This window comes from Piliocolobus tephrosceles, chromosome 20 (genome assembly GCF_002776525.5).
Source record: "Piliocolobus tephrosceles isolate RC106 chromosome 20, ASM277652v3, whole genome shotgun sequence".
In the NCBI taxonomy this organism is placed as follows: Eukaryota; Metazoa; Chordata; class Mammalia; order Primates; family Cercopithecidae; genus Piliocolobus; species Piliocolobus tephrosceles.
Genome location: NC_045453.1, coordinates 10,987,692 through 11,051,824, shown reverse-complemented (window position 1 = coordinate 11,051,824; position 64,133 = coordinate 10,987,692). Strand labels below are relative to the sequence as shown.

At 50.8% G+C, this 64,133-nt stretch overlaps 1 protein-coding gene across 1 annotated transcript; it reads left to right on the top strand.

Annotated features, from left to right (window-relative positions):
* Positions 1–10,759: 10,759 nt before the first annotated feature.
* Positions 10,760–49,855, top strand: TGM2 (transglutaminase 2). Its single transcript, XM_023227894.2, has 13 exons — positions 10,760–10,961; positions 14,792–14,971; positions 21,152–21,394; positions 26,073–26,191; positions 28,617–28,745; positions 29,815–29,992; positions 34,466–34,601; positions 35,298–35,401; positions 37,035–37,277; positions 39,484–39,756; positions 45,740–45,900; positions 47,072–47,208; positions 47,954–49,855. The coding sequence occupies exons 1-13, from the start codon at positions 10,952–10,954 to the stop codon at positions 48,102–48,104; spliced, it is 2,064 nt and encodes a 687-aa protein (XP_023083662.1). The 5' UTR covers positions 10,760–10,951; the 3' UTR covers positions 48,105–49,855.
* The last annotated feature ends 14,278 nt before the right edge of the window (positions 49,856–64,133 follow it).

The window sequence follows — 64,133 nt, the reverse complement described above, 5'->3', positions numbered from 1 at the left end:
AAAAAAAAAAAAAAAAAAAAAAAAAAAAAAAAAAAAAAAAAAAAAGCCAGGGGGGTAATCACATGCATAAAGCTTCTTTACACAGAGCCTGGCACACAGGAGGTGAACAATGACCATCCTCTCTCACCTACCCTCAGAGCTGACTTGCAGGGGCACAGATGGAATCAAGGTCTTTGAAGCCCTTGGAAGTAATTATAAGAGTAATAAAAACAGTCAACATCTGCAGCTTTTCCCTGCGCCAAACACTAAACCATGCAATAACTCATTTATTCTTATCTACTCTGTGAGTTTGGTCCTCTCATTACCCCCATTATCCAGGTGTGGAAACTGAGGTCAGAGACATGACATTTGCAGTAGGTTGTACAGCTAGGAGCTGTTGGGCCTTGAAGCCCCAGTTGCTATGCCTCTGAGCTTCCTGATGGGCCTGGGTACTGTCCTGTGAGCACTGGGAAGGGAGGTGACCTGCGAAGCAGATGAGTCAGGCTTATAGGTGAGGTCCCCGCCGCTTCCCTCCACCTACCTCTCTGTGCCCACAGGGGCTGCCACTTGGGAAACCAAAGGGTTAATCTAATTGGAGCTTCCAGGATCGTGCACAGGGTGATTTATTGTGTTTTAAAGAGTTTAAAAAAGAAACCAGCCTGTCAAGTCTTGTTTACAAAACTGGACATTCTGAAAATATTGGTGAAGAGAGGGGGCTGCACCCCTTAGAAGATTCTCAGCAAAGGGGGTGATGTTAATCCAAGGTGACAGGGGCTTTTTTCATTTTTTTTTTAGGCCAGAAAGGCAGGAAGTGCAAATTGCTCTTCTAGCGGTCAACCAGCTCTGGGCGCAAGCTCAGGAGGCCGCCTGTGGGGACGGATGGGGGAGTAAGTGCTGGGCTCCCCTTCCCCCACCAGCTTCATTTCCCTGGAATTCTTCATCCGAAAAGAAGGCCCTGATGTCTCCACTTTCACAGCCACCGCATGTGAACATCACGGATGCTAGGGGCATCAGAAATTCATTACTTGGTTCATACTTGTCATTTCGCACATGGGAAACTGAGGCCCAGAGGAAGGGAGTGAGGCATTTATCCGATAACTCATCAGTCAATAAACACTCGTTAGAACCTTCCTTGTGAAAGTTCGCTCCCACCAAGGTGACTGGGAAATTAGAAAGGGGGCTGTGGCTTCCTTTGTGACTTTGATTTAGATTTGAGTACCTGATGTGTGGTCTGGGGCAGGTTATTTAGGCTCTCGAAGCCTGTTTCCTTGGTAAAATCAGGTCAATAATCCATAAACCCTACAGAGTCACTGGGAGAATTAGGCGAGGGAGATGTCACTGTCCCGTTCAGCTGCTGGGTTGCATGAATGAAAAGAGGCTCAGGGCAGCTTAACCACATCCAAAAAATTAACTGGAAGGATGTGGGGATGGCTCACAGGTATTTGCCCAAGAGAAGTGAAGACATCTGTCCACACAAGGAGCTGTACCTCTACGTGTATGGCAGCTCCATTCATAATCTCCTAGAACAACCCCAGGTCCCAGGTTAATGTGCAAATAAATTGTAGTATATTCATTTGACAGAATAGTACTGAATAATAAAAGGGAATGAACCACTGATATCTGCAACAACAGGGATGAATCAAATGCATTATGGTAAGTGAAGGAAGCCAGACACAAAAGGCTGTGTGCTGCGTGATTCCATGCCTATGACATTCTGGAAAGGCAAAACCATAGGCGCAGTAACCAGGTCAGTAGTTGCCAGGGAAGGAAGGTAGGGGGAGAGTACTGCCTGCAAAAGGGCATAAGGGGAATTTGAGGGGGGTGACGGAAATGTTCCGTATCGTGATTGTGGTGTAGTAATGAAAGAACACATTCCTTGTTTCTCTGTAACTTTACATATCCTGTTTACATCGGGCTATAAAGAGCAAGCGCACGCATTGTTCGCGGCCCTCTTGTATGTTGTGGAATGGAGGGACCAAGTTCGAACTTGCAATAAAGATCCTTGCCGCTTGGCTTTGACTCTGGACTCTGGTGGTCTTCTTCGGGGAATAAACGGTCTGGGCATAACAGTAACACGACTGTATTTGTCAACTCACAGAACTGTATTATGGGTGAATTGCACTGTATGTAATACAACACGGGTAAATTGTATCGTATGTAAATTTTAACTCCATAAATATGACTTTGAAAAAATCAAGTAAACAGCTAAAAAGCCCATCTTTAGAAAAGATGAGAGCTGACGTAGTTTTAGACATGAACCAGCAAATTTCAACCATTATTTAGAACTTGTGTCAGAGTTGTAAGAGTCAAAGTCCCAGAAGAGCGTCTGATTGGCTGACTTTAGGTCCCAGACCTGCCCTTAACTAGAGTTGGGTGGGGCCTCTTGATTGACAGTTTGACAGTATCAACAAGACTATGGAAAAGAGCAGTCAGCCAGAGGCAAAACAAAGGACTCGTTATGCCTACAAAGAGGACACCACCAACTGGAGATGCCTGTACGTGCGCGTGGGGTTTATTATTCTGGAGACCGAGCCCTGCCCTTCCAGGACTGAGGCCAAACCTCCCGTATCCTGTGATGCTGGCGCGAGGTGACTGCAGCACCTCGGCAGATGCAAAGATCGGGATTTAAACTAACTGGGTCAAGTTGAATGTTCCTTCAGACCTACAGGCATTCAGTTGAGGCAGACGTCACTCAAGCGGCTCATCAAACAGGCAGGAGAAACAAGTGGTCAGTTTAGCCAAACATGTGTTCAATTTAGTCTAATGAGCTCCGCCACCACCCCCAAAGGGTCATTCATTTCCATGAATGAAAGTGTGTTTGACTCTTATTGACTGAACTGGGTGTGCCAGGCAGACACAGCCAATGACTCAGCCTCGTGGGAGGGATGTAGGGGAATGCTGTATATGCGGGTGCTTCATCCCTCCCTGTCTCCAGCAGCCCCACATGGCCACGGGAGCTTGGCCAGGCACCCACGATGCAGGCTTAATTCCCTTTGCATGCTATTCCAGCAAGCACTTCTCGGCGCCCCTGCTTCACCCTTTCTGAGCTGTGTGACCTTGGGCAATACACTGCACCTCTCTGAACCTTCATTGATACAAAATCACAAAATAGAAGATTTTCAAGCACTTTCCAGGGTGGTGCTGCAGGAGCACTTTGAGACATAAACAGTTTGTGAAGTAAACAGAAACTCGGTGTAGCCCTCAAAATTATGTTTCTTAGATATGTTTCAATTCTCATCTTGAATTTCTTATTTATTCATGTGCTTGCTTAGGGGTTTGGTTCTGCAAGACTGTGCCAATATTAACAAAAGCATCTTAGGGGTTGATCGTGGATTGGGGGGGCACATTTACTTTCTCTTTTATCTTCGACTATACTTTTTTCTATCTACTTTGCCAGAATTTCTTTATTTTGGAGTATTTCCTTTTTTAATAACAGCGCAATTCTAAATGTAAAACAGGTTATTCTTTTGTTTGTAAAATTAACCTTTAATTACCTAAGTGATACATAACATTATTTATTCACAGAAGACTTTTCTCACCTTCCAGGGAATATTGAAATCACCTTTCATTACCACCGTATTTCCCCCAGTTATGGCCCCCAACATCCCCTCCCACCCTGCCAGCAATTTGGAGTGGATTTTTCCAAACCTTCTGTATATTTACATTTACGTACTGTGCATGTATTTACTTATGTGTTCCCATAGAAATTGAACAGCCTAGTGGAATCGCACTTCATGGAACGTCCTGCAACGTGCTTTCTTCGCTCTACCTTATGACTTGGAATTCTTTTCATGCCCACACACAGGAGACTGTCTCTTCTTTTTTTCAACTGCTGAGTAATATTCCCAGGCATGGCTTCTTTATCCATCCCCCTCTACTGGGCACTTAGGTTGTGATGGGTTTTTGCCATAACAGACAATGCTGTAAAGACCCCTCCTCGACACATCTCCTTGGGCACATACGTGTGCAGTTTCTGTTAGATTTTTTTTAAATTTGAGAATGAGACCATATTTGCAAAGACTTTCAGAGCTTTAGTCCTGGCTTTTTTATTTTAAATCATTCAAACATTTTTGAAAACCACGTTATCAAGAGATATTTCACATACCATAAAAGTCATGCATTTAAGTGTACAATTCAATGGCTTTTAGTCTATTTACGGATTTGTGCAAACACCACCATCCAATTTTAGAATGTTTTATTTACTCCCAGAAAGAAACCCTGTATCCATTAGCAGTCACTCCTCATTCCTCCCTCTTCCTTTCTCCCTTCCCTTGGCTCCTGACAACCCCTGCTGTACCCTCTATATCTATGAATTTGCCTATTGTGGGTGTTCTGTATAAATGGAATCAGACGATATGTGGTCTTTTGTGACTGCCTGTGTTCACTTAGCATGATGGTTTGGAAGTTCATTCTTGTTGTAGCATGTGTCAAAGCATCTTTCCTTTTTATTGCTGAGTAATCAACCACCTTTATTTGAGTGCTTACTGTCTACCAAGAATGGTGACAACCTTCACGAAAATCCTGTAACGTAGGCACTGTTTTTATCACCCCCATTTCACAGAGGGGAAAACTGAGGCTTGGAGACGTGCTGTGACTCACTCAAGATCACACAGGACAGTCCATGGCAGAGCTGGATTTGAACCCAGGCCCGTGTCCTCATAGTTGAACCTTGATGTTGCTAGAAGAACCTAGAAGGGAGTGAAAAGTGTCTTGTGGGGCTAATGTGCAGGTCACCAAGTCTCTCTACTCACAGGATGGCTCTGGGTCACCACGGCAATCATTGACAATTGCCCTGTGAAGCTGCACAGAAAGAGCAGCACTGTTTATCCCAACACCAAATGGCCCCATCTGTTGTCAATGTCAGAGCTCCGGTCCTGCTTGTGCAGTTTTTCTGACCCTCTCAGCACCTCCCACCTCTAGTGTTTCCTGAGCCCTAATGTCTCCTCATCTTTTGGAGTTGTCATATCAGATGACTATCTTTGTTAGGATCGTGTGCCAAGGAAGGGATAATACGGTTGTCAGTTTTGATCCTTTGAGAAAAGCAAATCTTGCTGCCAGAGATGGCCAGAACTCTGTTCTCCAAAAAATCCTAAAACTCCCCATTCCCTCGGGTGTCTGGATTGCTAGGAACTGGAGCCACTTCATAATAACAATAATAGAATCGACTTATTTTCCTTATCTCCCGTTTCTTCTGATCTCATCCTTTGAGCCCAGCAGGATGGCGTGTCGGTTGTGTTGAGTCCTTTTTGAAGAAGAGGAGGCCACAGCCAATAAGAGGAGGGCAAGCTGGAGCCTGGAGCTGTGGCCCCTGCCTCACGGACTCACTGCCGGTTCTAGCATTTGAGCCTCATCTTCCATCGCACTCCTTGTTAAATGCAACACCCAATTTCAAGTTACATAAAAACAGCTTTCTCAAATTTCAAAACTTACCAGTGCCTGTCCCCCAGTCATAGCCCCCCATATCTCCTTCCACCACTGCCAGCAATTTGGAGTGGATTTTTCCAAACCTTCTTCTGTATGTTTATATGTGTGTACTGTATGTATATTTACTTATCTGTTCCCATAGAAATTGAACAGTCTTGTGGAATCATACCTCATGCAATGTCCTGGCTGGTACAGGGCCACTATTTACTTCTATAGTGTTTGGAAGCCCTACCTTGACTCTGCCCTGACTTGCAGTGTGGCCTGGGGAAAGGCTGGTGCCCGCTCTGAGGCCCAGCAGTGGGTATTCGTACTCTGTGCTACCCACACATCCCCAGGTCTGTCCTTTGTTTATCTCCCAATGGTTGTCCTGGGATTGTAGAAGATATGATTGGAGGGTAAGTCAGACCCAGATCTCTCATCTCTGGTGTAGACAACAAAGGCTGAGAGAGGCCCCAGCATCTCACCCTGATTCCTGGTCCTACCAGGGGCAACTGGCACCATAAATCCTATCAAACAGAGCTCCCGGGCTAACCTCAAGAACCTGGCTTGGTTCTCTCTCTCTCCTCCTTAGAACCCCTGGTGCAGGTCATGAATTCATTCAACAAGGCTTTACTGAGCAGCTACTGAGAGCCAGGTGGGTGGAGAGAGACAGAGATACACAAACACTAGAACTTATACAAGGTAGGCTGTGACTATGTCCTGTGGGTGTGGGGCCAAGAGAGCAAGAAAGAAGTCTCTGGGTGGGTTTCAGGAGGATGGGTAAAGCCTGGGTTAAACTTCGATAGGTGAAGAGGGAAGGCCAGCCCGGGTAGAGGGCAAAGCTGGAGCAAAGGCCTGGAGGTGGATGTTTGCAGGGTGCATTTGGGGGCGAGTACTGTGTCTGGTGAGGCTGGAAGGGAGGAATGTGGAAGATGTGATAGAAGGGTAAGCTGGGTGAGCCCTGCGGGGCGTTCAGTGCCTCGTGAGGTCTGGGATGTGATTTCCACTTTTACAGAAACAGAAACTGATGCTTCGGATAAGTAAATAAAAGTGCCTGCCCATGGTCCATCAAGCTCAAGGGGCTGGGACCCTATGCCAGCTGCGGGGACGTGGAAGGGGGATGGACTGCACTTGGAGGGTGGTACATTGTGGAGTCAGAACTGAGGACAAGATGACCAGGTCAGTCTCTCCATCTGCAAAGTGGACCCACTGAAAGAAGCCTCCTTCCCCACACAGCTGCCGTGTTCTCTGTTCCCCACAGCCTGGGAGACCCAGATCCCGCCCCAGACAGGCCACTCTCTCAAAGCGTTTGAAAGGCCACGCCTGCCTCCTGATATTTTCCTTAAGTCCCCATCCCAACACCCCTACCCCACCCCCTCCCACCTCAGGGGAGCCTGCCCCACCCTCCCTATGCTCCCTCACACCAGACACTGCTCATCCCACTTAGTCAGTAGTTGGAAGAAAACCCTCCAGACGCCCCGGCACACTTCTGCCCACCCCAGCCTCCCTCCCTCACACATCAGCTGTCCACGTCTGTCTCTGGCCTGGAGGCACCTTGTCCTCGGGGAGTGGCTGAGCTGAACCAGGGCCTGAGAGCCTGGTCATGCTGTGTGACCTTAGGCAGCTTCTCCAACCTTTCTGAACTTTAATCTTGTTTCTGTGTTTCCTTCCTTCCTTCTATTCTTTCTCCAGCTGTGGTAACTCATCCCTCCCTCAGGCCATAAACATTTATTAAGCGTCCAGTGTATACCACACACCATGCGTTAGGAGCACAGGCTGCAGTCCTCGGAGGCCTCACCTGCTGAAAGCTGTAGAACTGGGCATGACCCAGGCCCCTGAGGACTGCCCTGGAGGGCACAGGGAGACAGGACTGACCTCTGAACCTCGCGGGAGCAAGCACAGGTCCTGCTTTTCGCACTTCCTGACCGTGTGGCCTTGGGTGAGGCACTTCCCGTCTCTGAGCCCGGGGTTCCTCATTTAACAAATGATAAGAATCATACTGTGAGGTTTAAATGGAATGTCTGACTGGTAGTGGGTTATTCCAAAGTTTCTAAATATTCACCTTTGTCTCCACCTTGAGGCCTGAGAATCCTTGGGGAAGGGGCTGAATCTCTCTAACGTTGGGATACTAGGCATCAGTGGCTGTGGGAACAAGGTTTATTTGTGAGACAGACAGTCTTTCTGAGCAACACCGACCAAATATTCTACATTGACTGCAACCTGCTTCACCCACACACGGGGACTCTCCCTTTTCTGGAGAAAGTCCTGACTCTTGATGACATCATCATAAAGCTTAGGAGATGTTTATTGAGTACCTACTATGTGACCTGTAAGCACTGTAGAAACATTACCTCTAATCCCCAGTGTCAGGGACTCTTACTATGCCAATTTTATAGAGAAGGAAACTGAGGTTCAGAGAGGCCTAGTAACTTGCCCAGGGTCACACAGCCAAGAGTGACCTCAGAGCCCTCCTGCTCTAAGCATTGCACAACACTTCCCCTGAATGGATGACAAAGGGCCCTGACTGCAGCGTCTGGGGATCTTGAGCCCATAATCACCCTCTCTGGGACTCAGTGGAGTTTTGAAACCTTTACAACCACTGAGGTAAGACAGGGCACGGTTTCCCAGTCCCTTTGAACAAATGCAGCCTTCCTAGAAGCCAGTCCTGCCCCCGGCTGGTCACATCCTGGGGTTGCTCAAGGCCATGCGTCACTCAGGTGGCCATAGTTCTGTGGAATGTGGCAGAGGAAGTGGGGCAGCTGGCTGGGTGCCGGACAGGCCTGTGCTAAGCCCTGTGCTGGGATCCGGAAATAATCTAATGGGATTCTTCTCACAGTCAGCATCCACTGAGGGCCGACTGTTTGGCTGCTGCTGTACAAACTCTCCATGAATTAGCTCACTCAGTCCCCATGACACTCTGTGCAGTGGGTACCAGTACGGCCCCCATTTTACAAATGAGGAAACTGAGGCACAGAGGTTAAGTGACTTGCTGTGTAGTGGACATGGCTACACAGTGAGGAGGCCAAAATTTAAACCCAGGGCTGCATGACATGCCCACTCTGTGTGATGAACTAAGTCCAGGCCTGCAGGAAGAGGCAGTAATGATGTTCAGAAAGGAGCTGCTGCTGCTGCTGATAGAACTGATGATTTCTCAAATCAAACATTTTTGGGGGCTGGTGGTGAGCCAAGCACCATGCTGGACACCGTGGTCAAGGAGAGTTTAAAATTCTCTGGTGGGCCGGGCACAGTGGTTCATGACTCTAATCCCAGCATTTTGGGAGGTCGAGGCGTGCGGATCACTCGAGCTCAGGAGTTTGAGACCAGCCTGGGCAACGCAGTGAGACCCCCATCTCTACAAAAATTAGAAATATTAACTGGATGTGGTGGTGCACTCCTGTAGTCCCAGCTACTCAGGGGAGCTGAGGCAGGAGGATCGCTTGAGCCTGAGGGATGCAGGCTACAGTGAACCAAGATCGCACCACTGCACTGTCTGGGTAACAAAGTGGGACCCTGTCTCAAAAAATAAAAATAACATGCTTGGGTGGCTCCCTGTCTTCTAAGGAGCTCCCAGGCTGAGGGTTTTGAAGGAAAAAAAATACCTGGTAGAAAAGGCCAAACCCATCCTTTCACCTGGGGCAGGGCTGACACCTGTGGAAACAGCCTTCCTTCCGCAGAACTGACTGTCCCTGCGCCTCCTGTCTCTCCTCGAGGTCCTGAAATAGGCAGGTTCTGGGACACTTGCTATTTCGGTGCCAAGTCTCAGGGCCCCCAGGTATTGCATGCTCGCCATGTAAGGCACCCAACGTCGGTCATTTAGACTGAGTCTTACTCGGGTCTGTGAGGGATGGATTCTTGCCCCCATCTTGCAGAGGAAGAAAATGGGTCAAAATCCTGCCCATGGCCACGCTTGAACCGTGGCTTCTTGACCGACTTCCCTCTCGGTCAGGTGATTCTCCTCACCCTGCTGTTTCCTCCAAGCTTCCACCAACTGTAGGGAACAGTTTCTGCAACAATCTCTATAAAATGGGGCAATTATAGGTCAGCTGGGCCCAACATGGTTTGTGGGTTTGTTCACTGAGACTCCAGTCAGAGCCCATTTGACCCAGGGAGAAATATCCATTGAAGCAACACGGGCTTTTTTTCCCTGTTCCATGTGTCACCTAGGAATGGAGATGGGGGCTGCTTCTATAGTCCAAATTCATCAATAGATGTAGAGCTTGTTCCGAAATGTAGAGCTTGTTCCAGCAAAAGTGCCAGGGGAACCCCGTGGGCCTGTCTCTCCAGGATCCCTTCCTGCTCAGGGCTCACAGTGGGTCTGGAAGCACAGGAGATCAGGAAACCAGAGAAACCAGGATGAGAGATAGGCCCCCTGGGTGCCAGGTTCCAGAATTCCTAGGCTGAGTCCCTGGAAGGTTGGCCGTGCTCCTTTCTAGCACACAGTGGGGCCTCAAGAAAGCTCAGTGGATGGACGGATTGAGGGAGGGAGGGAAGAGAACATGGAGGGAGGGATGGATGAGGGATGAGTGGATGGATAGATGGAGATGCAAGGGTGAGTGGATGGATGGGTAGATGGATGGCTGATTAGACGGATACAAGGATGGGTGAGATTGGAGGATTATCTGGGTTTTGCTACAGGAAGGGACACGGGTGTGTCTGTTTTTGCAGGTGTGTCTGCATGTCTGTACCTGAGTCCATGCCTGCATGTGTGCCCACCTCTGAGTAGCCACATATTTGTGTGTCTGTGGGTGCCCTCTCTGATTTTGCATCCACATCTAACAGTGGCATTTGGTGTCCGGGAGCTCTGTATGTGCGCCAGGTGCCTGTGGACACCTGATCATCTGTGTCCACAGCTGTGTGTGGCTCGCAGTCAAGGCTACCTGGCTGTGCCGGGCTGTATCTACGTCCTGGTGTGTCTCTGCAATTTGAATCTGATGTTGTATGTGTCTGTGTGTCCAGCTGTGTCTGGTGTATCTGTGGGAGTGTATCTGTGTCTGTGTGTGTATCTCCACAGCCCTGTGTGTCTGTGTCTGCTCCCCGTGTATGTGTACCTGAGTATGTGTGTGAGTGTGTGTGTGTGTTGGGTATGGGGAGGTGTTCTTGATCCCAGATCTGACCTGAGAGCCCACATCTCTGTGTCCAGGTGCACCCAGGTTCCGTTGTGTGTTTCTGTGAGGGTGCTGCGTGTGTCTGTGTCTGAGTGTATGTGTCCAGGTGTCTGTTCTCCAAGGTCTGACTCTGTGGGTCCAGGTGTGTCTATGTCCTGGGCTAGTTGTGTGTCCCTGTCCTCTCCCCCAGGGGGCGCCCTCGCCCGGCCGCCGTCCCTCCCTCGGGCTCCGGTCCCCTGGGTAAGCCCCAGCGCTAGCGGCGTGGGCCGGGGACTGGGCACTGGGTGGCCTCCCAGGTCGCCGCCTTCCCGCGGGGCCCCGCCCCCGGCCCGCCCCAAAGCGGGCTATAAATTAGCGCCGCGCTCCGCCTTAGCAGTGCCAGCCGCCAGTGGTCCCACTTGGAGGGTCCTGCCGCCAGTGGAAGGAGCCACCGCCCCCGCCCCCGCCCCCGCCCCCGCCCGACCATGGCCGAGGGTGAGTATCAGAGTCAGCGCAGCCGCCACTCAGGGACCCCGGGGCATTGAGGGGGTCAGGACCTGGTAGGAGCTGAATTCCTAAGTCCTGATTTGGAGAGCAACAGGCAGACTGGGCTGGGTGGGGAGGCGCTTCGATGCTGCTTGGAGCCTCAGTTTCCCGGTCCACAGTGCATAACCTTTAACCCTTGCCTCCCTGGATCAGGTGAGGCAATGGAACGCAAAGGGGTGTTGTAAACTGTAAAGTACTGTCCTGGCGGACCACTGGCACGTGTCCCCGGTCAGTCAGTGGGGGCTGGCTCCCTGATGCGTGCCTGGAGCCGTGCAGGGGGTGCTGGCCTAGCCTCAGAACACTTAGGTATGGGTGGTTCTTGCCAGCCAGGACCAGGTGGTGTGCATGCCACCCCAGTGATGTGTAAGCCAAGCCTAGCTGAGTCCTTGGCTCCAGCGGCCAGAGAGGAGCTTTCAGCATCCTATTGGGCAGCCTTTGGAAACCAGGCTGGTTCTTCCCGCCCTCACGTTCTGCAATCCTAGACCTTGGCCACTTGTTGAGTCTCGCCTATAAAATAAGAACAACAGGCCAGGCGCGGTGGCTCAAGCCTGTAATCCCAGCACTTTGGGAGGCCGAGACGGGCGGATCACGAGGTCAGGAGATCGAGACCATCCTGGCTAACACGGTGAAACCCCGTCTCTACTAAAAAATACAAAAAACTAGCCGGGCGAGGTGGCGGGCGCCTGTAGTCCCAGCTACTCGGGAGGGAGGCTGAGGCAGGAGAATGGCGTAAACCCGGGAGGCAGAGCTTGCAGTGAGCTGAGATCTGGCCACTGCACTCCATCCAGCCTGGGCAACAGAGCGAGACTCCGTCTTAAAATAAGAACAACAGTGTCAGCCTTTGGTGCATCTGTGAGAAAGGAGAGGAGTGGAACAGAGGCTTAATTTCATACCTGCATCCCCCCCCCCGCCCACATCCCCCCAAACACAAGCAGCACTGTCATGGGTCCCAGCAGGAGGAATTTCTACAATGGCGGATGTCATTGCTGGACCCAGAATCCCAGCTGGCTCTTGGGTCAAGTTCATCTGGGGATGGCTTCTGCATCCATTGCAACCCCCAGGAAGGGGTGTGGTACAGGGACATGGGGCAGGTGGAGCAGGAATGGGTGGCAGGAACTGTGGACCCGCCTGACCCTGCTGTGTGATCTCAGCCATCCGCCTCCCTTGGACCCAGCTCCCAATACACTGTGATGTGTCGCTTTGGTGGCCGCTTGTCCTCAATGCATCTTCTCATCCCCCTGTGCTCAAAAGCAGGGCTCAGTGGGGCTGGGAGATCCTGGAGATGCCAGTTATGACAAGCCCCCAACCCCATGTCACAGTGGGCACTTCTGACAGAGGTCTCACTGGCCTGGAAGACCTAGGCCTTTTCTCAGTGCAGAAATCCTATAAATCCTACAATTCTAGACCCCAGTGTTTCTGCACCTTTGGAGTTGGGCATGATTTCTGGAAACCCTTCTTCGGACAATAGATGGAGAAAATGCCCCAGCTCCCACAGCCCAGAGACTGGCCATATCTCCAGGGTCTTCCACAGGAACAACAATGGCCTCTTTCCTACTCAGGCTCCCTGGGACTGAAATTTCCAAAAACAACATTTTCTCACCGCAACAGGCCAGCAGGAAGTTTTTCCTTCTGGCTACTGAGGTCTCTTCTGTTGTGATTACACGGGGACCGACATCCCTGATGCTTCAGTGGCGCAGAACTATCTGCCCGCAGGTTTGAGAACACAGGACATGGCGAGGGAGGGTCATAAGAGGGGCTGGAGAACACACTGAGCTGTAGCGAGGTGGTTCCCAGGGCAGAATCCTACAGAATGCTACAGCTCTGGATTCCAATCCCAAAGCAGCCACTTGCTCTGGGACCCGGGGCCACCTGGTGCCTTTGTCTACAAAATGGAAATCATGATAACATCTAGGTAAGCGGAGTTGTTTTGGGCTTTAAGTTGAGATAATTCACATACAAGGCACTTTGCATGTCATTTTTGGAATAGTCGAAGGCGAGCCAGAGACCTGGGCTCTCCCGCTGCAAGAACCAACTTGCCGCGTGACTTTGAACAAATTCCTGCCCCTGGGCCTCACTTGGACCACATGCTGTCCAGTGGCCCCACTCTCCGAGAGTCTGTCTTGCCCACTCCTCCCACCTTAAGGGCTTCCCAATCTTGACCTTGAGCTTGCCAAGGTTTATGAGATTTGTTTTCCCCCAAGACCCCCACGCATCTGTCACCCTGACCGTGCTCTGGTCCTCTGCTCCATCTGAAACTGTAAATGGAACTTTTACATATCAAGCTTCTGTCCTGGGCTAGCCCTGGGGAAGGGGGTTCCCAACACGTCTTCTAGACTCACAGCAGCCCCTTGAGACTTCAGAGGAGGAGGCCAGAGAGGGGGAGACACTTATCCAGGCTCACACAGCAGCACAGCAGAACTAAAATCTACCTCTGGAAGTCTTCAAAGCTCCTATCATGTTAAAAATGTTTTGTTGTGGAGAATATTGCACATACATAAAAGTAGATAGAATTGTTTAATAAATTCCTATGTCCCCGTCACCCAGCCCTGACCACCGTGGTGTCTCCTGCCCTTGTGCACCTTCTCTGTTATTCACAAGGAAATCTCAGACATCACATCGTGTCATCTGTCAATGTTTCAGTATATGCCTTTAAAGGATAAGGACTCTCTTTTTCAACAGAAATTAACAAAAATTCTTTGATATCACCATTATGCCATCAGTATTTAAATTTCCAGTTGTCTCGTACATGTAATAAATGTTTTAAAATACGTTTTTGAAATCAAGATCCAAATAAGATCAATACATCACAATGGGTTTAAATTTCTCTTTATAGGTTTTCTCTTCAATGTTTTGTTCATTTTCTTTCTTGCAATCTATTTATTAAAGAAACTGGACCCTTTGTCAACAGTTTCCCTGTGTATGAAGTTTGTCAATTACATCCTGGTTCTATGTTTAACTTGTTCCTCAGCCCTGGGTATTTCCTGTAAATTGGATCTTGGATCTAAAGGCAAAGCCCATGTCATTGACCTATACCAAATACTGTACCTGTTTAAACCAAAAGAACCCTCTGATAGCAATAGAATAGCTCGTGTTTAATGAGTATTTATTACACAACAGACATTGTACTAAGTGTTTTACGTGCATTAATTCATTCCATGCTCACACCAGCCCTGGGAGGTAGATACTACTGTTCCCCATGGCTGCTGGAGGTCACACAGCTAGGAAGTGCCACAGGGGGTCACAACCTTGTGATTAAAAGATTTAGGGGAAGCTGGGCACTGTAGCTCACACCTGCACTTTGGTAGATCAAGGCAGGAGCATCGCTTGGCCCAGGAGTTTGAGACCAGCCTGGGCAACATGGCAAAACCAAAGATGAAAAAATTATCTGGGCACATACCTATAGTCCCAGCTTACTGATAAATGAAGAAATTAGTGTTGCACGCCTGTCCTCTCAGCTACTGAGGAGGCTGTCGTGGGAGGATCCCTTGAACCCAGGAATTCAAGGCTACACTGAGCTACGATCACACCACTGCACTCCAGCCTGGGCAACAAAGCAAGACCTTGTCTCAATTAAATTAAAAAGAAAAAAAGGGTTAGGGAGATTGGGCCCCGCCCAGCCCCTGTGTGACCAGGGCTGGGGAGAGAGGTCAGTTGAAAGAATGGCGGTGCTTCATGGGGAGTAAGAGGGCACCAGGCCCCCATGTCTAGGGAGGGCAGGTGCGTTGCTGGGGGTCTGAAGGCTGCCCCCGAGGCTCATGCGTCTCCTTCTGTTTCCATAGATCTGGTCTTGGAGAGGTGTGATCTGGAGCTGGAGACCAATGGCCGAGACCACCACACGGCCGACCTGTGCCGGGAGAAGCTGGTGGTTCGACGGGGCCAGCCCTTCTGGCTGACCCTGCACTTTGAGGGCCGCAACTACGAGGCCAGTGTAGACAGTCTTACCTTCAGTGTCGTGACCGGTGAGTACCTGCATCCTCACTCCACCACCACCACCACCTCCTCTCCACCCTGACATGTCCCAGACCCCTGACAGAGAACAGAACAAATAACTTTACCCCTCTTTGTTCCCTGGGAGATTGCCACCTGTCATTAGCCCCATTTTAGACATGAGGGAACTGAGGCCCTGAAAGGGAGAAGATGTCACGCAGACCACCAGCTTTGTGAGCAAGTCTGTGCCTCTGGACCCCTGAGCTTCTGAAAGCCTATTATCACCAGGGTTGCAGGTCAGCCTTCAACGAGGAAAGTTGATCAAGATCCCATCTACAGGGCGGGCGCGGTGGCTCACACCTGTAATCCCAGCACTTTGGGAGGCCGAGGTGGGTGGATCACCTGAGGTCGGAAGTTCGAGACCAGCCTGACCAACATGGAGAAACCCCATCTCTACTAAAAATACCAAATTAGCTGGGTGTGGTGGCGCATGCCTATAATCCCAGCTACTTGGGAGGCTGAGGCAGGAGAATCGCTTGAATCCGGGAGGCAGAGGTTGCGGTGAGCCGAGGTCATGCCATTGCACTCCAGCCTGGGCAACAAGAGTGAAACTCTGTCTCAAAAAAAAAAAAAAAAAAAAAAAAAATCCCATCCACAAGCCAGGCACGGTGGTACATGCCTGTAATCCCAGCTATTTGGGAGGCTGAGGTGAGAGGATCATTTGAGCCTAGGTCTTTGAATCCAGCCTGGACAACATAGCAAGCCACCACCTTAAAGGAAAACAGAAAAAGATCCTGTCTGCCCTTTCCTATATCAAAACAACTTTCTAATCCCTCTGCAGCCTGAAATCCATGCAACCCAGCCAGGCACCTGGATCAGGCCCAAATCAGGCCTGAGTGGCAGAGAAAGAGCCCAGTTGGCTTCAGCCTTCTATATGAGCAGTTCTGGGTCCCAGAAGTTCATTCTCCAAGCATTTGGCGGCTGCCTCAGTCTCTGGGGCTGGACAGAGAGACCTGGATTCTAGCGCAGGCTGGGTTGCCTACCTGCTGTGTGACCTTAGGCAAATTACTTAACCTCTCTGAACCTGAGTTCCAGTATCTGAAAGCATACTTTCTTAAGTGTCTGCTGTGGGGGAGGGCCTGCGGATGTTTGCAGCTGTTGCTTATCTTTGTACTGGGGCTGCAGGGATAGGTAAAGGGATGCCAAGGCCCCAGGCATCTCATCCCCAGATGTGTCGTGCCCAATTTTCTTTTTTGGCCATTCCTGGGAAAATGCCCTCAAATGCCAAATCAGTGGGGCTGGTTTCTGGTGGGAGCCACTCCCTTGAGGTCAGTGAGGGGCCACCTGGCTAGGACTCGGGGTGGGAAAGGCCAGCTCTTTCTGAAGTATCCGAGGGCAGAGATGGCAGCAAACATTCCTTGGCTGAGGCCTGCATTGACCTAGAAGGCTGTTGATAAGGCTTATCATGGGGACTGCAGGCTCGCCTCGGATACCTCCTCCATCCGTCTGCTCCCTGCCCCTGGCCTCCTGGTGGAGACACACCCATTGCCCAGGGCCTCCCCCACAAGCACACTGGCCCCGTAGGTCCCTTGCTAACAGAGCCAAGGAGCCCCCAGCAAGTCTCTGACTTTCCAGCCTCAGTTTCCCCCTCTACGAAGTGAAAAGTGAGGGTACGTGGCAGTTAAGGGCTGGATCTGGTGGCCTGAGAAAAGTCAGGCTTGTGATAGTGAAAATCACAACATCTATGGCACACCCGCTGAACACATGCTTGTCTTGAATCCTCGCAGCTTAGAAATTATAAAGGACTCCATTCTGCAGATGGGAAAGCTGAGGCTCAGAAAGGTAGTCACTGGCTCAGGAGGGTCGGTCACACAGTGAGTTAGGGACACAGAAGGCTTCAAACCCTGACTGCAGGATGAGGCTTTTCATCCCTATTGTCCCTGCAGCAGGCACATTTATCACAAGTGCCTGCCAGGTCTCAGTGTGTTCCTCTGTGAAATGGAGTGGTAGGTGAGCTGCTGGCTTGGGCAGCCTGCGATTTCTACTTTCTTTTTTATTTGTTTTTCTGTCTTTCTTTCTCTAAACTTTTATTTTAAGTTCATGGGTACATGTGCAGGTTTGTTGTGTAGGTAAACTCGGGTCATGGGGGTTTGTTTTACAGATTATTTTGTCACCCAGGTACTGAGTCTAGTACCCAAGCGTTACTTTTTCTGCTCCTCTCCCTCCTCCCACCCTCCACCCTCAAGGAGGCCCCAGTGTGTGCTGTTTCCCTCTATGCGTCCATGTGTTCTTGTCATTTCGCTCCCACTTATAAGTGAGGACATGGATTTGGTTTTCTGCTCCTGTGCTCGTTCGCTAAGGATAAGGCCGCCTTCTTTTCTCTTCTTTTACTCTCCAGTTGTCCCCCCCCCCCCCTTTTTTTTTCTTTTTTTTTTTTGAGACAGAGTCTCGCTCTGTTGCCCAGGCTGGAGTACAGTGGCGTGATCTCGGCTCACTGCAAGCTCCGCCTCCCGGTTCATGCTGTTCTCCTGCCTCAGCTTCCCAAGTAGCTGGGACTACAGGCGCCCGCCACCATGCCTGGCTAATTTTTAATATTTTTAGTGGAGACGAGATTTCACTGTGTTAGCCAGGATGGTCTCGACTTCCTGACCTTGTGATCCACCCGCCTCAGCCTCCCAAAGTGCTGGGATTACAGGTGTGAGCCACCGCGCCCGGCCCATATGTCCCCTTTCTTATTTCTCCTCCAAGTGTCTGGGCAGCATAGTGTTAAGTAATTAGGGTCCTGAGTTTGGGGTTGGGTGAAGGGCTGCCGCTGACCTTCCCACCCCAGCCAGCTAATCTCTGTCCTCCAGTCTCCACCAATTTATCTCAAACCATAACCAACCTGCCCTGGTCACTTCCGCAGCCCCTGTAGGCAGCCACAGAGGAGCCCTGATCTCTGAGTACAGAGTGCACACGGCTTCCCTGTCCAAGCAACCAAGAAATTCCCGAGGCCTGGGGAAGCCTGAGGGACAATAACAGGAAACGGGGCCCTCCCTCAACTCCAGGCCTGGCCTGGGTCAGCACTCGGTTCAAGGCCTGGCCAGGTGACTCTGCTCCTGTGTGGGAACATTCTAGCTTGTGATGGGAAACTGAGGCCCAGAGGAGCAGGAGAGCTGGCTAAGGTCACTCAGCGGATGGAGCTGAGTGAATGTGAAAGTGGATGTGTGGCCTGACCCCACACGTTCCTGATGTGTGTTTTCACCCAGACAGTTCGAGACCTGACAGATTCTGTTCTGGGGTCCAGGCCACACTAGACAAATACCATCCTTGTGAGAGGGATAAAGCTCTGTTTCCCTCCAAGGGTGGGGTTGGGTTTGAGGGGGTGTGGCTGGGGCCGTAGGAGTGAAGTCAGCCTAGAGGAGTGAAAGTAACCCTTATGAGGCGAATAGAAGGCTTTACTCTAGAAGGTTCTGCTCACCCACCCCATCCCGGCCCGGCCACCATGGTCTGGGTTAGTGGCCAGGACCCTAGGCTCCCTGTGGTCATTTGGGCACAGAGTCGTCCTCATGGTGCCCCTGGTCCCACAAAGAAGATGGTGTAGAACCGCAGCCAAGGAATTTGTGAAGCCAGCTTACGCCAGCAGCGGGTGGACCGTGGGACAGCCCGTCCTTCTCCTGTCCCCCCGAGATCTGGGAAGAAAGGAGTGTGTGAATGTGTGTGACTGTGTGTGCATTGCTGTCCCAAGATTGAAAGAAAGGGAAATGCGTTTCCTGACTTGTCCCTGAGGGTAAAATGTCAACAGCGACATTGGCAATAAGACCTGGCCCAGGCCTGATGCCACAGAGACCAGATCATTGATCCTCCGAGCGGGGACGTTTCTGAGATTGGAAGGAGGGCCCTTAAGAATTAAGTAAGGGCCACAGGCATAAATTAAGGCTGTCCTGAGCAAACTGTGATGCTTGGTCACCCCAGCGCCACCCCGCTCAGCCTCAGTTTCCATATCTGTGAAGTTCTTCAATAGAACTAGACAATCTCTACATTCCACTCCAGTTTTCATAATCTACTATTTAGCCTGAGAATTCAGATTTTTAGTGGCCCCTTCTAATAACACTGACGATAGCTCACATTTCCTGCATGATAACTGAGCTGGTCACTGTTCAAAATGCTTTCTATGAACTCTCTCATGGAACCTTCGAAACAGAACCAGGAGCGTTCATGAAAACTGAACAAGGCTAACTATGATTTCCTGAGCACTTACTATACACCAGGCGCCTTGTGGGATGCTTTGTAGGCCTGTCCTCTTTAAGCTCCACAACAGCCTTATAGGGAGGTACTGCCACTGGCCCCATTTTACAGATGAGAAAACTGTGGCATAGAGAAGCTAAGTAACTTGTCCAAGTTCATAGAGCCAGTTTCGAACCTGAGATTGGACCCTCCCAGGCATGTAGCCAAAACAGGTGTCCCCCAAGGAGGAGGGGTCAAAAGGGGAGGCCGCTTCTCTGTAGTCTTGAAGCCCTCCCCTCCCCTCTTTTTGAGACAGAGTCTTTCTCTGTCACTCAGGCTGGAGTGCAGTGGCACAATCCTAGCTAACTGCAGCCTCAACCTCCTGGACTCAAGTGATCGTCCCACCTTAGCCTCCTGAGTAGTTGGGACTACAGGTAGGTGTGTGTCATCACATCAGGCTAATTTTTATATTTTTTATAGGGATGGTGAGTTTCACCATGTTGGCAAGGCTGGTCTTGAACTCCTGGCTCAAGTGATCCTCCTGCCTCAGCCTCCCAAAGTGCAGCCATGTTTTCTTCTTGGATAAGAAAGCAGATCAGAGAGGCCTGGTGATGTGGCCCAGGTCACACAGTACTCAGGGGCAGAGTGGGGGAACCAGACCTAGGGTGGGTCTGGGACCCCAAGCCTGCACGGCTCCTCCCCGAATGCCAGCTCTGAAAGTCAGGGAGCATTCAAAGGTTTCCAGCTGGCCCCTGGCACTTGGGCAGGGCCCCAGAGGCCTGTGTCGTGCCTGTTAGTTCATGGTTACATTTGAGCTGGGTGTGGGTGGGGCTGGCTGGCAGGGAGAGGGGCGCTGGGGGCTGGGAGGGAGCCCCAGGGTGAGCAGGCCCCAATAATGTCAGCAGCGGGTGGGCAGAGCTGCAGGGAGGGAGATGTAAGAATAAAAATAAACTTTCCTGGGCACCCGCCCAGCCAGGCAGAGAACGTCCTCTGTCTCCTCTCCACCACCCATGTCCAGAAAGTGACCGGCCCCTCCTCGCCCTGCCCATGACTCAGACCTGCCTGTGGGGGTGGGCCCTCCCCTCCCCTCCCCTCCCCTCCCCCCCCCGGAAAAGCAGCTACTTTGAGTGTGTGCCCATCGCTGTGCCTTTGAGAACCCGGCCGGGGAGCGTCCTGTTTGGGAAGGAGAGGCACCGTAGAAGACAACTGAGAGCTAAAGACCCACTTCAGATGTGACCTTTGCCACAAACTCCTAGGATATCCTTGGAAGACCCCCTTCGCTCTGAGCCTCAGTGTTCTCACCTGGGCAAGGGGTCTCAAAGGAAGCAGGTGCTTCATAAAGTATAAAAGCCTGTAGGAAGGAGAGGGGTGGTTATGACCAGCATCTCAGAACTGCCTATGGAGATGCGGGGGACAGCAGTTGGGGGGGCTTAGGGAGACAGACACCTAGAGGCTGTGTGGGCCAGCCAGCATCCTCTGCTGGCCTACAGCAACGGGCTCTCAGAGGAAGGAGGTCCCTTCCTGCTCAGTGTCTGGGCTTCCTTCTCTGACAGAAAAAGCGGGACGCTAGCAGGTAGAGGATTTAGGCAGGAAAGGAGGGCCCTGGGGCATCCTGCCTGATCCTTGTCTATGCTGCACAAATGAGCCAGGTGATCCCAGAGAGAGGGATGGGCTTGTCCCGAGTCACGTCACTGCAGAGCAGTGGAACTGAGCCTTGGCTCCGGGTTGCCTGGCCCCTCTCTCAGGAGGACTCTCTAATTGAGGACATGTGTATGCCTGTGGTTTTTTATGCATTCCCACAAAGCCACCCCGAAAGGCTGGGGTTCTGAGCCCCTCTTTACAGATGAGGAAACTGAGGCTCAAGGAGACAAAACTTCTTTCCAAAGTTATTTCAGTGGTTAGTGGCAGAACTAGGCCTGGAGCCCAAGCCGGGGGACCCCAGGTAGGTGCCCTGCCCTGCCAGCCCTGCCACCCCTAGCTCACAGCTACTGCTTCTCCCTCCACAGGCCCAGCCCCCAGCCAGGAGGCCGGGACCAAGGCCCGTTTTCCACTACGAGATGCTGTGGAGGAGGGTGACTGGACGGCCACGGTGGTGGACCAGGAAGACTGCGCCCTGTCGCTGCAGCTCACCACCCCAGCCAATGCCCCCATCGGCCTGTATCGCCTCAGCCTGGAGGCCTCCACTGGCTACCAGGGATCCAGCTTTGTGCTGGGCCACTTCATCTTGCTCTTCAATGCCTGGTGCCCAGGTGAGCCACACGCCGTCCACTCACAGCGTTGGGGTGGGCAGGGCTGGATCCACCCATGGAGGCCACTGGAGGTGGGAAGAACAGGGGATAAGAGATACACATCAAAGTGGGCTGAGTGAGGCCCACTGTGCTCCAGCCTCACAAAACCCTCAAGACGAGTACTCCTGTTATCCCTGTTTATAGAAACAAAATGAGGCCGGTCTCAGTGATCCATGCCTATAATCTCGGTCCTTTGGGAGGCTGAGGAGGGAGGATCACTTGAGTGAGCCAGGAGTTAAAGACCAGCCTGGGCAGCAGAGCAAGACCCTGTCTCTACAAAAAAAAATTTTTAACAGTAGCTGGGTGTGGTAGTGCACGCCTGTGGTCCCAGCTAATTGGGAGGTTGAGATGGGAGGATCATTTGTGTCCAGGAGGTCGAGGCTGCAGTGAGCTGTGATTATACCACTGCACTCCAGCCTGGATAACAGAGTGAGACCCTGTCTCTAAAAAACTCAAAATACAAAGAAGTAGAATGATATGACCAATTCCACATATTTACCAAGGGACTTCATTCGCTGTTTGAGGCCTGTGTATTCCCAGACCACTATGAACTGGGGCTTAGCGGTGACTTGGTTTCAAAAGCTACACATCAGAAAAAGGGTGCCCAGCTGATGCCCAGGCCCGGGCACTATGTCCTGGTTCTGTTTCATGGGGCCCTGTTTTTTTTTTTTTGTTTTGTTTTGTTTTTTGAGACAGAGTTTTGCTCTTGTTGCCTGGGCTGGAGTGCAATGGTACGATCTCGGCTCACTACAACCTCCGCCCACCAGGTTCAAGCAATTCTCCTGCCTCAGCTTCCCCAGTAGCTAGGATTACAAGCATGTGCCACCACGCCTGGCTAATTTTTATATTTTTAGTAGAAACAGAGTTTCACCATGTTGGCCAGGCTGGTCCCGAACTCCTGACCTCAGGTGATCCACCCGCCTCAGCCTCCGAAAGTGCTGGGATTACAAGCGTGATCCACTGTGCCTGGCCGAGGTGGGCAGCCCTGTTTTAAATCTCACCCAGACTGGTTTGGGGAAGGGAAACGGGGAAGTGAGGTTGGGGGGAGGGTTGGGGGAGGGGTGAGTAGGAGCAGTTTGACTGTCCGGCTGCCTCCTTACGCACTGTCTCAGTCGGGCCTCTCAACAATCCTAAGGGTGACATGACAGTGTTGCCACTTCACACACAGGAAACTGAGGAGGCAGGGGTTGCCCATCACCTCCCCAGGCCTCGATTTTCCCATCGAACTAGCAAGGCAGTCGGATCTAATGATCTGTTTCCTTTCTGCTCTAATGAAACAAAGCAGGGGGACAAGCACCACGGGCCAGGCCCCCCCTGGGAATCGTGCGTCCCTCCTCAAAAGAGCAGAAATTCTGGCCTCCTGGCTGTTAGACCACCACCTTCTTGCTGGCCCACTGCTTTATCTTTTTTATTCTCTATTTTGAGGCAATTTATATTTGAGCAGAAAGCTTTTAAAATTTTTCTCCTTTCCATATTTTGACTTTTATTTCCCAGTATAACAGTAGGCCATGACAGCATTCTCTTTAGAAAAGCTTCAAGCCCAGGTACAGTGTAATCCCATGCCTATAATTCCACACTTGTAATCCCTGCACTTTGGGAGGCTGAGGCAGGAGGATCACTTGAGCCAGGAGTTCAAGACCAGCCTTGCCAGCATGGTGAAACTCACCATCCCTATAAAAAATATAAAAATTAGCCTGATGTGATGACACACACCTACCTGTAGTCCCAACTACTCAGGAGGCTAAGGTGGGATGATCACTTGAGTCCAGGAGGTTGAGGCTGCAGTTAGCTAGGATTGTGCCACTGGACTCCAGCCTGGGTGACAGAGAAAGACTCTGTCTCAAAAAGAGGGGAGGGGAGGGCTTCAAGACTACAGAGAAGCGGCCTCCCCTTTTGACCCCTCCTCCTTGGGGGACACCATTGTTAGATATTTTGCGGGGGCTCCCCTCCTCAGGCCAGTCTGCATGTGCCTGGAGAAACTGCTGTATTGTTTCGGGCTCTGTCTCTCTATCACAAACATAAAAGGATCCCACCGTATACATTAGCCTACAACTTGGTTTTTTCCCCTTGCAATACACTGTGAGGATCTGTCCATATTGGTCTGCATACATCTGCTCATTCATTCTTTCTTTTTTTTAATTTTCTTCTTTTTTTTTTTTTTTTTTTTTTTTTTTTTTTTTGAGACCGAGGCTCTTTCTGTCACCCAGGCTGGAGTGCAGCCGTGAAATCTCGGCTCACTGCAACCTCTGCCTCCCGGGTTGAAATGATTCTCCTGCCTCAGCCTCCTGTGTAGCTGGCACTACAGGCATGCACCACCACGCCAGGCTAATTTTTGTATTTTTAGTAGAGATGGTGTTTCACCATGTTGGCCAGGCTGATCTCAAACTCCTGACCTCAGGTGATCCGCCCCTCGGGCTCCCAAAGTGCTAGGATTATAGGTGTGAGCCACCATGCCCGGCCACATCTGCTCATTCTTTCCAAGGGCCTCAAGTGTCCTGTGTCTTGCCCATGTGGATGGTCTAGCCCCCACTGATGGACAAGGGGTTGTGCCCAGAGGCTCATGACATGCAGGGACCGTGCGTCAGTGAGCACCATTGCTTCAGACCCTGTGGCCAATGGAATAATTTCTCGGGACAGAAGTGGCCTTACTGGATCCCCCCGCCCCATAGGTTTGTTTTGAATTTTAGTCAACTGCAGAGGGTCGCAACTAGTTGGCAGCTCTGCCAACAGGACGGGAACATGCCGGTGTCCCCACCCTTGTCCATACCACAGGGTTTCAGAGTTCAGGGAATGGGGAGCGTGGTTCTGGGGGATGGCTCCCTTCCTCCTGCTTGGCCTCACCCGGCGGGTTGGAGTGGCGGTCAGCCAAGCGGCAGAGTGACTAAAGTGACCCACATCCCGGGGCGGGAGCTGTAGAGCTGGTGAGGCAGAGCCAGGAAGTTGGGCTGGGGTAAGCACGGGGCGCTACGGGAGGAAATCAGTCTGATGGGTGGGAAAGGGCCGGGTCTGCCTGGAAAATGGGACCCTCCTGTACGTCAGCTCCAAGACCAATATGATCGAGTGCCAGTTATATGCAAGGCTTCACGTCCCCAGTGCCCCCACCTTTACCAGATGGAGACCTGAGCTGGGGACGTCACAGTCTTGGCATCCTGAGCTGGGGTGGGGACAGTTCCACAAGTGCTGACACTCATTCTAATGTTGAAACACTGTGGCTTGTCCTTTCTCTTTCATTCTTTATCCCACATCCCCCGGCTGCTGCAGAGCCATTGTAGTTCATTGACTTCAGGGTTAATTTTTTTAGAAGTTTCCAGAGCCAAAGATCAGAATACACAAGAGACTTGGCCTCTTTCCCATTTTTCCTGACTGTGATGAAAGTGGGAGCTGCTGGTCGCTGCAGATGGGCATGACAAAGCCCAGGGCTCTGAGGGTCCGGCAGCTGCTTCCTTCCCAGGCCACCTTCTCTATTAGACCCGACAGGCACAGTGCCTGGGGCCTGAGAAACTTTTAGGGGCCCATGAACATGTTTTAATTTAATTTAAAATCAGAAGAAAAACATGAACATTTAAGTTGAACAATACGTTTTAATATGTATTACTGAGATAGCTGTCATTAACCAAGGCAGTCATAACGTTCAATTACTTTTTTTCTCATGGAGGAAGGAATGCATGAAGTCAAGACTGCCTGGGGCTCACCAAAGTCGTAATGCGGCTCCAGATTGCCCCTTCTTGGCCTCAGTTTCTTCACCAGTGAAGTGGAGTCAGTAAAGCCTGCCTGATCTTTGGGCTCCTACCATCTGGTCCCAACTTCCTCAGCCCCCTCTTCTCTCCTCACTGGACACAGACAACTAAATACCCTGCATTTTCTAGCAGCCAAAACTTTGTTCTTTCTGGTCCTCTGCTTAGAATGCCACCCTCCAGGTTCCAACTCTCTAAACCTGAATCATTTTTCAAGACAGCATTCAGATGCCACCTCCTCCAGGGAGCCCTCTGTGACTCCCTCAAGCTGGACAGGACCCCACCTCTCCTGAGCTGCAGGAATCCTTTCTTGGCCTTCCCCTCTGCTACTGAGCTCTCTCTCCCTTGAATCATGCGCCTCCCTCACGCTACCTCAGGGCTTTCGTTTCCAAAGCACCTTTCAGATCTGCATTTTGGGCTGACACAGTGAGATATTAAGGTGGGCAGAGAAGGCAAAATAGCCTACCCAAGGTCACACAGCAAATGAGGCTCAGGAGTTTCCTGACTCCTGGTCCGGTGCTCCTCTGTCTTTAGTCTCGATTTTCCTAGCTATAAAATATTCCTGAGCCTTAGTCTTCCCATCTTTAAAATGGGGCTTTCAAGAGTCCTTTCCTCATAAGGCTCTTCTGGAGGTTAAATGTATTAACACAGGTCAGACATTTATCACAGGTCCCGGCACATGGTGAGTGTTGGAGAAACGGCAGCCTTTGTTGTCACTAACCGATGACACCTTATCTCACTGATGTGGGATTGTTCCTTAATGGTTACTTTTTCTAATTAAAAGAAGGATGGATCTCTGAGACACTGGCTTGGCCTAGGGAGGTGGCACCCCTGACCGCCAGATTTGCAGGGACCCTGGGGCCTCTGCACACCCAGAGCTGAGGTCCCTTTCTTCCTGCCTGCAGCGGATGCTGTGTACCTGGACTCGGAAGAGGAGCGGCAGGAGTACGTCCTCACCCAGCAGGGCTTTATCTACCAGGGCTCGGCCAAGTTCATCAAGAGCATACCTTGGAATTTTGGGCAGGTAGGGGCAACACCCTGTTTCTCCCAACCATCTCAGGCCCGTCTGTGTGCCTGACCCTGTGTCCGGGGGCAGCCAAAGCTGCATAGGTGGGAGTGAGTCACAGAGTCACCCACTTCATGCTATCAGGGATGCAAAGGCCCTGAAACAGCTGAAGGCTCAGAGAGGGCCAAGGCTGGCCTGAGGTCACACAGCAAAGGCGGTGGCCCTGGATTCAAGGTGGGGAAAGAACTAGGAGAGCCTTTGGGAGCTGTGAAGTTGGTTGGTAACCCGGGAGGGGGAAGAGGGAACAGTAAAGCTCATGTATTTAAATAATAGGCAGTACTCAGAGGGCTGTGTGCTAGGCATGTGCTAAGAAGGGGCTTTAAACCCTCACCCAGATCATTGGTTCTCAGGATCACTGAGAGACGGTGGTAAAATACTAGGGGGTGAGAATTTGCTCTTCAAACAAGTTCCTAGGTGATGCTGATGCTGCTTGTCTAGTAACCATATTTTGCAAGCAAACAAGCCTGAAATTTAGGGACTAAAACAACCATCACTTATTATTTGTTACCAGTCTATGGGTCAGCCGTGCATGGCTGTCTAGGCTGGGCTTGGCTGGCCTCAGCCGATGGCTCATCTGTTTCACGTGGTTTCTCACTCTCCAGCCGGCCAGCCCGGGCTGGTTCTCTAAACCAGTGATGATAAATTTCATTTATCATCCAGCCACCTGTAAAAATTCTTGAGACTCTGCTGGGAAAACTCACGAAGCAAGAACTATTGCACCCCTGGCCATTCAACCTCCTGGTGCGTTAGGAGGTATTGGCCTCCTGGGGTGGGGTTCACCCTGAGGCTTCCCCCAGCAGCCTCTGGGGCAGGGTTCAATGTTCAGGCCTAGAGAGTCCTACCCTGAAATCATAGGGAGATCTTCCCTGTATGGTCCCAGGCTCTGACCAAAGTTTTCTCATCTGAATATTGTCATGATAATTGCAAAACTCTCTGCCCAGCAACCCCATAGCCTGCTGTGGAATAGAAATGAAATGGGGGTATGACCGTGATGCATAAAATACATCAGAAAATGAATTGGCTCTGATTTTTCATGGCTTTTTGTTCTCTCCTGAGAAAGAGAACAAAGTCAATTTCTTCCTTTATTTCCCAGGGTCCTGTTTTGTATCCGGGCTTGTGCTGGGCTGTGGGACATGGCCCTTGCAAAGCTTCTGGAGGGGATCACAGTCCAGGAAGATGAGACTTAGAGGAAGGAAGGAATAACAGCCTATGGGGATCGGGGGGACATAGTTGAAGCAGGGAATATTTGAGCTGGGCTTTGAAGAACAAATAGGAGTTTGCCACGCAAGGAGGTGTGTGCACGATATACTAGGCCAAGGGAACTATACAAGTGAAAGCTCAGAGGTTGGAAAGCTTATGTCATGCCTGAGACGTACGTTGTAGCTTGGGGCATACCTTGTGTGTGAAGGAGCCCCAAGAGATGAGGTGGGAGAAGCCAGCAGTGTCCAGGTTGTGGAACAGCCCTGAACATCAGGCTGAGGGCAATAGGGAGCCACAGAGGGTTCATGCCATGGAAGGCTATTGTGCAGCTTGGAGGGCGATCTGGCCCAGGAAAGGACCACAGAGGTGGGGGGAAGAGAGCAGACAGAAGGGCCTCTGCAGGTGGATGGTCCAATGGAAGGTGGCAAGAAGGGTCCTGCTTTTGAGAAAGATGACATTTGAATGGCAAGGATGAGGCGGTGTGAGCCCTGCAGAGAGCAGCAGGAAGCGCATTCTGAGCAGGGAAATAGCACATGCAGGGGCCCTGGGACCGTGAGCCTGGGCAGGGTGAGTGTGGGTGTGAGCGGTGAGAGATGAAGTCAAAGAGGGGATGGGGGCAGATTGTGAAGGGCGGTGTAGGTTGCACGGGGAAGTCTGGGTTTTACTGTGGATACGGTTGAAACAGAAGAGTGATGGGACTGGATTTCTGTGTTTAGAATCTGTCTCAGTTCCCATCAGAGCAGTGTGTGTGGGCTGGGTCGGAGGGGGATGAGGGGCTGACATCAGCTCTGCAGGGTGGGTCACGCCTTGGGGAAGTGGGAGATTTGGCTGAGCAAGAGGAGAAAGGGACAGTGACAGGGCCCAGGGTGACTCTGAGGGGGAGCCCCAGGGACACTGGGCTGCCCACTCCAGCTCCTGCTCCAGATTCCCAGGTCCCCTCAACCAGGTCCTGGATGAAGATTGTCACCCCCTTTGTCACACACTCATGGCTCACCCAGTCATTGTCCCACTCCATTCCCTCCTGGGTCAAGAGAAGCTGCCACCAGACAGATTTGGCAGACTCAGCTGGAGCCTCCCAGTCTGCTGTGTGGGACACAGCTGGAAACAGTGGAGGCTTCAAGGCAGGCTTCCTGAAGGAGGTGCCTTCCTAGCTTCCGCTTTCTCCTCGTTTCCTCTGACACAGTTTGAAGATGGGATCCTAGACATCTGCCTGATCCTTCTAGATGTCAACCCCAAGTTCCTGAAGAACGCCGGCCGTGACTGCTCCCGCCGCAGCAGCCCCGTCTACGTGGGCCGGGTGGTGAGCGGCATGGTGAGTGAGTGGCAGGACCATCGGGGCGGAGCCCACAGGGGGCTCCCGCAGGCCCCTCCCTCGCAGTGGAGACACAGGCCATTCACTGTGCTGGGCGCGGTGGGGGGACCCAGGAGATGGGTAAGTCTCGAGGAAGAGACCTTACATTGGAAAGATATGATTTACACAGATGAGGCTGATGCTATGAGGTCCCCCAGAGCAATTAATTTATTCAGTTCTTCAGTGAATGTTTATCAAGTACCACTTGTGTCCTAGGCACTGGGGAGACAGCCGTGTACAAGTCCTGTGTGACCTCTAACTTTATGGAGACTGTGTTATAGAGGGTAGGGGAGAGGAGACAGACACTAACCAAACTACCATATGAACGAGCAGACAGTCATAAATGACGGTGCACGCTCTGAAGGAACCCGAGGCGTGACAGTGCTAGACCGCAGGACCAGGCTCGGGGAGGGGCTGAGGGGCTCCCTAAGGTGGTACGCAGGAGAAGGGCGTTCCAGGCAGAGGGTACAGCTGTGCAAAGGCCCTGAGAAGGGAGCGACTTTGGCAGGTTTGAGGAAGGAAGGGAGGCCAGTGTGCCTGGAGCGGAGGCAGCAGGGCCTGTGGGTGCAGAGGAAGCTGCAGAGGTGGGCAGGGGTGAGACCAGAAGGGCCTCGTGGATCGCGGTCAGGAGGCTGATTTTATTCTTGAGGTAGTGGGAGTTCAGGGCGAACGACACAATCTGGGGTGGGGGACCCAAGCAGGTCTTTGTAAAACTGAGATCACACCATGTCACTCCCGAGCAATCCTGTGTTCTTCACAGGACAGAGTCACATCCCCAGCACGGCGTTCAAGACCTTGACCCTGCCCCACCTGCTTCTTCCCCGTCTCCCTCCTGTCCCCGGCTCCAGCCCCCACCCTCTGCCACACACCACAGTCTGTCACACCATGGCACCTTTGCCCCTGCTCTTTCCTCACCCTGGAGCTCCCCTCCCCGCCTTTCACCCCACGCCTGCTGTACTCAGGCTCACCCAGGCGGCACAGCTGTCACCCCATCCCAGGCTCAGTCCCCGTGCTGCCCCACTGGTTGCAGGTCAACTGCAACGATGACCAGGGTGTGCTGCTGGGACGCTGGGACAACAACTACGGGGACGGTGTCAATCCCATGTCCTGGATCGGCAGCGTGGACATCCTGCGGCGCTGGAAGAACCACGGCTGCCAGCGCGTCAAGTATGGCCAGTGCTGGGTCTTTGCCGCCGTGGCCTGCACAGGTGAGCTGCATGCTGGGATGTGGGTCCTGAGCCCTGGGAGGGGGCACAAAGAGCACCGGAGTAGGAATCAGGACATCCCTGCCCCTGCCACCAACACTCTCAATGTGCTATGTGGCCTAGAGCCTGTGACCACCCTCTCCGGTCCTTTATCCAATAGCCATCCCTCCGGTGGTTGTTAGGATCAAGGGCTATTATTTGGGAGACTGCATGGGCTCGGGGCTGAGAACTTGGGCACTGGAGCCAAGCACACCTGAGTTAAAAACCCCCACCCTCCCACCACTTGCTCTGTGACCTTGAGCAAATGACTTCTTTCTGAACCTCAGTTTCCTCATCTGGAAAATGGGGACAACATCAAGACCTTCCTCCTAGAGTGGGTGTGACATGAAGCTGCTCAGCATAGAACCTGGTCCAGTGTTGCTCTCAGCAAATATTAGCCAGTAATAACTGGATCCTAACGGTAATATCAGTGTCAAGAAACAAAGCATGTTCTAAATGTCAAGGGGGAATAGCAAGTAATTTAAAACCAAAAAAGTAAAAAAAATTTTAAACAAAAATCTTAAAAATTTAAGGCCAGAAAATGTTGACGATTGTTGCCAGGCTAATCATGGTGCTTATGAAAATGGGTTAGCATCACACACTGGCTAAGAATGTGGACTCGAGACAGGAGGATCGCTTGAGGCCAGGAGTTTGAGACCAGCCTGAGCAATGTAGTGAGACCTTGTCTCTACAAAAAAATAAAATAAATAAAAATTAGCAGGCATGGTTGTGTGTGCCTCCAGTCTTGGCTACTCAGGAGGCTGAGGCAGGAGGATCGCTTGAGCCCAGGAGGTTGGCTGCAATGAGCTATGATTGTGCCATTGCACTCCAGTCTGGGCAACAGATCAAGATTCTCTCTCTCAAAAAAAAAAAAAAAAAAAAAGAGCACAGATTCTGGAGGCAAAGCCTGGGTTCAAATCCTAGCTCTGCTTCCTGCCAGCTGTGTGTCCTTAGGTAAATCACTTAATTCCTCTGAACCACAGTTCCATTGTGTGTAAAATGGGCATGACGGTAGTACCTTTATCCTGGGATGGTTGTGAGGATTAAATGAGTTAATATGTGTGAGGTAGCTGAGCGTGGTAGTGGTGCACCTATAGTCTTAGCTATTTGGGAGGCTGAGGCAGGGGGATCACTTGAGCCCAGGAGGTCGAGGCTGCAGTGTGTCATGATTGCACCACTGTACTCCAGGCTGGGTAACAGAGCGAGACTCCATTTCTAAATAAATAAATGAATGTGGGAAGTGCTTAAAATGATCTTGGGTGCATGATAGAAAATACTTTTGTGATATTTATTGTCATGACTATCATTATTACCAGGCTCAATCTAAAAGGCTGGTCTAGGCTTCCCAGCTTTTCTGATTCCAAAAGCAGTGCTAAGGCCCAGGAAAGGGTCCCTGGGAGGCCCCCAGCATGTCCTCCACACCAGCAGGCTGGGTCAGGGCAGCCTAACCTAGGTTTTCAGCCCGGCCGTCCTTGCCTTCTGATCCCTGCCTCTCTGCCTGGGACTGCCTGTTCCCCGTGACCTCTAAGTTCCTTTTTCTTATGGAAACTCCCTCATCCCAGACACTTTCCTCTGAGAGCCCTAAAACACATCTTTTCAAAGAAGCCCATGGGTTTTCCTGGAGAAATCCCACAATCCAAGGCCTGGGTCCCCAGGCTCACCCGCAGAAACCCTGATCACCCTGGTCACCCTGGGCTGTGGCCGCCTGAACGTTTAGCAGCAGATCCTGCCCTCCGCTGCCCACTGTAGGGCTGTATTCCAGTCCCTGCAGCCTCTTCCCAGGCTGTGTAGGATGGAGCCAGGGAAAACTTGCCCAAGAAAAGGGCTGTCTGACCCCCGTGGCCGTGGAGTTCCTGTGAGGAACCAGTGGTGAATTGGCCTGTGAACTCTGGAGCTGGACTGCCGGGGTTTGAATCCAGCTCTGCCTCTAACCCCTGGGTGGACTTGGGCAAGAGAATTGATGCCTCCAAGCCTCAGTTTCCTCATCTGTAAAGTGGAGACAATGGTGACTGATCTCATTCATAGGAAGCTCTTCATACCAGGGAGAGATCACTCAGCACAGTCTCTGGCTCTGGTTAGCCTTGGGTTTGGGGATTTCCAGGGGAGCCTGGGGTTCCAGCTTTCTCAGCCGGATCCCTCCCTGCACTTCCTCGATGTCAATGAATCAGCCAGCACCGATGGACGGCATTTGCCATAACGGGCATGGTGACACACTGTGCTGTTCCCGAGCACCCCCTCAATGCTTGCTCTGGGAATGGGCGGGCGAGGCTCTGCCCACACCTGCGGCCTGTCTCTGAATCACCACAAATCCCCACAAGCTGCTATTATTAACTTCTCTTACTGAGGAGGAAATGGAGGCTCAGAGAGGGCAGTGGCTTGCCCAAGCTCACACAGCTGGTGAGAGGCAGGGTCAGGCTCTGACCCAGGTGTGCGCGGTGCTGGGGCAGCCTCCTGTTAGACTGTGATGAGGAGGCCTCCCAGGACACCATCCCTGGAGGAAGAGCGGCACTTGGCTCCCTGGACAGCAGAGACAGGCCTCCCCCGTTCTCCGGTGCGTACTCAGGCCCATTGCATAGTGGGATAAGACCTGCGGTTAGGACACCAGCCTTTGCTGAGGGCAGCCTTAGGGCTAAGCTCTGCCCAGGCCTCAGGGGGACAGAAACCAGGCAAGAGGGGGAGGTCATAGCTGTTCCTTCCTCCTTCCTCCCAGCTCCTACAAGTCTCCTGGCAGGAATCCAGGGCCAACTGATAAGCTTTTACCCTGGCCCATCCATGGTGGCCCCAGGGCAAAAGTCGTATCGCTTCTTCCCCTCTCCCAGACTCAACTTCCATCAAAACTAAAAGTAAAACAAAAGTCCCACAGATTACATTATTACAGAATCTTGTTTCTCTTCATTTTTTAGATATTTTTTCTGTGAATCTGTCACTTTTACAATACACATAAGAAGCACATTTTTAAAATGAGAGAGTAAAAGCACCCATAATTCCATCTGCGAGGAGCACCCAGCAGGCCATGTAGGTGAGACCCCCGCTGGGGTTTTACTCCCTCTCCTGTGCTCCTCGCCTCTCCGAGCTGAGCTCAGCTTGCAGATTAGTCAATGTCCTGTCTCTGTTTAACATGTCATTGCAACATCAGCCCCTTTCCCAGCAAACGGGGCCTTGGCAGGAATGCAGGGCCCTCCCTCCTGACAAGTCTGAGGACCCTGGCCTCTGCTGTGACCTGATTATAGGGCCACGTGCATCCGTGTTCTTGTACATTGGGTAAGATGATGAGTCCCCAGTGGCATCACTAATACACATAGAGAGGGAACCAAGGCCCAGAGAGGTGAAGGACTGGTCCCAGGTCACACAGCTGGAAGCAGCTGGGTCTCCCGACCTCTGTCCCCTCCTCTGCCTGTTCTGCTGTTTGAGTCTTTAAGACCCTATCTTGGGGACAGTCAGTCATTCAATCACTCCTTCCCGCCCTCCCACTTTCCTCTCCTCTCTCCTTCCTCCACTCCGTCATCCCGTTTGGCAAGATAGTCAATGACAGGCCTGTGCTGGGCTCCAGGATCTAACTTAAGACAGATCCCTCACTGTCCTTGGAGGGCTAATTAAAGAATCCCTCACATGCCGGTACACTGGAAAGGATGATGCATCTCCAGCCGTGCTATGAATGCAAATGATCAGGCAACCTGAACCTGGCAGGCAGCCTTCCAGGCAGAGGGAATGGCAGACACCAATGCCCTGAAGCTGGCGGAGGCACAGCATGCTGGAGGCCAGTGTGGTGGAGCACGGTGTGCGAGGAGGGTGTCAGGGGCCAGACCCTGCAGGGCCAAGGGCCGTGGCTAGGGCTCTGGCCTTGACCTCAAGGGCCATGGGGAGCCATGGACAATTGATCAGAGGAGTGTTGACATCAGATTTGTATTTTATTTTATTTTGAGATGGAGTCTCGCTCTGTCGCCCAGGCTGGAGTGCAGCGGTGTAGTCTCGGCTCACGGCAACCTCCGCCTCCCAGGTTCAAACAATTCTCCTGCCTCAGCCTCCTCCTGAGTAGCTGGGATTACAGGTGTGCACCACCACGCCCAGCTAATTTTTGTATTTTTAGTAGAGATGGGGTTTCACCATATTGGCCAGGCTGGTCTCCAACTCTTGACCCCAGGCCCGCCTCCGCCTCCCAAAGTGCTGGGATTATAGGCGTGAGCTACCACGCCAGGACCAGGTTTGTATTTTAGAGTCTCCTGGCAACTGGGATGTGAGGGGCATAGAAGGGACATGGGGCGACCAGAGAGGTGGGCGCCATTGTCCAGACAAGAAGGGCTGGCTCATGTTCTCGCCACTCGGACAGCAGGTGCAGTGTTCCCTGGAATGCAGATGGGCAGGTGGAGGCCCAGAGCAGGGCGGATGTCTGCAGGGCCAGCCCGTCCCCTCAGCCCGCTTTCCACTCCTCTCCAACAGTGCTCAGGTGCCTGGGCATCCCCACCCGTGTCGTGACCAACTACAACTCGGCCCATGACCAGAACAGCAACCTTCTCATCGAGTACTTCCGCAATGAGTTTGGGGAGATCCAGGGTGATAAGAGCGAGATGATCTGGTGAGGTGGGGGCCAGGGTGGGATCGGAGCCCATTAGGGAGGGCCCCATGGAGAGGAAACCTGGGAGGGCTTCTTGGAGGAGGTCACATTTGAATTGGACCTTAGAAGTCGAGCAGTATTTGAGCAGGCTTGGGGAAGGACAGCAGGAGCCAAGGCCTGGAGGGAAAGGCAACCACGTACACGATGGGGCCTCAGGGAGAATCATGCAGCAAATGTTGTCGGGAGTCTGGAATGCCACATTAGGGAGCCCAGGCTTGATTTTGAAAGCAACAGGTTGTCACTCAAGGTTTCAGAGTGGGAGAGGGTGGGGCTGACAGCTGCCAGGAGGGCTAGAGGGGAAGAGATGGGCAGGGGGCTGGGGCGTGGCCCAGGTGGGGAGTGATAAGCCCTGAACGGACAGAAGAGAAAGGATGGAGCCAAGAAATTAGGAGGTCAAAAGGGCAACTGAGAGGGGCAAGGAGGGGAGAGGCGTTGAGAAGGGCTCTGAGGTGTAGGAGTGGGCGTCTGGCTAGACAGGGTGCTGTGAGATGGGCCCCCGTGGGAGGAAGAACAGGGCAGTGGGGAAACGTGCTGGGCTCAGTTTGGGACGAGGCGAGTGTGCATCTGGGGACGTGAATGGGTGGTGTGCCCGTGGGAGGTGGCGATGAACGTTGCTCAGGTTCTGCTTCATTCCCCCCCCCCCCCCCCACCCCCCAGGAACTTCCACTGCTGGGTGGAGTCATGGATGACCAGGCCGGACCTGCAGCCGGGGTACGAGGGCTGGCAGGCCCTGGACCCAACGCCCCAGGAGAAGAGCGAAGGTGCGTGGGCGGGCACTGTCGCGTCAAACAGATGGGGAAGCTGAGGCTTGGAGAGTTAAAGTGACTCAGCTGGAGGGCGGCAGAGCTAGGAGCTCACCCGGAGACCACTGATGGGTCCACACAAGGTTGGGGGACCTCACTTACATCTTAATAACACACTTCTTGATAATCTCAAAAGTAATTCACATGCATTGCGGAAAGCAGGAAGTACAGAGAAGCACGAAGAAAAAAATCAAATAGCATCTTTGTCCCCACCCGCTAAAATAAGCAGCATTAACATTCACACAAGCTTCCCCTGATTTCAAATTGTATATTTGTATGCGGGTGTATACGTGTGTGTTTATATACATACATATATAAACACACACATATATATATAGTACCTGTGTGTCTGAAAGAGAGCTTACACTAAGGCAAAATTTTGTGATGCATATGGACACTTTCTAGCAATATTTTTAAATGCATAAAATATAATACATAGTGTTACAAAGAAAACCAATTACATTAAAATACAGTTATCACAAGTTTTAAAAACCAAATTTATGATATAATAATATATGCTTCTTTATAGAACAAGATCTAGCGGTAGAGTCAGTAAGTTCCATAATATAGTTGTAGAGATAATTTATGAGCATAAATTAATTTCCTGCCATCTGTGACAGCTGTAAGGTTGCTATGACCACGCCTGTGGTTCTTATGAGTGACAAGTCCTAAGTGCTCCTCAGGCTGCTACGGTTGTTTCCTGCTTTTGCAATCGAAGAAAGTCCTATAGTGAAAACAAAGATACCCTTTCTTCCCCATCATAGAGTTCATAGACCCCTGAATTCTGTGGGTAGTGCCTTGGGGGATCCGTGGGCCCTAGTTGAAGACCTCCAGTGGCTTAAACTTGGAGCATTTTTCCCCAGCTCTGTCCACCTCTGGATAAAACATTAGCATTTCTCCAGCAGATGGTTTTCTGTGATTTGAATTTTTATTTAATGTGACCGTCGCCCATCGCATGGCTGTGCTGGGCTGTATCTATCCAGCCTCTAGTCCTCAGCACTGGAAGTCTGCGGACAGTGTGGGGCGGTTATCAACCACACTTAAGTAAACGTCAGGCAGCCGTATTCACTTGGAGAACACACACGCCCTGGGACCGGCCCCATGCGGGGCACTGAGCTCCACTCTCGGTACAAGCAGGAAACGAGACACATGTCCTCTTTGCTAACATGTTGCCTGCCCTTGGCTCCGTAATTTCCTTGGGATGTCTGGGATACATTTCCATTTTATTTATCAAATACTTGCATAGCATTTAGTATAGGCTGTGAGTTTTACATCTATAATTCATGAATGCTCGTTAGGTGGGCCCAGATCTTATCTCCACATGAAACTGCTGCTTTGAGAAGTTAGTGACTGGCGCAAAGTCACCCAGCTAATAAGAGGCTGAGCTGGGATTTGAACCTTAAAAGTTGTGCTCCAGAGCCCCCGTTCTGAACCCTCGCCCTGTGGTGCCCTCCTAGAAGTGGAGTCCTTCTGTCAGAGGGCTGCGTGGTCCTGAGGTTTTTGGCTACATGTGGTTGAATTGTGGAGGGTTTTAGAGGATACCTCCCAAACTTTACCCAGGCCCATCCCTTCCCCTTTCTACCCCTGCCAGGGACGTACTGCTGTGGCCCAGTTCCAGTTCGTGCCATCAAGGAGGGCGACCTGAGCACCAAGTACGATGCGCCTTTTGTCTTTGCGGAAGTCAATGCCGACGTGGTAGACTGGATCCAACAGGACGATGGGTCCGTGAGCAAATCCATCAACCGTTCCCTGACCGTTGGGCTGAAGATCAGCACTAAGAGCGTGGGCCGAGACGAGCGGGAGGATATCACCCACACCTACAAATACCCAGAGGGTATGTGCCCTCAGAGTCTTTAACATGGCCTTGAAGATGAGCATCCGGCTTTCCCAGCCCAGCAGGCTCGTGTGTGTGTGTGTCTGTGTGTGTTTTAATTGGTAGCCTACATACAGCAATGGCCCCGTAGGCTATACTCCATCTTAAGCAATTCCTTAGAAACAGGAGCAAACATGTTGAGCGACAGTGGTAGAGGATTATTCACTTCAGAAAAGAGTTCTATATTCCACAAAAGGGCTCAATTCAGTTATTAAGGCACTTTTTTTTTAAGTTGGTTTGACTCTTTTTTCTTTTTTCTCCTTCTTTCCTTCCTTCCTTCCCTCCCTCCTTCCCTCCCTCCCTCCCTCCTTCCTTCCTTCCTTCCTTCCTTCCTCTCTCGCTCTCTCTCTCTCTTTCTTTCTTTCTTGACAGGGTCTCGCTGTGTCACCTGGGCTGGAGTCGTGGCATGATCTCCACATACTGCAACCTCTGCCTCTGGGACTCATGCGATCCTCACACCTCAGCCTCCCAAGTAGCTGAGACTACATGTGCGCGCCACCATGCTCAGCTGATCTTTTTGTTTGTTTGTTTGTATTTTTTGTAGAGACAGGGTCTCAATAAGTTGCTCAGGCTGGTCTCAAACTCCTGGGCTCAAGCGATCTGCCTGCCTCAGCCTCCCAAAGTGCTGGGATTACAGACTGAGCTGCCAGGCCTGACTGGTTGATTTGACTCTCAATAAAACTTCAGATGATAAATATTATAGAGGAGAAGGATGCATCTTAGAAAAATGAATAATGGCTGTGTTATTATGTTGCTTATTAACAATATTTATCGGCCGGGCACAGTGACTCACGCCTGTAATCCCAGCACTTTGGGAGGCTGAGGTGGGCGGATCACGAGGTCAGGAGGTCGAGACCATCCTGGCTAACACAGTGAAACCCCGTCTCTACTAAAAATACAAAAAAATTAGCCAGGTGTGGTGGCGGGCACCTGTAGTCCCAGCTACTCGTGAGGCTGAGGCAGGAGAATGACTTGAACTCAGGAGGCAGGGCTTGCAGTGAGCCGAGATCACGCCACTGCACTCCAGCCTGGGCGACAGAGCGAGACTCTGCCTCAAAAAAAAAAAAAAAAAAAAATCAGTATTTCTCAGCAGTGGGACCTAGAACCATAGATGGGCAATTCCACACGTTTTAATTGCAGTGTACTTGTGTTAGAGGGGCTTGAAAGTCCAGAGGGGCCACAGAGGACAGGTTCCTCAAATTTTGCAGTGTTTATTTTTGCAGTATTTGACATACAGATGAGAAAATGAACATGAAGGTGGATAGGAAGAGAAATGGGCCAAGATAAACTTAAAAATAATGTCACGAGTTCAATCAAACATGAGGATGAGGCATCTTGCTGCTACTGATGCTCAATCAGTTGCGGGGGAAAGGACTTGGTTTATTTTTAAAAATTGGTTTCGAGCACATCCAACAGCCAATTCAATATGATGTATAATTTCTAAGCAACTACTAAGCACAGCAGGGCCCACAGAAGGGACTAAGAAACCATAGTTCCTGCCTGGGCCTGACCGCCGCTGACTTTCCAGGGACACATAGCCATACTCTAGCTGAAAGGGATAACACGGAATGAAATGATGCTCTCCCCATCCCCTGAAAGGTCTAGAGCTGGTGGTTTGATTGAAGAAATAGATACGCACCCAACAGCCCTGGGAGAAAAAAATCAAAGGAGCATAGGAGAGAGGTAAATGGAATATAAGGAAGGGAGCTATCAGAGACAGGGAGGGAAAGGATTTCAGGTAGAAGTAATCCCTGTGCAAATGCTTGAAGGTAAGAAAGATTGCACTGTATTCATGCCTAGCATGCACCAAGCACTGTTGTAGGCACTGGATAAGTAAGGCATAAGGATAAGTAAAACATAGCCTTAGGCCTCGAGCAGCTCAAGAGGGTAAGTTTGAAACAGAAAACAACACAGGGGAAGGAGTGGTCAGAGAGGGCTTCCTGGAGGAGGTGTCATTTGGGGCTGGGTCTTGAGGGATGTATAAGAGTTCACTAGTGGAAAATAAATGAAATACTGTGTCCTCCTCCTGGCTCAGACATGTAAAGAAGGGGGTCCTTCAGGGCTGCCCTGAGTCATCAGGGCTCTGCGAAGCCAGCTCACCCTGTCCCAGCCCCCTTCCTATGATCTATTCACGCTGTGATTGAGGCTCTCTTCCCAACCCCTACAGGGTCCTCAGAGGAGAGGGAGGCCTTCACAAGGGCCAACCACCTGAACAAACTGGCGGAGAAGGAGGAGACGGGGATGGCCATGCGGATCCGTGTGGGCCAGAGCATGAACATGGGCAGTGACTTTGACGTCTTTGCCCACATCACCAACAACACCGCCGAGGAGTACGTCTGCCGCCTCCTGCTCTGTGCCCGCACCGTCAGCTACAATGGGATCTTGGGGCCCGAGTGTGGCACCAAGCACCTGCTCAACCTCAACCTGGAGCCTTTCTCCGGTAAGGGCCTGTGTTCCTGGAGCATTTGTTGACTGCCAACTGACAACGTGCTAGGTAGTGACCTAACTGCTTAGCATGTGTGATTTCACCCCACAGACACTTACGTGGCACTTACTCTGCGGCAGGCCCTGTCCTAAGCACTTTATAAATATCGACCCACTTAATTCTTACAGCAAGAGTGAAGGGTGGATTCTATCATGGCTCCATTTTCCAGATGATGAGATGGAGGCACAGAGAGGTTAAGTAATTTTCTTAAGGTCACACAGTTGGGGGTGAACCTGTCCTCTCAGTAGCTATACTGTTTGGTTTCACCTCATCTTCGTGTGACCCCTGCTGCCCTCTCCCAGTGAATTCCACTGTCTCCAGCCCCTCATGCCTCAGCAGCCTCTCCCCATGGGCCCTTCGAGAACCTCTCCTGTGCGTCTGGTTGCTCTCAGCCTCAGAGAAAAGGGTCTAGCCCAGCACCTTGGAAAGTGAGAACATTGTTCTGCACTGGCATCAGCCAAGCATGCTGGCTTTTCTCATCCTCCCAGGAATGTGCTCACATTCCACAGTGATGGAGATGCGCTGAGTCTGCACCCCCTATCCAACATGGCGGCCACCGGCTCCACAGGGCTGCTAAGCGCTTGAAAGGTGGCTAATGCAACTGCAGAACTTAAGTTGTTTTGTTTGTTTGTTTGCTTGTTTTTTATTTTTTTCGAGATGGAGTCTTGCTCTGTTGTCCAGGCTGAAGTGCAGTGACAAAATCTCAGCTCGCTGCAATCTCAGCCTCCCAAGTAGCTGGGGTTACAGGTGCGCACCACCATGCCCAGCTAGTTGTTGTATTGTTAGTAGAGATGGGGTTTCACCATGTTGGTCAGGCTGGTCTCGAATTCCTGGCCTCAAGTGATCTACCTGTCTCAGCCTCCCAAAGTGCTGGTATTACAGTCATGAGCCACTGTGCCTGGCCAAAACTAAAGTTTTAATTGTGTTGAAAGTTAGATAGCTACATGTGGCCAGAAGCTGCTCTATTGGACAGAGCAGATTGGCAAGCCAAAGGTGGGAGCGTCCAGGCCTCTGCAGGGAGAAGTGCTTTCTTCCGGGACTTGATCATCCCTCTTCAGTGTCCCCAGCACCAGCCTAGTTGCCTTTTTTTTTTGAGACGAAGTCTTGCTCTGTCGCCCAGGCTGGAGTGCAGTGGCCGGATTTCAGCTCACTGAAAGTTCTGCCTCCCAGATTTATGCCATTCTCCTGCCTCAGCCTCCCGAGTAGCTGGGACTACAGGCGCCCGCCACTTCGCCCTGCTAGTTTTTTGTATTTTTTAGTAGAGACGGGGTTTCACTGTGTTAGCCAGGATGGTCTCGATCTCCTGACCTCATGATCTGCCCGTCTCGGCCTCCCAAAGTGCTGGGATTACAGGCTTGAGCCACCGCGCCTAGCCGCCTAGTTGCCTTTTTAGGTAGATCCCCTTCGCTGTGAAATGGTGTCATTAGACCACCCAACCCAGCCCCGAGCCAAGACTTTGTCACCGGGTTTCCCGCACAGAGGCCTGCACAGTGGTTGTCCCCTGGGTCCCTTTCACTGTCTGGCTTTGTCACTGTGCCTGGTTATCTTCCTAAAAATAAGCCTGAGGCCCTCAGAGGAGCTGTGACCACTCAGGTCACTTAGCAAGGCAGTGCGGGGCCAGGAATCAAGCCCAGGGCTCCACCCACAGCCCCACCACCACCCAGCAGCCCTATCCCACTTTCTACCGTTTGGAGCCCAGCAGGCGTGAGGAGGGCAGAGGGGTCTCCAGGCTGGGAGAGAACCTGGGAGCTGACAGGTGAGACATTAGCCATCCTCTGAGGGGCAGCGGAATCAAGTAGGATGTCGTCTTTGGGCAGCGTCTCGCTGAGTCACCGGAGAAAATGGCCACCCCCCTGCACCTTAGCGTCCCCATCAGCCTCCGGGGGGTTATGATCCGACAGTGCAGGACCATTGGGAGTAAGAGAGTGTGCACACAGTAGGCACTCGTGCCCGGGATTCAGTGTGGCCACCCCTGGAGATGCTGGAGAGCCCCCGCGTGGGGCACGGTTTGTGTTTACAGTTTGTTTCCCTGTCTCTTTTCCCCGGACTCCTGCCTGTCAAACCAGTGATCTCCAGACCTGCTCTGGAGACCTGCTCTTCAGAGACGCAAACAGGCCTGCTCTCCCCTATGACGGTGCCTGGACCCTTAGCACCCGTGGGCTGGCGTCCGGGGCACAGCTTTCACCCTCTTAAGAAAGCAGGTCTGTGTTGCGGGCGGGGCGTCTGCAGTGTTGACAGTTGCTGCCTCCTGGTTTTTCTATCTTGGGCCCACCGTGGGCACTCCTGGAGCTGCACCCCCTGGGCACACCCACTGTCAGGACCTAGCAGACTCCTCAGCAGGGGCCAGGCCCTCAGAGGGCAGATCTTCTTGGTACCAGGACCGCCCCCAACACTGAAGCTGTTGAAAGACATTTTCTGAGGTCAGCAAGACCTGGCTTCGAATCTCAGCTCTGCTGCCCTCTGAATGCACCACCTTGGGCGCGGTGAACATGCTCTCTGAGTCTTAGGTCATGCTCCCCTATTACATGGGGCGATGACATGCCTGCCTGATGCGCCCGCAGCCGTGAGGACTGAGGGAGAGGATGTGTGCTCAGGAGGTATCTGGAAAGGGCACAGCAGCGCCAACACGTGGTAGGGCCCTCACTCCTCCCTGAGGGCGAGTGCTAAGAGGTGTGGGGAGGCGAGAAGCTCATGGACCTTTCCTGAACACCTACTGTCCCAGGCAATGGTGTCAGCCCTGGGCTCAGGGGTTCCTGTGTCCCCTGACACCTCGGTGGTGTAGAAAGGACCCGGCCCTCGCTGCTCATCCAGGCCCCAAGAGTCCGGGACAGGATCCATCTCTATAGGTGTGTAGGGGTTCAGGACACAAGGACACCCGAGTTCTAGTTCCTGCCACCTGCTGCCTGGCTGTGGGCTCCTGGGTATTCCTCTCCTCCACCCAGGCTACAGGTTCCCCATTCGCACAAAGGGGAAGGTGGGTTCCTCTTTTAAGAGCCCTTCCAGCCCTGTTCTCTCTCTCTGTGTGTGTGTGTGTGTGTGTGTGTGTGTGTGTGTGTGTGTATACACATTTAGGAGGTCCAAGTGCAGTTTTGTTACACGGATATATTGAGCAGTGGTGAAGTCTTGGGCTTGACATTGGAGACCCAGTCCCATCGTTTCAATGCACACCCACCAGCTCCTTCTCGTGCTCAGAGCTGCTCCAAGGGGAGAAAGTGTCTCCTAGAATGAGTGGCAGGAGGTGAACTCCAGGCCTGGGCCAGACACACCAAAATCACTCCCTCCCAGGCCTCTGTGGCGTCAGCCCTCACCTCTAAGACACCATCGGGACACTGAGAGCATTGTTCTGCACTGGCATCAGCCAAGCATGCTGGCTTTTCTCATCCTCCCAGGAATGTGCTCACCACAGAGGGGGTCCCTCCTGCTGGGGACCCACTGGAAGCACAGCCTTCAGGGAGGGGAGGGGGAGGACAGAAGGTCCTGGGCGTTGGCCTCTGGCTGGAATTGGGGCACTTGGGGCTGGTCCAAGTGCCCTGTTGGAACCTCCAACACCAAGTTCAAGCTGAGATGGGTTCCCTCTAAGCCCCCATACTGAGGCTGAGTTGCTTGTTATTCTTTGAAGATAAGATCTGGGGAATTTCCGTGTGCTGGTGGACAGGAAGCCAGGCCCTGGGCAGCGGAAAGAAATCCAGTTGCCCGCACCCCGCCTCCTTTCTCTGCTGCTTCTCTCTCTTCTCCTTCCTGCCTCCACCCTTTCATGTTCTGTCCTCCCTCATCCCTCCAGGTGGGTCACGGGAATGCAGACAATGCGGCCTCGGTGGCTGTCCCCAGAGTAACCTTCTAGAACAGGGCAAATTGTCTAAAGAATGGTTGAGACTGACCACACACGTTTCCTCTTCCCAGTCAGCATCTGGTCCAAGACCAAGGCCATGGCCACTGGCTTGTGGACGGAGACTTTCAAAGGTCCAGCCCTGCCCTGGCCTCCACCTCTTAGAAGAGTCGGCAGTTGGGCCACATCCTCCAAGCTCCCGGAGGATAATGTTGTCCTTCTTTCCTGTGGAGCAAGCTAGAATTTCCACTCTGCACCACCAGGTCTTGACCTAGTAATTTTCACTCTCTTTTGTCCTTTTTGGCACAAAAGTTTTGGTTTTCTTCCCCAGATCACGTCATCTGATGAGAGGTTGGAGCAGATCCACCCAGGAAATGAAAGGCCAAAGGGGTGGGTAGGCCAGGGCAGCATTTTCCAAAGAGGGGGACGTGGACCACCAGTGTTCACGGTCAAAGCCTGAACCTTGAATCCCACAGTGGGAAAGTGACTGTCTCCTCCGGTCTCAATCCGTCCTTCAGGTGACCCCCTGGGGAAAGTCTCCGAGGGTGCTAATTTGCCTCTGGCCTCCCAAGTCTTGTCAATCTCCCTCTTTAGCAGTAGACTCAGTCCTGAAACGCAGAATCCACAGTACATCGCTGTATCGGGCCAGAAGTGAATATGTGTGACTTTGTTTGTATTTTCTCTCTCTCTCTTTTTTTTTTTAACCCCTTGAGACAGGGTCTTACTCTGTTGTCCAGGCTGGAGTGCAGTGATGCAATCACGACCCACTGCAGCCTCGACGTCCCAGGCCCAAACCATCCTCCCACCTCAGCCTCCCAAGTAGCTGGAACTGCAGGCTTACCCACCATGCCTGGCTAATTTTTGTACTTTTTGTAGAGACAGGGTCTCACTATGTTGCCCAGCCTGGTCTCAAACTCCTGGGCTCAAGCAATCCTCCTGCCTCAGCCTTCTAAAGTGCTGGGATTACAGGCGCGAGCCACTACACCCAACTACTTGTATTTATTTACTGCTCCTCCCTGCCTCCTACAAACAGACCCCAGTCTGTTTCCTTAAAAGCTAAAGTACATGAATCCTTAAAATGCTACACTACTAAGGCCCTCCAGCCTCATGTTCTTCTCAGAAACATGGGGCTAAGAACCACCCTTCAGTGGGTGGGTTTGTTCCTGCCAGCTTCTTTATCATGCCCACATCACTGTGCAGCTTTTGCTCTGTGATGACCCTTGGTCTTACCTCTGCCCAGCAGGTGATAAGATCTAGGGAACAGAGATGAAACAGAGGGGAAACAGAGAGGGGAGGTCATCTCCCCACGCTCAGCCAGTGAGTGGCCAGACTGGGCCAGAGGCAAGTCTCCCAGTCTGAGCAGTTACTGGCAGAGGTGATTCTTCATCTGTGCAATGGGTACAGCATCACGAGCCTCATGGAGGGAAATGACCTTATGTCCATGAGGGGCATTCTTCAGTGAGTGTGGACCATGTTGTTGGACTCTAAGATCTGGATTATTCGTCCAGATGCCTGCACGGTACATATCAGCTGTGTGACCTAGGACAATGTTATTTCACCTGCCGGAGCCTCAGTTTTCTCATCTGTAAGTTGGGTGGTAATACGAGTACAAGCCTTTTAGGGTTGTCATGAAGGTGAAGTAGGAGCCTGCCGTGGGAAGTGCAGTGCCTGATGCAGCAGCAGATGTCAGCTCTGATCCTCCCCAGGATGAAGGGCCCGTGGCTCACACCCTGAGTCCTGAGCGCAACAAGCTCTTCTGGGACACTCGCTCAGCTAATCCTCCCACAGCCTTAGGAGTGCCTGTGCCACGCAGATCCAAACATCAAGGACCTGGGAGGTGGAGTGGCTCACGTGGGGTCACCCATTAGAGGAGGCAAAGGCAGGATTAGAACCCAGGCCCATGGGAGTCCAAGTGTGTCCTCTACCCACTCTCCAGCTCCTCCCTGGGAACCCTGGAGCCACAGTGGGGAGTTCTGGGATCCGCCCAGCCATTCCCCTCCTGTGTGACCCCAAGCACATTCCTTCCCCTCTCTGTGCCTCTTGGAGTTGCAAGAGGAGAGTTGGGAGGGGTGACTCTGCATCATGAGCACCCTCCTTTCTCCCCTTCTGCAGAGAAGAGCATTCCTCTTTGCATCCTCTATGAGAAGTACCGTGACTGCCTCACAGAGTCCAACCTCATCAAGGTGCGGGCCCTGCTCGTGGAGCCAGTTATCAACAGCTACCTGCTGGCTGAGAGGGACCTCTACCTGGAGAATCCAGAAATCAAGATCCGGGTAAGGGCAGGCTGGGCATGGGGCAGGGTCCCAGGGCAGCTCAGCACTGGGGAGAGGGCAGATCCCTACTCCCACCCCAAACACCTGCATCCCTGTAAGCTCCAGACCTTTGGTGCCTTAGCGATCCTCACATCCTAGCCTCATCGAAGAAAAGCATCATGAAGCCTAGAGAACTGGGGACTCGTAGACTCCAGGAAAGAATCTGAAAATCCCAGAGTGGTCATGGAATTTGGGGATCTTAGAGTCACGAATCCTTAAAATGCTATACTACTGAGACTGGAAACCCCACGCACTGGGCACTGGTGAGGCAGGGTGGGGTGGGGGAGTGAAGGGCACAGACTAGAGTCTCACTGTCTGAGTTTCTACCAGGGCAGCCCTGGGCATGTGACTTTGCCCTTCTGTGCCTCAGTTTTTGCATCTGTTACATGGGGTTAATAATAGCCCTGAGGGGTGTTGTAAGAATTAAAAGCATATCCACAGGAAACACACAGAGCCATCCTCAGCACAGGATAAGGGCTCACTGAAAGCTCACTATCCTTATCATCGCCGTCATCATCATTATAGCCCTTCACTTAGAGGAGCCACAGCCCAGAACCCCTAAGGGTATCAATTACATTTAAATGGTAAACAGCAGAGGGAGAGGCGAGGAGCAATGTGCCAGACATTCTGCTGGAAGCTTGCGCGTATTAGCTCAGTTAATCCTCACAAGAACCCTCGGTCAGGCATTTCTCTCCCATGAAGAATTCTAGGTGTGCAGAGTGGAGAGTAACTTCCCCAGGTCACGTGAAGAAGGGGCAGGGATCAGCCTGGCTCAAAAGCCTATGATCTTTCCCCTCCAGACCCTGGGACAAGGGAGGCACTTTGGACATCCCCTGGGTCATGTGGAGCCTCATTGCAGCTCCATGCAGGAGAACCTGGGCAGGTAGCACGGTCAGTGTTTTCCTGATAAAGAAACTGAGCACCCTCCTTTCTCCCCTTCTGCAGAGAAGAGCATTCCTCTTTGCATCCTCTATGAGAAGTACCGTGACTGAGGCACAGAGGTGGAGGGGGGTGATCGTGACAGACCAGGGTACAGCTTTGTTCAGCAAATATTGGGCCAGATTACAGTGAATATAGATGGCCCAGCTTGGATCCCACCTGCCCCTGACATCTGCCCCATGCCCTCTTCCAGATCCTTGGGGAGCCCAAGCAGAAACGCAAGCTGGTGGCTGAAGTGTCCCTGCAGAACCCGCTCCCTGTGGCCCTGGAAGGCTGCACCTTCACTGTGGAGGGGGCCGGGCTAACCGAGGAGCAGAAGACGGTGGAGATGTAAGTGCTGGCTGCTCTAGCTTTGGGGCCTGGGGGAAGCGGGCAGATGCCAGTGGGGATACAGACTGTCCTTAGGCACCAAGCCCTGGCAGAAACCCCCTCCTCTCATCTCCCACACACGCCTGTACCCCAGACACTCTGGGGCTGGAGTTCCCACCGTCACATCCTCTCTCAATGCTGACACCACCCATGCACAGATCTGCCACAGACCTCCGCAGTGACGTCATCCATCAGTAGGCGCTCACCTGCAGACACATGCACCCTCACATAGACAGGTATCTGCCCTCCGAATGTCCACACATGTGCATGCACACACACATGCATGCGTGGGCATTTCCTCATAGATACCTAGCGACACACATACATACAAGCACATACTTATTTTTTACTTTTTTACTGTAATGTAACTTATATACAGTAAAAAGCACAGATCACCTATGTACAGCTCAACACATTTTCACACACATGGCTACCTGAGCATATACCCACTTGTGCCCCCAAATGCACCATCCGCTTTTATGCACACGGACACACGTGTGCACACGCACTGTTCACTCTAGGAGGGCACGTTGTCCAGGCCCCGCAGAGGGCCGAGAATGAGGCCCACTGATGATTGTCGCCATTAGCTCGAGTTCGTGGAGACGCCGTGCTGAGCCTTGGAAGTCACGTGACTTCCTGGCTGGACCCCAGTACGGGGGAGCCAGGCCTTGGGCCCCTTTCTTTACCATCCCCTCTCTTGCTGCAGCCCAGACCCCGTGGAGGCAGGGGAGGAAGTTAAGGTGAGAATGGACCTGCTGCCGCTCCACATGGGCCTCCACAAGCTGGTGGTGAACTTCGAGAGCGACAAGCTGAAGGCTGTGAAGGGCTTCCGGAATGTCATCATTGGCCCCGCCTAAGGGACCCCTGCTCCCAGCCTGCTGAGGGCCCCCACCTTGATCCCAATCCTTATCCCAAGCTAGTGAGCAAAATATGCCCCTTCTTGGGCCCCAGACCCCAGGGCAGGGTGGGCAGCTTATGGGGACTCGTGGAAACGGAATGTGCCCCTGGCCCATCTCAGCCCCCTGAACTTGTGGGTCCCCACTCACCCCCTTAGCTGTGAGGAATGCTCTGTGCCAGAAACAGTGGGAGCCCTGACCTTGGCTGACTGGGGCTGGGGTGAGAGAGGAAAGACCTACATTCCCTCTCCTGCCCACGTGCCCTTTGGAAAGCCATTGACCACCCGCCATATTGTTTGATTGACTCCATAGCCCCTTGGAGCGTGCAAAAAAGGGACAGCATGCCCCTTGGCTGGATCAGGGAATCCAGCTCCCCTAGACTGCATCCTATACCTCTTCCCCTGACTGCACTCAGCTCCAGGGGCTTGGGACAGCCAGAGCTGGGTGGGGACAGTGATAGGCCCAAGGTCCCCTCCACATCCCAGCAGCCCAAGCTTAATAGCCCTTCCCCTCAACCTCACCATTGTGAAGCACCTACTATGTGCTGGGTGCCTCCCACACTTGCTGGGGCTCACGGGGCCACCAGCCCATTTAATCACCATGGGAAACTGTTATGGGCGCTGCTTCCAGGATGAGGAGACTGAGGCTTAGAGAAAGAGCGGCCCCCTCCACACCAGTGGCCTCGTGGTTATTAGCCAGGCTGGGTAATGTGAAGGCCCAAGAACAGAGTCTGGGCCTCTGACTGTGAGTCCACTGCTCCACTTATGACCCCAGCCTGACCTGAGACTGTCAGAGAGGCTGTCTGGGACCTGATCAAAAAAAGACTCAGCTGAGACAAGGAGGTAGGGAGGGGACTGGGGGACTGGGAGTCAGGGCCCTGGCTGGGTTCAGGTCCCACGTCTGGCCACGTGCTGCCTTCCCCTCTCTGGGCCTCGGTTTCCTTATTGGTCAGAGGAGTGATTGAACCAGCTCATCTCCAAGGGTCCTCTCCACTCCATCTTTGCAATGCTTTTATATGGCCCAGCCTTATGAATAACCACAAGGTCCGCTGCTTGCTCCACAAAGCCTTAAGCCATAGGCCCAGGATATTTCTGAGAGTGAAACCATGACTGTGACCACCTTCTGTCCCCAGCCCTGTCCTGGTCCCCTCCTGTGCCCAGATACCACCCTTCAGACCCCAGTTCTAGGGGAGAAGAGCCCTGGACACCCCTGCCCTACCCAGGAGCCTGCCCGCTGCAATGCCTAGACTTCCCAGCAACCTTAGCTGCCAGTGCTGGTCACTAACCCACAAGGTTGGTACCCCAGATACCCCTTCTTTGCAGGGCTAAGGCCCCCAAACATAGCCCCTGCCCCTGAGGAAGCTTGGGGAGCCTATGAGTTATCAGCTCTGATTTTATCTCCTGCTCTTTCTACATGATTGGGCCTCCCTCGGCCTGGAAGAAGGGGGGATTCTCTATTGAAGGAGATCACAGCCTCCAGGGTCCCCCAAATCCCAGAGAAGGACTTGGAGAGAATCATGCTGTTGCATTTAGAACTTTCTGCTTTGCACAGGAAAGAGTCGCACAATTAATCAACATGTATATTTTCTCTATATATAGAGCTCTATTTCTTTACGGTTTTATAAAAGCCTTGGGTTCCAAGCAGGCAGTAGATGTGCTTCTGAACCGCAAGGAGCAAACACTGAAATAAAATAGTTTATTTTTCACACTCAAGCTAGGTCTGGTCTGGTCCTTTACGAGTTCGGAGGGAGAAGGGTGGGTGAGCTCGCTTACACCTGGACCCCCACTTCCTGCCTACAGTCTTTCCTGAGCCTCAGCCCTGTCCCTGGGTTTAAATTTTACTGGCATTCAAGGTCCTACACAGTCTGGCTCCATCTCTAGCCCCTTCCACCAGCAATCTGTTTGGGGGCCACAATTAACTTCCTGTATCCCCAGAACACCCTGCGCAGTTGTCTACCTCTTGGCTTTTGTGTGTGTAGTTCCCTGAGCCTGGAGTGCCCCTCCTCTCCTTTCCCTATTTGACAAATTCCTACTCATCCTATAATGCTTAACACCGAAGTCACCTCTTCTATGAAGCCTTCCTTGATTTCTTTTCAGGTTCCCAGAGTCCTGGAATACAGACCAATTCAAACATTTATCACAGTAAATTTTACTTCCACGTTGGCCTGTCTGTCCTCTTCTCCATCCTATCTGAAGCCCTCGAGGCAGGGACCACATATCTCTTAAATAGACACTAATAAATGCTGAATTGGTAAATCAATGTTTTCCAACTCAGCTCCCACAAGACCTGTGCTATCCGATAGAAGTGAAACATGAGCCACAAATGCAAGCCACATATGTAATTTAGAATTTTCTAGTGACCACTAGACCAAAAGTGACCAAAAGACTAGACTCTCTTTACTTTGAAAGAAGTAAAAAGCCATAGGTGGAATTAGCTTTAATAATGTATTTTATTACAAAAAACTAGCCAGGCGATGTGGTGGGCGCCTGTAGTCCCAGCTACGTGGGAGACTGAGGCAGGAGAATGGCGTAAACCCGGGAGGCGGAGCTTGCAGTGAGCTGAGATCCGGCCACTGCACTCCAGCCTGGGTGACAGAGCGAGACTCCGTCTCAAAAAAAAAAAAAAAGTATTTTATTTAATCCAATATATCCAAAACATTATTTCGACATGTAATCAATGTAAGAATTAGTAAGGTATTTGACATTCTTATTTTTGTATTCAATCTTTGAAACATGGTGTGTGTTTCACACTGACAGCCCATCTCAATTCAAACTAGCTGCATTTCAAGTGCTCAGTAGCCAGTCTGGCTAGTGCTGGATGAAGCAGGTCTAGACTGTGATTCCATGGGTGTGCGAATCCAGTCATTCATTTCATTCCCCACCATCGAAGCACTTAAGCACTCATGAGTGTCCGTTGAATGAATAGATGATGCGGACAGTCCCACCCTTGGGAAGTCATGCCGAAAGATATGACATGCACATAAAAAATAAATCAAAATAAAAACATGACATCACGTGTTCTGAGTGCTGAATCCTTCTGTTCCTTGGACGCTACAACCTGGTGCTGGCTGGGTGGCTTGAGAATTATATCGGTGAGTCACCGGCTGGAAAACAGAGACCGCACTTCTATTTCAGGCAGAGAAGGAGTTCATGGAGGAAGTTCATTCCAGAAGTATCCAAAGGGGCGGAGGAGCAGATGGAAGAAGGAGTGTGACCTAGAAATTGGGAAGCAGCTGCAAAGCCCACGAGCTGGCGCCCACAGCCCTAGAACCAATATAGCTGCTGGGAAATACAGAGCCTGCGGAAGCCACCTGAGGCTGCAGCCAGAGGCAGGCTGGCATCTCCCCTCCTCAGGCCTCTTTCCCACTGGCAGGTCCTAACCTGAAACTGGCTGGCAAGCAGCTCTGGGAAATGTCATTTTTCAGCTTCCAGATCCCTGAAATAGAGAGGGAGTAAGCAAGGGCAAGGATGGAGTGGTTGGGACCTATTGCCATTCCCTGTGCCAAAAACACTTTTACTATTCTCTGTACCTAATGAACTCTTACTCAGTCTGCAAAAACCTGTTCCAAGGAGGCCTCCCCTGTGAAGCCTTCCTGGACTGCAGCCCACTGCTTTGACCTCTAGATCTCCCCAGCCCTTTATGATACTGGATACTCAGCAGCCTTAGTTAGGAATAGCTGTTTCTGTGCCTGCCCCCTGTTCTGGAGCACCCCGACGGCAGGGTCAGGGCACAGCCCCAACAAGGGCTGCCAACTCTGGCTCCCAGGCCCGATAGCCTCCCAGCTATAGAGCAGGGGCAGGGCTGCTCCCGCCAGGGCTGCTGACACTGGGCAGGTGCACAGGCCTCCCTGATCAGCCCCCAAGCATGCCCCACTCCAGGGAGCCCACTAGCCAGGAACCCAGGAAGGGGAAGGATACTGACTCTTTGGGGTGCATATGTCCATTTTACAGACAGAGAAAATGAGCCTGAGGCCTTGCCCCTCAAACCCCATGTGAGGGCTGAGTCTGGGCCCCACAAGGACAGTGCTGAGCACTGCTCTTTGGCAGGTCAGGGCTGCCGATCCCCACCCAAGCTCTGCTCGTAGCTTGGTGCCAGGGGCCTGGACTCCGGATCAGAGCTGGCTCTGCCACAGATTCACAGTGTGGCTTCAGGCAGGTTGTCACCCTCTCTGTGCCTCCACTTCCTTATCTATCAAATGGGGATGACACGGTGTCTACTTCAGTGACTAATGCGCAGGTTCAATAAAATAGTGCACATCAGGTACCTAGCTATCTCTCAGCACATCATCCTCCTAACAGCCAACAGTGACTGCAGGTCAGAAATCCTTACATGCATCGAGTTATTTACTGCCTTCATTTTATAGATTAAAAAACTGAGGCATAGAGAGGTTAAGAAACGTGCCCAAAGTCACACACTTGGTAAGTTTCAGAGCTGGGACTTGATCCCAGGCAGCTTCCCTCCCCAAGACAGGGCCTAGCCTGGAGAAGGCCCAACCTCTACCAACACCCTCCCCTCCTACCATGTTCCAGGGCTCTCAGGGGAGGGGACCCATGCAAGCTCTGACAGCCCTCAGCCCTCGTGGAGAGGTGTTCTGATTGGGTCCACCCTCCCTCCCCTAAAGACTTTCTTCTCTCCAGCTGCTTTTGTTTACCTAGGATGCCCGCCAGCTCACCCCTTGGCCTCAAGCCAAGCTCAGAACAACAGAATGTTGATGGAGTTGGGGAAAGAGGGGCAGAGGCTGGGAGGCCAAGCCAGGGCCTCCTAGAAGCACGTTTACTTGGGGCTGGCACTGGGTCAGAACATACACTCCCCCAGCCTCCCCAGCTCCCTCCCCAACAGGCCTGAGCAGAGGCACAGAGACACATCTGGGAGTCCGAGAAGCCCTGTGTTCCATTTCAAAGGGGAAAGGCCAAAGGGAACCATCAAAAGCAAAAGTGATGAAAAAATGGTGGTGCATCCAGCCTTGAGAACGCAGGTTCTGCGATGAGGATGCAGGCTCTGCGAAGAGAACGCAGGCTCTGCGATGAGAATGCAGGCTCTGCAATGAGGGTGCAGGCTCTGTGATGAGGGCGCAGGCTCTGTGATAATGCAGGCTCTATGATGAGAACGCAGGCTCTGTGATGAGGACACAGGCTCTGTGATGAGGACGCAGGCTCTGTGATGAGGGCACAGGCTCTGTGATCTGTGATGAGGACACAGGCTCTGTGATGAGAACGCAGGCTCTGCAATGAGGGTGCAGGCTCTGCGATGAGGGCACAGGCTCTGTGATCTGTGATGAGGACGCAGGCTCTGTGATGAGGATGCAGGCTCTGCAATGAGGGTGCAGGCTCTGTGATGAGGACGCAGGCTCTGTGATGAGGATGCAGGCTCTGCAATGAGGGTGCAGGCTCTGTGATGAGGGCACAGGCTCTGTGATAACGCAGGCTCTATGATGAGAACGCAGGCTCTGTGATAAGGACACAGGCTCTGTGATGAGAGCGCAGGCTCTGTGATGAGGATGCAGGCTCTGCGATGAGGGCACAGGCTCTGTGATGAGGACGCAGGCTCTATGATGAGAACGCAGGCTCTGTGATGAGGACGCAGGCTCTATGATGAGAATGCAGGCTCCGTAATGAGGATGCAGGCTCCGCGATGAGGACGCAGGCTCTATGATGAGAACGCAGGCTCTATGATGACAACCCCACCATGAAGGTCACAGGCAGACACAAAGGACTACACAGTTCCACCCATGTGAAGTTCACCAACAGCCGCATTCATGCTTCCCCTGGTGGGAGACAGGCCGAAGGCAGCCTGAGGGGCTGTGGGGGCCTGTGATGGTTTTTCATTTTCTTCATCTGGGTGCTGGGTAAACAAGCACGTTCAACATGGAAAGATGTGTTCATCACATATGCATGATGGCGCTCCATTTGTATGCGTGATATACTTCAATGTGAGTTAAAAAAAAAATACAGTACTCAAGGGTTCTAAAAGTTCAAAGGGATGGAGAAAAAGGAATCAGTGTTTTTGAGTCACGCTCTGCACCAGGCACTATGCGGGGACTTCTCGGGGAGCACAGGGCATTTTTGAGGGCAGGCTTGAGGTCAGGTGCCTCAAGTCCTGAGTCCCCTCCATACCTTTTTCTGTGAGATAGGGGTTCCAGTAGGGTACACCTCCTAGGGATATTGTGAGCCTTAAACAAGATGCTTTATATGTGAAGATAAGACTGTAAGGCCAGGTGCAGTGGTTCACACCTGTAATCTCAGCACTTTGGGAGGCTGAGGTGGGAGGATCACTTCAGTTCAGGAGTTTGAGACCAGCCTGGGCAACATGGCGAAACCCCATCTCTACAGAAAATACAAAAAATTTAGCCAGGCATGGTGACGCATTCCTGTAGTCCCAGCTACTCAGGGCGCTGAGGCTGGAGGATTGCTTGAGCCTGGGAGGTGGAGGTTGTAGTGAGCCAAGATTGCACCGCTGCACTCCAGCCTGGGAGACAAAGTGAGAGAGAGAGAGAGAGAGAGAGAGTCTGTGAGCCCAGAAAGGGGGAGGGGTAGGTGGGAAGCTTGTGAGCTGGGGCTGGGGAGTTAGGCAGGGGCCAGAGGTGAGCACCAGGCAGAGGCGACTTCCTGGGAGCTGATGACATTTAAGCCTCAGGGAGATTCACCTGCAGGGACCCCCTACCAGGAATCCCAGGAAGCCCGGCAGTGTTCACACAGGGCAGGGACCCAGGTCATTATCAGGAAACATCTGAATGCGCACAATTCTGGGAAACAGGCTCAGAAATGCTTAGAAGAAAGGAATCAAAACTTGAAAGTCTCCCTCAGTTTGTTATGATTTCTTTTCACATTCTTTATAAATATTTACTTTTGTACTCAATTTATCATTTTCTTTTAATTTTATCTTTTTTTATACTAAATTTATCATTTTCTTTTATCTTCTTCTTCTTCTTCTTCTTCTTCTTCTTCTTTTTTTTTTTTTTGAGACAGAGTCTTACTCTGTCACCCAGGCTGGAATGCAATTGCACGATCTCGGCTCACTGCAACCTCTGCCTCCCGGGTTCAAGCGATTCTCCTGCCTCAGTCTCCTGAGTAGCTGGGATTACAGGTACATGCCACCACACCTGGTTACCTTTTGTACTTTTAGCAGAGACAAGGTTTCACCATGTTGGCCAGGCTGGTCTTGAACTCTTGACCTCAGGTAATCCACCTGCCTCGGCCTCCCAAAGTGCTAGGATTACAGGCGTGAGCCACTATGCCTGGCTTCTTTTTCTTAAAGACGTTCCCTCAAACTTAAAACCATGATGTGATATCATAGCCTCCTCACGAGAATGACTAAAAATGAAAAAGCAAAAAATAGATACGCACATATATATGTGTGTGTGTATCTACCTATTGGTGTGTGTGTGTGTATTGGGGTGTGTGTTTGTGTGTGTGTATATATATATACACTCACACACATCTATATAGCCCCTAATATGGGCCAGGACCAGGTGCTGATTTAGGCCCTGAGGACAGGCTTGTCCCATAGAGCATTCAGACAGACCACCAGTATGAAGTGAGAGGTGCCAACAGGGAAGGACTAAGGCTCTGAATAATGGGGATACACACACACACACACACACACACACACACACACACACCCCGTATGTGTGTATACATATCTACATACACAGTATATACGCACACATACACTGTGCGCACTGCACGCATGAACTAGGTCCTACCACACACACACATACTGTGTGTACCCACACACACACACACAAGGTGTCAGTGAAGATGTGGAACAGCAGGACTTTCCTCCATAGCTGGGAGGAGAGAGGAAGCTGGTGCGGCCACTCTGGAACACAATTTGCAATCCCTGAATCTTCTAAAGCAGAACATTCATCTTTCCTTGTGAGGCAGCAACTCCCTCACAGATGACCCAACAGAAATGAGCCCGCATGTCCCCCAAAAGACACATGCAAGAATATTCATAGCAGCTTTTTCCCCAAATATCCCAAAGCTGAAAACAACCCCAAAATGCAACACTTGCTGAATGGACATAGAAGCGGCCCTTGGTATTATCATTCCAAGGGCCGCTATAGGAATGAGAGAAAACAAAGCACAGCTGTATGCAGCAACATGGTTGAATCTTGCTAACATGTTCAGTAAAAGATGCCAGACTCTTTCTGGGTGCAGTGGCTCATGCCTGTAACCCCAGGACTTTGGGGAGGCCGAGACGGGCGGATCAGTTGAGGTCAGGAGTTTGAGGCCAGCCTGGCCAACATGGTGAAACCCCGTCTCTACTAAAATACAAAAATTGCCGGGCGCGGTGGCTCAAGCCTGTAATCCCAGCACTTTGGGAGGCCGAGACGGGCGGATCACGAGGTCAGGAGATCGAGACCATCCTGGCTAACACGGTGAAACCCTGTCTCTACTAAAAAATACAAAAAACTAGCCGGGCGAGGGGGCGGGCGCCTGTAGTCCCAGCTACTCGGGAGGCTGAGGCAGGAGAATGGCGTGAACCCGGGAGGCGGAGCTTGCAGTGAGCTGAGATCCGGCCACCGCACTCCAGCCCGGGCAACAGAGCAAGACTCCGTCTCAAAAAAAATAAATAAAAATAAAAAATAAAATAAAATACAAAAATTAGCTGGGTGTGGTGGCACACAACTGTAGTCCCAGTTACTCGGGAGGCTGAGGCAGGAGAATCACTTGAACCCGGGAGGTGGAGGTCGCAGTGAGCCAAGATCGCGCCATTGCACTCCAGCCTGGGCGACAGAGTGAGACTCCATCTCAAAAAAAATGCTAGACACCAGGGCATGCACTGGATGATTTCAAACATACAGAGTTCAAAACCAGGCAAAATTCATCTATATGTCAGAAGTCAGGAGGCTGGTTATATTTAAGGGGTGGATAACAAGAGAGGGGTACTGAGAGTTTTCTGGGGTGCTGGGAATAAAGCTCCAATTCTTTTTTTTTTTTTTTTTGAGACAGAGTCTCCCTCTGTTGCCCACGCTGGAGTGCAGTGGCGCAATCTTGGCTCACTGCAACCTCCGCTTCCCAGGTTCAAGTGATTCTCCTGCCTCAGCCTCACGAGTAGCTGGGACTACAGGTGTGCACCACCATGCTCGGCTAATTTTTGTATTTTTAGTAGAGACAGGGTTTCACCATGTTGGCCTGGCTAGTCTCAAACTCCTGACCTCAGGTGATCCGCCCACTTTGGCCTCCCAAAGTGCTGAAGCATGAGCCACCACACGTGGCCTGATTCCTGGCTTGAATGTCAGTTTACATGAGCATGTTGAGTTTGGTAAAATTCATCAAGCTGTAGACATGATTTGCGCCTTCTCTGTGTACATGATCTACTTTAATGAAACTCTCTCCTTCGATGGCATAAGGTTTAGACCTCTTAAAACCTGACCTGGTGATGGGGGCAGGGAGCGAGACCTCAAGAACAAGAAATAGGGGAGGTGGGGTGGGATTGTTTGGGCGAAGACAGGAAGACTAGAATCACGTAGGGGCGACCAGTAGGGGTTTGGGGTCAGGGCTAGAGGGAGGTTTGGTTTCTGATTATTCTACACGGAGAGTCAGTCAACTTTTGCCCAGCCAGGCCTAAAGCCAAGATTTGTACACCAGCCCTGCCCAAGCTGAGCGCCCTGGCACCACCAGACCCCACTGCCCCTGGAAGATAACTCTTTTTTGGCCATCTCCCCCTTCATTCCTTCCCAGGCCTGGCCAACCCTGCTTGTGGAAACTCTGAAAGGCTGCCCCACACCCAGGTCGTGGCAGCCACCCAAACACTCATCACTGCACTGACAATTTTCCCTCTTCAATCATCAGTCTGATTTTTCTTTTTCCTCTTCCCTGTTTCATGAATGCAAGCTTTTGTGAGGCCCTCTTGGAGGCAGACTTCAAGCTTGATGATGTCGCATCTTGTTTCATTGGGGGCCCTGGTGGCCCTGGCGAAGTGGATGGTGCTAACCTGTTTTACAGATGAGGAGAGTGAGGGCTAACAAGGTGAAGTGACTTAGGGCCAAGATCACCACCCGACAAGGGACAGAGTTAGATTTTAACAATAACTACAGGCCGGGCACAGTGGCTCACGCCTGTAATCCTAACACTTAGGGAGGCCGAGGCAGGTGGATCACGAGGTCAAGAGCTCGAGACCAGCCTGGCCAGTATGGTGAAACCCTGTCTCTACTAAAAATGCAAAAAATTAACCAGGCATGGTGGTGCACACCTGTAGTCCCAGCTACTTGGGAGCCTGAGGCAGGAGAATTGCTTGAATCCAGCATACAGAGGTTGCAGTAAGCCAAGATCGCACTACTAAACTCCAGCGGGTGACAGAGTGAGACTCCATCTCAAAAATAAAAACAAACAAACAAAAAAAATAACTACAGTAACAACTTCACTCCTACGTGTCAGCACTAAGCAGTGGCTCACTCTGTGCTAAGCACTGTGAGTACGTTTCCCCATCTAGTCCTCACGATGACCCAGTAAAGGAAGCTGCAATTATCAGTCCTGTTCTTTACAACTGACTTTTGAAGTCTTACAGGCACAGAAAAGTACACAAATTATAACAGCCTGATGAGTTTCCACAAACTGAACCCGCCCATGGGACTCACCCCACATTACAAAACAGAACATAAGATATAATACCAAAAGCATTGGTAATAAAAGAGAAGACTCATAAACTGGACTTCATAAAAATTTAACACTTTTCCATCTCATAGAATATCATAAAGTGAAAAGACAAGCCATGGGATGGGGGAAATAGTTGCAAAGTATATACCTGAGTCTAGCATCCAGAATATATAAAGAACACTTACAATTCAACAATAGGAAGGTAAATAGTCTGGGTGCAGTGGCTCATGCCTGTTATCCCAGTGCTTTAGGAGGCTGAGGCAGGAGGATGCCTTGAGGCCAGGAGTTCAAGACCAGGCTGGGCAACATAGCAAGACCCCATTTCTTAAAAAAAAGAAAATAAGTTAGCTGGACCTGGTGGCACATAATAGTCCCAGCTACTTTGGAGGCTGAGGCAGGAGGATTCCTTGAGCCCAGGAGTTTGAGGCTGCAGTGAGCTATGACGGCACCACTGCATTCTAGGGGGACCTTGTCCCCCTCCCCCCCAAAAAATGGGCAAGGGATTTGAATAGGCATTTCTCCATAAAAGCTATACAAATGGCTAATAAGTACCTGAAAAGGTGCTCATATTCAACATCATTAGCCACTAAGAAAATCAAAACCACAAAGAGATGCCACTTCACCCCCAGAAGAATGCTATGATCCATAAGACAGATAACAAGTGTGAGTGAGGAGGTGGAAAAATTAAAACCTTCATACACTGCTTCTGGAAACATCAAATGGTGCAGCTGTTTTGGCAAACAGTTCAGCAGTTCTTCAAAGGTTAAACATAGAGTCACCATTTTACCTACCAATCTCATTCCTGGTGGAATTACAGAATAAAAAACATATGCCCACATAAAAGTTGTACACAAATATTCACAGGAGCCAAAAAGTAGAAACAACCCAAGTATCTATAAATGCATGATAGTGACATCCATTCTTTGAATGGAGTGAATAAAGGAGTAAACAAAATACAGTATATTCATGCAATGGAATATTATTCTGCAATAAAAAGGAATAAAGTACTGATACATGCTACAACATGGATGAAACATGAACACGTTATTGTAAATGAAAAATGCCACTCACAAAAGACCACATATTGTACAATTTCATTTATATGAAATGTTCAGAATAAATAAATGGATAGAAGATAGGTTAGTGGTTGCTTATGGCTGTCGTGGTTGGAGGAGCAGGAGGATGAGGAATGATTTAATGAGTAGTTTTCTTTTAGGATGATGAAAATGTTCTAAAATTAAATTATGGTGATGGTCACACAACTCTTTTTTTTTTTTTTTTTTTTTTTTGAGACGGAGTCTTGCTCTGTTGCCCAGGCTGGAGTGCAGTGGCCGGATCTCAGCTCACTGCAAGCTCCGCCTCCCGGGTTTATGCCATTCTCCTGCCTCAGCCTCCCGAGTAGCTGGGACTACAGGCGCCCGCCACCTCGCCCGGCTAGTTTTTTGTATTTTTTTAGTAGAGATGGGGTTTCACCATGTTAGCCAGGATGGTCTCAATCTCCTGACCTCGTGATCCGCCCGTCTTGGCGTCCCAAAATGCTGGGATTACAGGCTTGAGCCACAGCGCCTGGCCACACAACTCTTAAATATACTTAAAACCATTGAATTGTACACTTTAAACAGGGGGACTTCACGATACGTGAATTATATCTCAATAGAGCAGTTTAAAATAAAAAGATACTCCATGCCTTTATTCATGCTGTTTTCCTACTTGAATTGTCCCTACCTTCTCCTTTGCCTTTGGATGTCCAAAAGTAACAGATTTCTAAGGCCTGACTCAAATGCCATTACAGATTTCCTTAATACGTTCCAATCAGAAGCAATTTTTCTCTCCTCTGAACTCCCACGGCAATTCACCATCATTCACTCAGAGATTATTTAAAAGGCACCTATCATGTGCCTGGCATTTTTGACATTTTACATGATTACTTAAGGGCCCATTTCATCTCTGCTACTCTACTACAAACTTTGAGAGAGAAGATTGTATCTTACCTCCTGCATACTCAGAACCAAGCAATGTGACCAGCACACAGTTGGCATTCAAAGAAGTTATGTGGAATTCATTCTAAATGTCCTTTTTCTCACATCAGCCTCCCCCCGGGAAACAGGTCCTCCATGGAAGGTTCTGGGCCTGATTCATTGTTGCATGCCCTAGAGAATAGCCTAGCACTTAATAGAAGTGTGTTTCCTTCTTTGTTTTTTGAGTACACACAAAATGATTAAATGATGATGGCTTTAGTTTCTACCATGACTGTCCAGCCAAAGGTTTTAAAAGGAGATGAGACTTACCTCCAGATTTGGGAGGATGGGTACAGATAAGTGCGGATTAGCAATCTAGATGGGGAACTGCAGGAAGGAAGGCATGTTACCTTACAAATATCTACTGGGAACAGAAACCATGAAAAGTACTAGCAGAATTAAAAAAGAACCAAATAGTGATGGCTGCACAACATTATGTATGTATTTAGTACCACCGAACTGTAAACTTAAAAATGGTAAAGATGGTAAGCTTTATGTTACATATATTTTACAACAATTTTAATAATTGAAAAAATAGAGAAACCCAAATAGAACTTCTAGAAATGAAAAATACAATAACTGAAACATAGAAGTCAGTGGTCGGGTTTGATAGATTAAACAGAGCTAAAGAAAAAAATGAGTGAGGCAGAAGATAAATGATCCAGAATATAGTACAGAGAAGTAGATAGGTGTAAAACATAAAAGAGAAGTTGAGAGACATGGAAGAGAGGCTGAAAATATCTGACATCTATTTAATAGCAGTTTCAGAAAACTAAAAGAGAGAAAATGGGGCAGACACACTAACTGAAGAAATAATGACAGAGAACTTTCCAAAACTGATGAGAGGCACTAATCCACAAATTCAAAAATCCCAACAAATCTCAAGTAAAGTGATAAGAATAAATCCATGTCTAGACATCATAGTAAAGCATAAAAACATCACAAAGAGAAAAACCTAATGAGCAACCAGAAAATAAGAAAAATAACCTTGAAAGAAATGACAGAGTGAAGAAGGCTTCTAAACAGCAACAACGGAGCCAGGTGATAGTAACATGATACTTTCAATGTGCTGAAAGAAACTAATTACCCAGCTGAAATTCCATGCTCATCAATATGTACTTCAAGAAGAAGGGTTAAATAAAGACATGCTCAGACACAAAAGAATAGAGCACAATCTGCTTGTTGAAACTTGTTAAAGTGTATACTTCATGTAGAAGGAATATGAACCCTGACCGAAGGCTTGAGATGAAAGGAGAAGTGAAGAACAAAGAAACCGATCAATCCATCTTCCAGTCTAGTTGAGCACTGACTACATAAAACAATAACATTAATGTCTTGTAGAGTTTATCTTTTTAAAAGAATAGTTAGAATACACCAAAACTATAGTGTGTTGTCAAATTAGAGTAGCAGTGTTCTAAGGCCTGGAAGAAGAGCAATGGTACTGATTATATTTAGACTTCAGTAAGTTAAATATTCATGTTGTAATTTCAATGATAACAGTGCATAATCCCCAAACTAGCAGAGAGGGGAAATAGAATGAAAAAGTGATCAATCCAAAATGGGAAGGAAGGAAGGAAGGGAGAAAGGGAGTGGGGGAAGAAGGAAGAAAGGAAGGAGGGCGGGAGGGAGAGAGAGAGGGAGGAAGGAAGGAAGGAGGGAGGGAGGGAGGGAAGGAAGGAAGGAAGGAGGGAAGGAAGGAAGGAAGGAAGGAAGGAAGGAAGGAAGGGAAGGAGGGAGGGAAGGAAGGAAGGAGGGAAGGAAGGAAGGAAGGAAGGAAGGGAAGGAGGGAGGAAGGGAGGGAGAGGAGGGGAGGGGAGAAATCACAAAATAAGCTAGCAGGTTAGCACCCACATACATTGATAAATTATATTAAATATCAAAAGACCAAATGCTCCAGTTAAAAGATGAAGCTTCATGAAGATTAATTAAAGAGAAATGGCACAAAAATATTAGGAATAAAAAATTGGACATCACTACAGATGCTGCTAACATTAAAGAAAAAAGAGGCTATTTAAAAAATTTTTGATCCAATAAATTTGAAATTTTAAGTGAAATGAGCAACATACTAGAAGGTATAACATTCCAATTTTGATTTAAGACAAAATAAAAAACCCTAGATAGTCCTCTAACAATTAAAGAAATGGAATCAGTTGTGAAAACTGTTCCCATAAGAAAACTTCAACCTCAGATGGCTTCACTGGTAAGTTCTATCTAACATTCATCTTTGATAATCTCTTCCAGAGAACAGAAAAAGAGTGAATAAACTCCAATTCATTTGATGAGGCTGAACTACTTAGGAGGCTGAGGTGGGGGTATCCCTTGAGCCCAAGAGTTCAAGACTGCAGTGAGCTATGATCAAGCCACTGCACTCCAGCTTGAGTGACAGAGAATGAGATCCTGTCTCTAAAAAAAAAAAAAAAAAAGAATAAATAAAAAATAAATATCAGCCTCCCAAAATTCAACATTATTAAAAAATACCACAACCCCCTAGAATCCATTCTCCTCTCTGCAGCCAGAGGGAGTTTCTCAAACATAAATCCAATCATGCATGCCCTTGCCTAGCCATTGAATGTCTCCCTGTTGTCCCTACCATGAGCTGCATGGTCTGGTGCACGCCTGCCTCTCTCTGTCAGTTCCCCAGTCACCCATTCTACTCTAACCAAACTGGACTTTTTTGATTTCTCAAAATATCCCAAACTCTTTCCCTCTTTAGGACCTTTGCACAAAGCTGTTTTGTTTAGGATAGTGGTGTTCTACTTATTTCTTATACCCTAAAAGTTAGAGACATAACACAGTAATTTATTGCTGGGCATGGTGGCTCACACCTGTAATCCCAGCACTTTGGGAGGCCGAGGCAGGCAGATCACCTGAGGTTGGGAGTTCAAGACCAGCCTGACCAACGTGGTGAAACCCCGTCTCCACTAAAAATACAAAAATGAGCCAGGTGTGGTGGCGGGTGCCTGTAGTCCCAGCTACTCGGGAGGCTGAGGCAGGAGAATTGCTTGAACCTGGGAGGTGGAGGTTGCAGTGAGCCGAGATCGCACCACTGCACTCCAGCCTGGGTGATAGAGTGAGACTCCATCTCAAAAACAAAAACAAACACAAAAACAAAATAGTAATTTATTATGCTTCTGGGGTTGACTGTGTCCAGTTGAGTGTTTCTTTCTGCAGTTGCAGTCAGGTGGGGGATAGGGCTGCAGTCATCTGAGGCTCGAGGGCTGAATGTTCAAGACAGCACATTCACATGGTGGGCAGTTGATTCTTGCTGTTGGCTGAGAGCCCAGTTACATGGTTGGCCACTCCATGTGGCTTAGAATTCTCCCATCATGGCAGCTGGATTCCAAGAGGAAGTGGCCTAAGAAACAAGAGTC

What these genes read in the sequence shown, in the direction of transcription:
- TGM2 (XM_023227894.2), top strand. An exon ending in CTTCAATGCCTGGTGCCCAG is followed by an intron (nt 21,395 to 26,072) that starts GTGAGCCACACG and finishes TCCTGCCTGCAG; the next exon opens with CGGATGCTGTGTACCTGGAC. An exon ending in GATAAGAGCGAGATGATCTG is followed by an intron (nt 34,602 to 35,297) that starts GTGAGGTGGGGG and finishes CCCACCCCCCAG; the next exon opens with GAACTTCCACTGCTGGGTGG.